This window comes from Hevea brasiliensis, chromosome 13 (genome assembly GCF_030052815.1).
Source record: "Hevea brasiliensis isolate MT/VB/25A 57/8 chromosome 13, ASM3005281v1, whole genome shotgun sequence".
Lineage (NCBI taxonomy): Eukaryota > Viridiplantae > Streptophyta > Magnoliopsida > Malpighiales > Euphorbiaceae > Hevea > Hevea brasiliensis.
Window position 1 is genome coordinate 90,002,640 of NC_079505.1, and position 68,968 is coordinate 90,071,607.

The 68,968-nt window shown below is 34.7% G+C and overlaps 5 protein-coding genes across 7 annotated transcripts; 1 reads left to right on the forward strand and 4 right to left on the reverse strand.

Moving 5' to 3' along the window:
- Positions 1–230: 230 nt before the first annotated feature.
- LOC110662033 (molybdenum cofactor sulfurase) lies at positions 231–11,425 on the reverse strand. 3 transcript variants are annotated; one of them, XM_058132857.1, is made up of 22 exons: positions 11,019–11,422; positions 10,790–10,888; positions 10,536–10,594; positions 9,542–9,702; positions 9,108–9,241; positions 8,582–8,708; positions 8,169–8,271; positions 8,034–8,079; positions 7,884–7,922; positions 7,647–7,803; positions 6,695–6,797; positions 6,107–6,223; positions 5,128–5,205; positions 4,914–5,015; positions 4,525–4,624; positions 3,575–3,685; positions 3,036–3,100; positions 2,733–2,884; positions 1,954–2,186; positions 1,053–1,192; positions 698–808; positions 231–623 (listed from the first exon to the last, which is right to left on the reverse strand). In XM_058132857.1, the coding sequence occupies exons 1-22, from the start codon at positions 11,134–11,136 to the stop codon at positions 489–491; spliced, it is 2,490 nt and encodes an 829-aa protein (XP_057988840.1). In that variant the 5' UTR covers positions 11,137–11,422; the 3' UTR covers positions 231–488. The 3 variants fall into 3 exon arrangements, with proteins under 3 accessions (XP_057988840.1, XP_057988841.1, XP_057988842.1); XM_058132858.1 differs by having other exon boundaries at positions 1,053–1,189; positions 11,019–11,421; XM_058132859.1 differs by lacking the exons at positions 231–623; positions 698–808 and having other exon boundaries at positions 1,160–1,299; positions 11,019–11,425.
- A 1,233-nt stretch (positions 11,426–12,658) lies between these two features.
- Positions 12,659–14,238, reverse strand: LOC110662019 (scopoletin 8-hydroxylase). Its single transcript, XM_021820895.2, has 3 exons — positions 13,661–14,238; positions 13,206–13,551; positions 12,659–13,115 (listed from the first exon to the last, which is right to left on the reverse strand). The coding sequence occupies exons 1-3, from the start codon at positions 14,158–14,160 to the stop codon at positions 12,870–12,872; spliced, it is 1,092 nt and encodes a 363-aa protein (XP_021676587.2). The 5' UTR covers positions 14,161–14,238; the 3' UTR covers positions 12,659–12,869.
- Positions 14,239–19,424: 5,186 nt separating this feature from the next.
- LOC110662018 (scopoletin 8-hydroxylase) lies at positions 19,425–21,170 on the reverse strand. The gene is made up of 3 exons (XM_021820894.2): positions 20,604–21,170; positions 19,868–20,216; positions 19,425–19,787 (listed from the first exon to the last, which is right to left on the reverse strand). Exons 1-3 carry the CDS (start codon positions 21,101–21,103, stop codon positions 19,542–19,544), a joined length of 1,095 nt encoding a protein of 364 aa, XP_021676586.1. The 5' UTR covers positions 21,104–21,170; the 3' UTR covers positions 19,425–19,541.
- Positions 21,171–21,859: 689 nt separating this feature from the next.
- Positions 21,860–23,494, reverse strand: LOC110662020 (scopoletin 8-hydroxylase). Its single transcript, XM_021820896.2, has 3 exons — positions 22,938–23,494; positions 22,343–22,688; positions 21,860–22,255 (listed from the first exon to the last, which is right to left on the reverse strand). The coding sequence occupies exons 1-3, from the start codon at positions 23,432–23,434 to the stop codon at positions 22,010–22,012; spliced, it is 1,089 nt and encodes a 362-aa protein (XP_021676588.1). The 5' UTR covers positions 23,435–23,494; the 3' UTR covers positions 21,860–22,009.
- Positions 23,495–30,441: 6,947 nt separating this feature from the next.
- On the forward strand, positions 30,442–33,622 carry LOC110662022 (LOB domain-containing protein 4). The gene is made up of 2 exons (XM_021820897.2): positions 30,442–30,948; positions 33,125–33,622. The coding sequence occupies exons 1-2, from the start codon at positions 30,772–30,774 to the stop codon at positions 33,386–33,388; spliced, it is 441 nt and encodes a 146-aa protein (XP_021676589.1). The 5' UTR covers positions 30,442–30,771; the 3' UTR covers positions 33,389–33,622.
- The last annotated feature ends 35,346 nt before the right edge of the window (positions 33,623–68,968 follow it).

Sequence of the window (68,968 nt, forward strand, 5' to 3'; positions counted from 1 at the left end):
TCCAATCGCTGAAAAAAATTAGTTTTGATCAAAACTGAATTGGCTAATTCTGGTCCTCAAGGCTGGTTTTGACCCCTTTTACTGGGCTGAACCAGTCCGATTCTAGTTCATAACCAAACTGTGGCCAAATCTACTAGTGGGGGCAAAATTTTCCAATCCAGACTGGAAAATTTCAGAAAAAACATCCACCATCTGTAGTCAAATGCAAAACAGAGAGCAGAAAGCCAGGATTTCATAGAAAATTTGTGCGTAATTATAGTTATTGATCAACATTCAGTATGAAACATAGTTACATCAATAGATTTTGACAGAAATACACTTCAACGGCTACCGTTGCCAGAATAACGTGACATGAATTAAGCAAGTGTGGCTCCGACATCTCAACTTGTACATTTGTGTATCCCTGCCCTAGGTAGATTGCACTTTTGAGAAATTCTAAAATCAAAATTCTTTCTTTTTATCCTCCTGGAGTCAGACTTTATAATATGTTATTCCTTGTATTTTGTGTATCCCTTTTCTGAATCTGGATTTACTTCTTGCCCGACTTGAAGACAAGAATCTGTCAGCAGCCCAGTCTTATCACTATTCTCATATCTTAACAATATTCCAAACAGTATCTTCCCCTGCTTCCAAGAAAATGCTTAGAATTGAAATTAACCAGCAAGCTAAAATTTGAATATGGCTATCATGGCTTTACCTTCACTCTCCTGTATGTAGCTAAAGTCGCCAAAGGTTCATTTGACCTCTGCACTTGTCCACTTCGATGCACAAAATTGATCATCTGGCAACGGTTGCATCCACCCAATGACTGGTAATGGGAGCATGAGGATTAAAATATGAGAGCTTAATGTGAATTAACAGATATATTACGTAAATGACATTTGTGGGCAACAAGTATGATCAGAAAAAAGGATATTGGGAAAATGTTAGCAGGTCCAAAAATTTCAGGCTATATTATTCGACTCAAGCTATTGCTAATCCAAGAAATCAACTGAATAATGGTATTATTATATACAGTACCAAATTCTTAACAATTCCCACCCAGAACTCACCGTAAAAGACTTGTTCCCAATTTTGAGACTTCTCCATCCATCTTCTGCATAAGGTTCACCTCCAGATATGACAAGGTTGGGTCGAAATCTCATTGGATTGACTTGAAGGGATGTTCCGTGAGTTCCTTTTTGCACATCTGCTATCATCAATGATGGTTTTTGGCATGTCTTATAATCCAAGGAAGAAAAAGAGCTAACAAATTCCCAAACGTTAAATTACCCCAAATTTCAAACCATAAAATGGTGACTGCAAAAGAAAGATCATTCATCTTATAAGACAATTGTGCAAGTGGGTAAAACATGCCTAGGCTTTCATACACATTTTTCACTTTGGGACAACAAGAAGCTGCAATCCCTTGGGTTTCCCATTCCTTTCTGGTATTTAAAAGCATAACTTTATAATCTAAAGTAGAAAGAGGAGCCCCTGTCATTAATGAAAGTGGAGAGGAAATTTAAGTCAAATGCTTCAACATGCAAGTATACAACTTGACCAAATCTTAATCCAAAACTAGCTGAGGTCAGCTATATTTATCCTTTACCTTCATTCCACCCTGTTTAAAATTACCTCTTCCGAAAGCATGCTTATTCAAATTACACAAGGTACAGATTTTCCGGTCATGTTAAGAAGCTTTAATGCTTTGGATTAGAAAAGCACAGCATTTGCTAATTTGCATCATTATGATCTCTTGCAACTTAAATTGTGAACCATTTATGTATCATAAATCTGATTAATGCACTGTTATTCTTACTGTATGTTTTCCTCCAGCAAGAAAAAACATGTTTTTTTTCCAAAAAAAAAAAGCCAAGATAGTCACAGTTTATTTAATCATGGAAAAAGACTATTATTCGTGCTAAATAGAAGTATTTGCTTCTTATTTTAATGAAGTAGAACAGAACATACTCTGGCTTAATCTGTTGTTGAGGTCAGATATGCTCTCCTCAGATATTAATAAAAACTGAGCTTCATTGGCAAAACTCAATCTGCTCTCCACATCTCTGCACATGCTCATAGCCCTGTTCTCGTTTCTGCAAACATAGCCCTTAGAACTGGAACATCGTAATAGAGTGCAGGGACGACCAACAGCATTGCTAAACCATAGGTTGACATCATTTTCACAGTGCTGTACTTCAAATCTGCTAATCAGCAAACAATTGTCAGATTCTAAAGTTCAAAATAAGTATATATAACATGCTTGTTATGATGATTAGGGCAGGGCATAAATAGAGTAAAATATAATATTTGAGGAAACAAATTATACAGAGACAGAAAAAGAACTACAGAATGTTTGTGAATGTAGCACCAATTAAAGAAAAATTGGGAGAAAGGAGATTGAAATGGTTTAAACACAGTGAAGATCAGCTAGTGCACCATACGAAAGGTTGAGCACATTGAAGTTGTAGGAAATGAGAAAGAAAGGGTTACAGCTAGGATGTGGAGTGAAATAGTGAAAAAGGATTTAGTGATCCTATATCTTTTTTAAGATTTAGCCCTACACCCAGCAGAGGAAAAAAAATCAATATAGTCAACTCCAAGTAGTTTATGATTAATGCTTAGTTGATTTGAGTATTGCATAGCTGCAATATTCTCCCTTCATTCATCTGTTTCTTATCCTAAGAATCTTATTCTAGGATAAACACATAGTAAGCTCATACAACACAAACATGAATTTACTTTCAAACCTCTTTGCGTGCAATTCAATTTCTTCTTTTGCACAAGGATATGAATCTGTCCTTAGGTTGATCTTCAACTTCGCCTTACATCGAGGTGACTCAACAAGCATTAGTCCTTGATTTAGGTCAATAGAAGTGCTAATAAAGCACATTTCAGGAACCTGCAAAAGAAAATCAGAACCTAAAAAGTGTCCAGTACATCAAAGGCCATGAAAAATGCCACTAATATACAAAACTTACACACAAGGGCCAATTTAGGGTTGCACACACCTGGACACACATACAATTGTTCCACATGCATAGTTTACTCACCTTTTTCTGAGTAAGGATTTCCCCTGTTAGACTTTTAAGAAGCCATTCCCGATCATGTTGCAAGCCTGATAAATTTGGCAATAGGACAAATATACAACTCAAATTATCATCACGGGCTTAGTGTACCTCCAAACCAAAATATGAATATATAATACACGACATTCTCATAAAATCAAACTCTTACAATCTTCTCTTCTCAAAAAGAGAATACCTTGATTTCATCTATTAACCAGTTAAAAATCAGTGAAATTTATACCTAAAAAACTATGATTGCCGGCTTATGATCTTAGTTTTAATTTGGTTTTATTTTGTTTTACTTCAGACCAAAAATCTGACATTTCAGGCAACCTAACTTTTCATGCGTATGGAAGAGAAAGAAGATACTCCACTAATTCATAATCTCATTATGACAAGAAGAGTTTCTGGTCTATCAGTAGGACAATCAAACAATATCTGGCTGACTTTAACTAAAGTATTAGTAACACAAATTTTAAAATAAATAAACATATATGTGCATATGTTTGATCCAAATTAGCTACCAGCACTGCTCAGAGGCCAACTTTCTACACTGAATCCTCCACATGATTTTATTGGGAAAATAGTAATGGACTTCAGATAATAACCCGCTGATGAGTGTCTTTTTTCCTGTCCTGCAATTTTAGTAAAGAATCAGATGTTAGATGTGGCATGCTAAAGTCGACAAAAATACTGATTCTTAGTTGTTCACTTTGAGAGGAAACTATACCAGCACAAATTAAAGTATAATAGCACCAACGATAACCATAAGAAAATGATGACAGATGGAGAACCTATTAAAATGCATAACAGAACCAAAAGGGAAGCATGTAAAGAATCATGCATTGTGAGGAAGGAAGATCAGGACCCATTATGCATTGAACATTCATTGTTGGCAATTTATAATTACCCAGGACAAAATCACCTAATTATGCATAAGAATGTATTGAATTGAAGATATAGCTCTCTGTGGTACAAAAAAAATCCCGCCAATTAAAACAAATTGTACTCTTAAGAACTAAAAATGATAAAGAGAAATCATATTTAAACTAAAATGGCTAAAATGGGCCTTTTAATGCTGAGAGTTCTTCAATGGATTTTGACTAATAAATACAAACAAATTAAAGAGAAATGTAGCATAAACCAGGTGAAAATGAAGGCAAAATAAGTGGCAGCCATTCATGATATCAGAAATTTCGCACAAAAATGAAGTATAAAAGGAACTCTTTTCCACTCTATATTACCACCATAACAAGTTCAAAAGTTTCTATAAGATGGCATGATGCAACAGCACCTGCTGACATTCATTTGAGGATATCAGATGACAACGAAACTCAGTGGGTCTCACTATTATTGACAATTGAAGACAAATGAGAAATTTTTACTAGAGGGAACATAATGCAGTTTAAATTACATTTCATTTTATTGTTAAGATAAAGAAAGTAAAAAACTAACCATCAAGTAAAAAACTAACCATCACTTGAGAAGGGGATGGACCTTGGCCTAAACAGATTCCCATTTGCAGATTTATTTGGTGTGGATACAAATGATCTTGTGATAAAATCAATAAATTTCTGCATATTAAATTAAAAAATGAGTGAGAAATCATACGAATCAGCATCAGACGGACTTCGTTAAAAATCCATTGTGTTGCAACCAGTAAATGTAGAACAGTCGCCACTTCACTAGAAACTTAGATAACTGGCATTGAAATAAACTCCAACCATGATTGTAGAACATTTTATAACAGCATGAGCATGAATACAGACAAGGACAAGCAGCACCCATAGAAGGCTACTTCTTCCTTTTCTTCTTGAATTATGAAAACTGGATGTAATACACAGAACCACATAAACATCTAACCTTGGCATCTTCATATGTTGACATGTAACCAAATGATACTCTAACAGCTCCAGTTGGTTTTCCCTGTATTATGTCATTATCATCCCAGCAAACATGCCCAGCCTGAATTCAAAAAGAAAAACAGGACATATTAAATGCTTCAAAAGCCAACTAAATCCATTCAATGCAATCTATATATCACTTAAGAAGTATCTGGCCAACAAAAAGAACACACCTCTAAGTTCGAAAGAAGATCCAAATGAGACAATCCAAGGTATTTTGCACATGCTCCAGGATTGCAAAAGCATCCTGTCTACATAAATATAGTAGGATAAATAGCAAAACAAACACCATCAGCATCCCATCCCATCACAAAGACAGAGCTACTGATCTCAACTTTCTCCAAGATCATCAAACATTAAAGTCTTAGTGTACTTCCAAGCATGCAAACCCATCACCCCCCACCCAAAAAGAAAGAAGTAAAACAAAAATAAAAAAGGTGGTAAACAGTTTCAGGAAGGCATATGCCTCTGAAGCCCAGGAGCAAAAGAGTGGCCCAACTCCACCATTAATGCAGTTCATTAGTAAACATACATGGATCTAGAATTTAGTCACGTGGATAACTGTCAGTGGAAACATTTATATGCTTCTTTACTTTTGGCTTGTTTCCATAATAATCAAGTTAGATTAAGTGATTTCAATCTTTGCTGTTTCCAGATCCAATATGCTGTCTTTGTTTGTGGTCAACACATTCAAGCCTATGCAGTCTCTTAGCTACATTGCTCAGGTTGAAGAACAAATGTACAGATTTTCTTCTTAAACAAATTATGGAATAAAATTCCTTGGCACCCTTTAACAGCTTCTTCTTGTGGCAATGACGGTTTTCTAACCTAGATCTCTTTAGGTCACTTAATGGTTATGTATAGTGACAATAATGGAAAACCCAAGAGACATTTTTTATGGGAATACAGTCCATTGTCAAGCAACAATGGAGTTGTGGCAATTTTATATGTATCAACCACTGAAGTCAGCAAGCTCAGACCAACTTAGATACAGGCTTGACCATCAAAGAGTTTTCTTTAGCAACATAAAAAACAACGATGAAACCATCAAAAGAACAATTGACAATGAAACTAAAGAGAAATTAGGGAAGCATTTGCCAAACATTTTAATAAAAGGTGATATATGGAAACTAAGAATCTCTCAAATTATACCCGTAACTGAATCCCAGATAAGGAAGCCAATTTTTCCACCTCACGATATCCAAACCAAGAGCCATCTGGCCTTTTCAAGTTGAATGACAGTATAGAACCTGATTCACAACAAAGTACCTGAAAGAAAATAGCGCAACATATATCTGAGAAAGAAAGAAAGAAATGAAAACATACACAGAAGTGCAGGGAACTCCAAAATGAAGAATCTGTAAGTCAGTCAGAGCTGTTCATGTATATGCAATCCATACCCTGGATTACCACTTATCATTAGATTGTTGGGCTTAAACCACCAATCCCTTAAACCGTTTACCTACAAAGGTAGCTTTAATAAATTTAGTTTTGGAACCATGCTTTTTATCTCATCATTGATACTCCAAACAATCATAAAGTGCATCTTCTTTTAAAGAGATTTTAGCAATGAAAATTAAAGAGAATAAAAAGTGAAAGAAAAGAAATACTCCACTTAACTATACAAGATTAGAAGGACAAAAGGATGCATTAATTATGCTCCGAATAATTTTCCTTAATTAGATATTGTTCCTAGTGTGAGACAAGAATTCTGGAAAGATTCAGACAACCTAAACTAACCTTTGAAGCATGACTTTTGTAAATCATGCAAACTTTAGCCCCATTTTCATGCCTTAAAGCCAAGAGCATCTTCTCCACATACATCGTAAGTGATGCTGTATGCCTGAAAGTTACAAAGTGAAAGAAATGGACTAGGTTTACAATACAAATTACAGAAATAAATCAAGATAGAAGTTACACACAAACACACATGTCAATGTTCTTAACCGCTAATGCCAAATAGTTGAATTAGCATGTGAATTCATAAGTCTAAGCAAATTCTACTCTTCTGTGTAGGAAGGGCACAAAAGAAAAACCACATCTAAACGCCAAGAGGAAGATAGACAATGTCTCAGTGTAGGTTTTAATTAAATTGGCTTCTCCATTTTCTAGGGCTTTCTTCCCAAACAACCAACCAGCATTCAAGAAAGGCATATTGCTTCGATATCCACAACTACTATGTTAAGCTCACTAAAGTAGCAAAAAAATCATTTCACATTGCTTTTGCATACAAAATTCCAGCTCACAACAATCTGATAATGCTGTCAACATTATTCAACTAGAGACGACAACTGTCATCTGTCAACCAAAAAAATTTCAAAATTTCCATTACACGGAAAGAGTGAAGGAAATCTAAACAGTTATGTTCTGATCTAATTTTCAGGCTATACAAGTAATCAGATCTGTTAATGGATCTAATTATTAGAAACAGAAATTAAAATTTTAGTAATCATGTTTGTTAGTTGGCAACCTTTTGGAAATGCTATAAAATTGAAAAGGCTTCAGTTGGTGAATTGCTATCAAATAGATACACTAACAAAATGATGCATCTCCACACTCTTTGCTCCCTCCCCATGCCTCTCCTCCTTCTCTCTCTGAATAGCACCACTGTTATTGCCAGTGTCTTGGTTCCATCTAAGGACATCATTTACAAGGGACAATTTGCAAAATCATTATCAGGCATTCTACTTACCGACAAATCCTAGGTGCAGTAAGAGAATTGAGTATTTTGAATCCATGGCACATGGATGCAATGCTCAGAAATGAAATGGTGCCATCCTCAAAAAGCTCTTCAACACTTTCTCTTCTTTTAACAAAGTCCACATCAGCAAAGGAAGCAGCAACAGTGCCTGGACTTTTTTTAAATTAACCAATGCAAAAAAAATAAATAACATATCGATTTCAATTAAAAAAAAAAGAAAGAACAAACCTCCACTAAAGTAATTCTTCTTCAGTATCTTAGCAGCATCTGTGGCATCGCAATAAATAAAATGAAAATGTTATGGGGAATGACTCTGAGAATATATATATGATAAGCCTAATAACCTACAAAAGTTTAGAACTCGTATAGAAAGCTTACCATTTCGAACAATGAGAGCACCAAGTCCAGTTGGATAGCCAAATAACTTCAAAAAATAACAAGACGAAAAAACATGAATTTCACAGGAAAGTATTCTTAAAATTTAAATGCATGCAATCCTACGCATATTTGTACCTTATAGAATGAGATTACAACAAAATCTGCAGGATACTTTGACAAATCTGGTGGTTGTGTTGCACATCCCTTTGCAGCATCAATCAAGACCATCCAGCTTCCCCTATTTTACAAGAAAAGCTCAATATTATAAACTCAATTACAACTGCAGAACCAACAGATAATCAAGCATTTTAACTACCCACATGCACTAACAGCACCAACAAAGTCATGGTAAAACATTAAAGAAAAAGAATGACATTGCAAAAGATACATTTAAATCATCTATAATATTGAAAACCTAGTGCTTGAATATTCAGATTTGAATCCAAACCTAATTAATTTATCTAGTAGATTAAAAACCTAGTTTTTGTAAATTGTAATGAGAGCAAATTACAACATGCACAACAAAGGAAAGAATACATTTTACACACTTGCAAAATTGAGAACCTCCCAAAATTCTCTCTGAATTATCCTTAATAAGCTTCACCAATTCAAGGCTGAATCTAAAACCTGAGAAATTGCACTCGGAAGGAAAGGCAAACAAGTTGTAAGCATCACCTGCACAATGAAAAATACATGACAAAATGAGTCATATTAATTGACTCCATCATAATCATATATTATTACGTAAACATAATAATTAATCATCACTTGGTCTTCTCCCTTCTCTTTCACAAATGCATCAGAAGATAATATCTCAAAGATAAGCCAACTATCAAAATATAAAATTCTTTCCTCTGGGAGAAATGCATATTCAGAGGATTTTAAAAAATGAATAACTTTAGTTTCAAGCAGAATAGAAAGCACACAAAGTCTCAAACATTCATATAAAGAAACTCTTGTCCATATAAAGAGCAGCACTGTTACTGGAAAATGTGAGAATATTTCAAATATACCATTTCAGCATCTAACTAGAAGCTTTCATGTGCTAATTTTAATTATTCATCAAAGAATTACCCATGGGCTCTCCTTCCATAAATTCAGCCTCATATCTCCGTTGAACTGGGTGTAGTGACACCTTTATTCCATCATGATGCACAGGACTTTCAATATCTACTGCAAAGGCTGCAGCTCCTTGACTGAGAGCATATCTAATAATGATTAAGAGTAGACAAAGCTACAAATTTATGTTTTATACATTTGCAAAGACAGAGAAATGCATGCCAAGACCATCCAACTCCAAGGTAACATCTTCATTATTATGATAATTAGGGTCAAAACCTACATGCCATTACTAATTCCACTCCTGCATTTATCTAAGTCTCCATGTTCATGAGGTGGCCATCAGTAGAATGGTAGAAATAAGTACATGCAGTTACAGTAGAAAAAAAAAATTTAATTGCAAGAAAAAATTAAAAAAAAAAAAACAGTGACTTCACAGTGGTGGATACTCTCTGATCCCAAGCACGCTATTATGATTTTCCATGGTGTACATAAAATTGCTCTCATGGTTCCAAGGAAAGGCCTCCCCAATCAGCTTCAGTGCTGCTGTTGCACCAGATGTGAATATGCATTTGTAGTCTTTTGGAGATGCATTGCAGTAGTCAAGTACCTGTGTTCACAAGCACAAATGTTAATGTGTGAATAGTATAGATAGGGGAAATACAAAATGACAACCCCAAAAAAAAAAAAAAAAAAAAAGATTACTTGAAAGAGTCAATAAAGCACAGTCATCCAGATTAAAATCCACATTGTACTTTGTTACAGAAGTGCAGAGTAGGATGATTTCCATCAGACTGAATGACAGAATGATTTCAGGGAATCATTTAAATCATCCTGGTGAGAGGCTGTAAGTATTTATCATCTTTTATTTGCTTACAACACATATATTTGTGGAACTGGTCTCAAATAGAGCTGAATGGTGAAAATGATTCATAGAGCCAACCCCAACTAATTTGAGATTAAGGCTTAGTTGATGTTGTTGTTTAGAACTAGAAACTCATGTAAGAGTTTACTTGTTCCAGTTGGTGACATACATGATTTAGAGGAGTTGGCTATTATGCAGGGGTGCAAGGTGGGTAACCATGTCAGTTAGCTGAACAACAGCTTGGGATTCCATAATTGACAAGACTGGGGGGATTAGACATTTAGCATTATCAGATACATGATTATGGCAAGATACAACGGAAAGGGGTAGCTTATGCATTGATGTGATTGTAGCTCAGTAGCAACTGGAGAAGTGTGAAATGCAGTTGGCATTCACTTAAAAGATATTTACAGTTTAAGTTCAGGAACGAGTTAGGGGCCTTTAACATGATTAGAAATCCAATTCATTAGAATATTTATGGTTCTCTTAAAAACAAGGGTCCGTTAAATTAGAATAAGCACGTTTCACTTAAAAACATGGAGCTGACATTAGACACAAGTAAGGAGAATACACAATACCTGTTGGCGTGCTTCCCTTACTATTTCAAGAGTTGCTGAGCTAGCTTCACTTTGGCTATCTGAATTTGAATTAAAGATTTCCCCACAAGGAAATTATGAATAATTGCAACATATATACAGAATTGCAACATTTGAATTCTCTTCTTTCATTGAACCTTTAATACGAACTTCCTTAATTCAGCATCTATTAACCAAGAAAACTTACAATACATTTCATTGTGACTTGTTTATTTAACAAATGCAAACAAGGATACGGGGATTTCCGTAAACCCTAGAATTGAGATCTTTAAAAATTGCCTCCATCTGCAATTCCGAGTATAAAGTTGCTCCAGCATGGTCCAAGTATACAAGACCTGCAATTTCCGGATCCGTTTCCTTTTTTCAGTGAATCGCTGAATCATAAATAACCAGAGAAAACAAGAAGAAGAAGAAGAAGAAGAGTAAGCAGAGGATTTAGTAGAAATAAAAGAAACATAGTCTGACCATTTTGGTCTAATCGCTTGAATTCAGTGGCTCGAATTTCATCGATACTCCTGGGACCATTTGGGTAGCCATAATCACGACCAAACTCCTTGAGGAACTCTTCCTTGTCTACTTCCATGCTTCTTCTTCTTCTTCTTCTTCTTCTATATGTATATGCTTAAACGCAAAGAGGACTGGGACGATTCTAACTCTGTAACCGGAGTTGTGCGTTGAATCCAAAACGATGACCAAATAAATCCCCTTGCTTATGATTCTTAGACTTGACGTGATCAAGATTCCAATTTCTTACAGGCGTTCAAACCGAAATCTAATTTATTTAGTCTTCCACCCAAGGTTTTCCCGGCAAAATGCCCTCAGATTGTTCTGTTTCAGTCTCAACGAGAAATTATTAACTATGCTCTGTTTTACCAAAGTCAGTGGACAAATTATGTAAATCGTCCAGTTATATTAAATATAATTTTTAATTTTAAAATTTTCCAATTTATGATAGTAGAATAATTATTAGGATAATAACTATATTATTTTAAATTTATAATTGTTTTTTAATATATCTAATGTAAAAATGATACATAATATTTTAGTAATAATTAATTAGTATTATGGAATATTTTTCACATATTTTATTTAATTAATGAAAATCTTTTCATTCTTAAAAAAAATTAATAGATCATTTATAATTTAAAAAATATATTATAATTCTAAATTAATTGTAGACGGCATACCCATGTGTATAGAATATAAAATTTAATATATTTTAATAAAATTATTAAATAATATGTGTCATTTTTATTTTGTGTTTTACATATTTTTCTTGTAATCCAAATTCAATAATAATGGAGGGTAGGGTGTTGTTTAGTCTTTTATATGTATATTTTTTTTTTTATCTAAATCGATTTTTATTGTTGCTTGCTAGAAGATTGAAACTCGTACAATATATATATATATATATATATATATATATATATATATATATATATATATATGTCATCATCAACTTCAATAATAATTTCAAAATGCCAACCAACATTCAAACTTCTTTTTTTACTATTAAAGGAAATGCATATTTGTCGATGCTATCAACAATTCTATTTTTATAATGATTTTTTTTTTTTGCCGAAACTATTTTTATAATGATAGAAAAGTCAAAAATTTTATTTGAAATTGCTATTTTTTAAAAAATATTTTTTGATATTATTTTAAAAATTAAAAATTATTTCATTACTTTGAAATATTTATAATTAAAATAAGTTAATTCAAAAATATTTGATAAATATTTCTCAATAACAAATGAAATAGATTTTGTATATAATAAATAAATAAAAATCTTAAGCAAGCAAGTGGAAAAATAATTTTAGAAAAAAAGCCTTTTTTTATATTATCCTCTCATTTCCAGCTGTGATCCAAGTCATAATTTTGCCTTAGCCTAATTATGTATATGACTTTTTTTTTTTTTTCACTTGTAATTTTATCTTAGATAGTAAAATTGAGAATAATTATAGCAAATACGTGTAATGTCTGAAAATTAAAAGTTTAAATTTTTAAAAATAAAAACATACAGTATTTATGATAAATTTTAACTCAAAAATATTGAAATTGATATGTAAGATTTCAAATTTAAATTTCAATCAAAACAAAATAAATAAACATAAATTATTTCACATTAAACCAAATTTAAAAAGGATTACATAAAAGTACTCTCAACTTCAAGATCACAATCAGACCAAAAAAAAAACTTCAAGATCACAAACAACGGGTAGAAACTTGACACATTTATTTTCAATCACGACCAGAAACCTAGTCGTGGAGAGCACAAGTAGAAGAAGAAAGCATGAACATTGACAAGATCGAAATCTAATTGATTTGTGCAAAATCAAGAGACTTCTTTCCTTCATGGGCATTGCTGAAGAAATTGTTCATATAGTCTCCAAAAACAACCTCTCTATAAAGAGCTACACCATCACGCTCCACAAGCTGGGCCAACGGTCCAATCTTCTCTGTTGGTTTTGGGATGGTGAAAATTGGGATAGACACTCTCGGTTGCTCACTTGTTGTACGCACCCTGTGTTCAGCACTTTTGTACCTTCCATTGCTTAGTATCTAACAAAGGAAAAAAATGTCAAACAAGCTTGGTTTAAGGACGTTGAGTTTTCCCTCTTAATATATGATTTTGGAATTTAAACCTCTAACCTGTAGCGTGTCACCGATATTGATGACCAAAGCATTAGGAACTGATGGGATCTCCATCCACTCTCGTTTTTCCTCTTCATCTCTGTTTTCTTCAAGTTTGACATACAGACCACCAATTTCATCTTGCAACAAAACGGTGAGGGTCCCCATGTCCGAGTGGCGTCCCACTCCAACGGTAAGCTCTGGATTAGGACATTTTGGATAGAAGTTCATGTTAACCATATTCAAACCAATTAGAGCATCTATTTTAGCATCATCTACTGTCACTCCAAGCTTTTCAATCAAAATTTCTAGCACTCTTCTCGCCATTTTGATTGATGTTCTTAGGTATTCCAGTGCAGATTCCCTGAAAATTTAGCAGGAGATCAATTGCAGCTAGACCACAAGAAAAAAACAAACAAACAAACAAACAAACAAAGAGAAATAAATATATATACTTGCAGGAGAGGGCTTACTTGATTTCTTCAGGCCAAACTTGAAGTGCTTCAGAATCATTAGTATAAAGCATGCTAACATAGTCTTTCCACTCTAATGACTTCTCTTTCTCTGGCACGAAACTTGTCCCATATTTCACTAACGGGCTAGGACTCACGCCTTTGCGATAGGCAGCCTTCTTTTCAGGTGGAAGGCCAAAGAACTTGTGAGCTGCAATCTTCAAAGACTCTAACAGCTCTACAGGTACGCCATGGTTCACAACTTGGAAGAACCCTAGGGTTTCAGAGGTTCTAGCAATTTCCTCTGCCACTTTGTCATGGTCGGGACCATCTAGCTTTGACAAATCAATTGGCGAGTTATCGCTGAGGATTGCTTTTAGCTTGTCTATTCTTTCTTCTGGGGGTTGCACATATTGTTGTGGCACCTTTGAGAGACCTAAGTCCACCATCCCCTTGACACCATTGCCGTCTCGGACCACGAAATTGAAAAGTGAATCTGTATCAGAAAAACTTGGAGCCATTGTTTAAAAAGGCAATGTTGGGGATGGAGTAGACTGGAAAATTTTCTTGATGCAGAATGATTGTGGTAGTGCAGTTCATATATACAAATCGCACGGAGTGGTAAGCCTGTGCGTGCAACTACCGTTTTGTCGAGTGTCCCAGTTTCTCCTACGGTCCCACCCTGGGAGTCAAGTTTGACTGAGTTTAGTTTTTACATTTTTCTCTTTTGGTAAAATATTTTAGTTGGCAAAATAAGGAAAATGGCATGGTCACCCCGCAAAAAGCCACGGGTCATGCGGTTGACTTTTTGCAATCTTGATAGCTCCACCTTGAAAGGGAAACGAATCATAGATATTATCAACTTGTTAAGAGTATAGGATGTATTATAAATATTTAATCAAAATTATAATCTCGAAAAGAATATTGGTTAAAATGACTGTACAACCTATGGTTATTTTGTCAGCTATTAGACTTGCATGATTATTTAATTAAACAATTAATAGGTAAGTACATATGTGATCGGTGTATCATCTCTCAATTATATGGGATTCAGCTTTATATTATAAAAATGATTCATTTTTTTTTAAGAGAGAGAATATTATTTTTTAATATTTTTGATGCATCTAATAATTAGTTTTGATGAGAATGTATCAATAAAATATATATTAATTACAGCTATTTTTTATTTTTTTGTGCTTAGTTAACATTTTTAAAGCAGGTAGGTAACCCCTTCATATAATGTTTTTTTATCATATATATATTCATTCAATTTGCAATTAATAAGAATTTTCATATTTTATAATGCTATTTTTATCTGTTACTTTTTAAAAATTAATTTATTTAAAATTATCTGACACTATAAAAAATTTAAAATATATTAATTAATTTTTTTTAATTTTATTAAGTATAATAATTATTTTTATAATTTTTAAAAACTCATTTTATCACTTTTTTAATTAATTTAATGACATAAAAAATAATTTAATTAAATTATGAAAAGTTTCATTGTAATTTATTTTTGAGGATATAGGGAGGAGTTTGTTCTTTATATATATCCTCAATTTAAGAGAAGGGAGGGTTAACTGTATTCTTATACGTGGAAATAGTACGAGCATGGACGGATGCGCACCGGGGCAATGGTGGAATTGCCCCACTGTCCCAATAGAATTTCGAAGAAAATAAACTATATTTTAGTTATTGTCCTTACTCAAAAATAAAGTTTTGACCACACTACTTATTAACCTTTGATTATTATAACTCATTACTCATATTTATATTTGAATGAACATAATAAATTAATAGTTACTTACATGATCCATTATTCATGTTTATTTATACATTATGATCTATTAATCATGTTTATTTTTTTTTTCTCTTTGTTTTTCTATTATAAAATGTGCAATTTGTCTCCCTAAAATTATATCCTTTAGGTGGAGCACTATTTTGTTTTACCCAAAAAAAAAAAAGGTCCCCTTGAATTGGGTAAACTTTTACTACCGTTTGGAAATTAAACGTAACACCCCTAGTTTTTAAATTTATTATTTTGTGGGTAAATATTAATATTTTATTTTATTTAAATTTTAGAAAATTATTTGAAATTTTTCGAATTTTAGAAATTGGGTTCAATTTTTCAAAAATATAAAACTTTGATATTTTTAAAAATTAATTTAAAGAGCACGTGGTAAAACTAAAAATATATTTGGACTCTACGAATTTTTCTGAGTTTTCTAGAATTTTTTTAGAATTTTTGGACCTCGTTTTTTGTCCCAAGGCAGAATAAAAATTTAAAATTTTATATCTTAAATCAGACCGGCCGAATCGAACCGGACCAGATCGAACCGGCTGAATCGAACCAATCAGCTCCTTTTCTTCTTCTTTCGCGCGCGTCCCCGACCCCTCTTCCTCTCTCTCCCGTTTTCTCTCTCCTCCCTCCTCCTCACGCCGCGCCACCGCCACCGCCACCCAGCCCTCCACACCTCGCCGGCACGCCACTCCAGCCTTCCCCCACTGCCGGCCGGCCTTCCAGGCGGCCGAAAATGACGCGCGAAGAGACGCGATGCGCAGCGCTCAGTTTCGGCTTCCCGACCAAAATCCGGCCGATCCGGCCACTGTTTAAGCCGGGTCTTGTGTCAAACACTATCTACACCTCGAGATCTTTCCATAGACACCAAGAACACCAAAATACATCGAGCGGTTTGTCCAATTTTTGTCCGGGAAGTTTTAGCCAATTTCGATTTTTGAGCTAGATTTCTCGCAAATCGTGAACCCCACGAGAAAACCGAGAGTACTAGAGCGCTCCACTCGTCGAGAGCTTCACGGCAATATAAATTTCAAAATTTTCCGACACTGTTTTTCGGTAGATCCCATGAAACTTTGTAGTATTTTTTCGAGTATTAAATGAGCTTAGAAAATTCCGTAAAAATTATATACTAACCCCTGTATTGTGGGCTTCGTGTAGGTACCTTCAATTCACGGAAATTCGACTGTTGTCCGGGTTTGTGAATTTCCGGCCAAAAAAGTCTTAGAATTAAATCGAGATTTTGGCTAACCCACCGCTATCAGACATCCCGAGCCCGTTTCCAATATCGGAATCGGCATAGGTAAACCCAAACCTTACTTTTTCGTAATTCTCTAGTGCTTGAATAGGATTAAAAATTCATAAAATATTTGTGGTAACTCAGAAAATTATGATTCTTTTTGCATTAGCTTAGTAATATTGCTAAGGACCGCAGAGCAAAGTTTTAGAATTTTTAGAACTCATTTGGGTAGTTTTGCAAAAAGGGTAGGTAAATTATAAGGACTAAACTGTAATTTTATAAATTATTATTGATGACTGTTTGGATGGGCCCAAGAGGGGCTGTGTGATGTGATTGAGTTGTGGATATATGGTTTATGGATATAGAAGTGTGTTTTAAGCTTTTTTGCAGGTTGGGTAAGTCCTAGGTATAGGGAAGACTCTGCCGGATTTTCGGTACAACTTAAGACATCTTTGATCTTTTTCTTAGCTTGTATTGAGTCAAATGTGCTAAATAATTGTAATAAAAATTGTCAGGTGAGCCGAGACAATCTTTCTCCTCATCCCAGCCGCCACAGTGACTTCGGTTGAGTCTGTGAGTAAAATATTAATTTTAATTGTAATTTTTATATTATTATATGTTCAAGCATGCCCATGTATCACTTATATGTATGTATCTATGTAGTTAAACAATAAGCATGTTTTACATTGCATTCAAAAATGTTGAAGTGCCCTGGATGTTGTTGTGGTAATTTGGAGCAGTGTGCGTACGTCAGCGTGCGTGTGGTATAGTGTTGGATATGGACAGGACGGGTAGACACGGCTTGAGATCTTCGTTGAGACCCAGTCCTTCGGGGTAGACACGGCTTGAGTTATTCGTTGGGACCCCGTATTGGTTTATTAAGCGAAAGTCCGACTTGAGTTCTTCGCTAGCAGAGGTTTGATTAAGAGAGCTATATAGGGGATCAGCTCCCATATATGTATGGTTTGACATTATCGGGTGTGTGAGTGCTCCAAATTTCCTTTTTGCTGTTATGATGTGAAAATATTGACGATGTTGCATTTCACTCTATAGGGTGCATTAGCTTTAGATAGTTATAAAGATTATGGTTAAAATTGATATTTTACTTTATGAGTTGAATGCTTACTCCTGTTCATTATTTTTCCAGGCTACAGGAGGATTATTGTTGTAATTAACCTGTTTTTCTTCTTCGCAGGTCGTCTATTAATATCTGTAATATTTGTATAATTCTGTTAACTCATAGAATTTTCGCATGTGTTAAAAATATTTATTTGATTTGGGTCTATAATATAATTTGCCATGTTGGACCTGTAAACTTATTATATGCATGTATGTTAGAATGGATGAGGGAGCTGAGCTCTCCATTTGATTTTATGTTATTACCAGTATGTGGAGGGTGAGCTGAGCTCCCCAATTGATTATATATTGTGTTTACAAGTCGGGTGAGTTAAAAACTACCCGTTGAAAGGTCCATTTTATGGTCGTACTCTGTCCGGTTGAATTCTTGAAATTGGGCCCAAATGGACCTTAGAGTTAGGTTGATGAATAGTTATGCTTACTACGGGCCTCGGGGGCTTTAGGCTGGCCCAGGTCCTAGTGCCGGTCCGGCACATAGGTTAGATCGTGACATTAAAAATTAATTCATTTATTTTTTTTATTAATTCTAATGTTTAAAAATATAATAAAAAAAGAATTTATTTTTTTACTTTAAAAATTGAAAATCAAGAAAAAAATGTATAAATTTATTCTAAAGAAACCTTAAGGATGAATTTCCTTTCATAATAATTTTAATAAAGAAATAAATTCAAAAATATTTCTATTCTTTTCCACGTTGGATAAGGGAAATATAATATGCTTTTTTAAGATTTTTTTTTTTAATAGAATTCCTTTTCAAGTTTTGACATAATATAATAACTCAACGTAAGGCTGAGATTTAGGGATTTTTCTTTATCAAGAAAAATTATTTTCTTGTTTTACTAATTACCTTTTATAATCATTTTAATTCAACTTTGTAATTCGATAATGAGTAAAATTATTTTTAAAAGCCATGATTAATTTGTTGAAGATATGTTATTATATATTTGCGATCAAAAGTTTATTATTACAATATATATTAGTCATTTTCCTCGCGCTGTTACTTAGCTTATTTATTTTTTTTTAATTTTAATAATATAATTTAATATTTATTTTTTATATATCAAAATCATAATAAAAAATTTTATTAATAATAAAATTCTTATTTAATTATATTAAATATAATTAAAATTTGTATTAAAATTTTGTATAATTATATGCAAAATATATAGAATATAATAATTAATTAAAAATATAATTTTACAAATTTTTTTGGAACTATATAATTGTGAAAATTAAAATAAAGAGAATAGTTAAAGTAATTAATAGGTGAAAAAAATTGATATTTTAATGAGTCTTATATCCGATATCCTAAAAAAATAGAAATGAATTTAGTTTTCAGTATTAATAAGTAAATTATTAAATAGCAACAAAAATAAATTTCATTTAATTTAAATTTTAAAATTTAATTATTAATAAATTATTGATATTATTTTTAAATAGCTGGGTTAAAAAAAGAAAAAATTAAAATGAATAAAAAAAGAAAATTAAAAGGATGTTTGAATTTTAAGAATTAAAATGATGAACTGAGAATTTTAAAATAATCAATATCTAATATTCAAGTAGATGTTGTTCAACAAATTACTTAAATCAGGTAGCTTACAGTTATCATATATGGTAACTTTTTAATGTTTATTATTAAGCGAAATTATTATTGACATATATGATTAGTTGACAAAACGAAACTGGAACAGAAAATATGACAAAAGAGTGCTGGGATGAAGCTATAGCTAATAGATCCGTGCAAAGTCAAGAGACTTTTTTCCTCCGTGTGCATTGCCGAAGAAGTTGTTCATATAATCCTCAAACACAACCTCTCTATAAAGAGCCACACCATCGCTCTCCACCACTTGGGGCAATGGTCCAATTTTCTCTGTTCCTTTTGGAATTGCAAAAACTGGGATTGATACTCTTGATTGGACGCTTGTAGTGCGCACTCTATGTTCAGCGCTTTTATACCTTCCATTGCTAACGATCTACAAAAACCATTATATGTCAGGATATCAGAATTTACAAAACTTAATGCATTCTTGACTTTGAATTGTAGAAGTCTAACCTGTAATGTGTCACCAATGTTGATGACCAAAGCACCGGGGATTGGTGGGATCTCCATCCACTCAGCCTCTTGTTTCTTGCCTTCCATGTTTTCTTCCACTTTCACATATAGACCGCCAATTCCATCCTGCAACAACACGGTAAGGGTACCCAAATCTGAGTGCCGACCCACGCCTACTGTGAGCTCAGGATTTGGACATATTGGATAGAAATTCATATTAACCATCTTCAAGCCAATAAGTGCATCTATTTTTGCATCATCTAATGTCACTCCCAGCTTCCCCATCAAAATTTCGACTAATTTTCTCACCATCTTGATTGATATTCTCAAAAACTCGAGAGCAACTTCCCTGGAAATACAAGTATTAAACAACTACTCTTTAATTACATTTATCATTTAAAATAATCCAATTATTTAAGGTTGAATTTCAGATGCAAAAATTAATTTATCAATGAGATTATAAAGTGATGCCAATATATATATATATATATACTACAAAATAAAATTTAGCATGAGATTTGGAGGAATTAGACCATTCTGCAAAATGAAAACTGGAAAAAAATAAATGAAGAAAAGAATTTGATCCACAATGAATGGCTAGTACTACACTATTTCTATATATCATTCATCGAATACAGCTATAAAGAATTTTTGTTAGCAAGAGACGATAAGCTGGATCATTTCAACAAAAATGTATAAAAATGGAGAGAATACTTGCAAGAGAGTGCTTAATTACCTGCATTCTTCAGGCCAAACTTCGCGGGCTTCACTATCATTAGTATAACGCATGCTGAGATAGTCCTTCCACTCCAATGCCTTCTCTTTCTCTGGCGCAAAACTTGTTCCATACTGCACCAACGGGCTAGGGCTCACACCCTTGCGATAGGCAGATTTCTCTTCAGCTGGTTGGCCAAAGAAACTATGAGCTGCAATCTTCAAGGCCTCCAACAGTTCTACGGGTACGCCATGGTTCACAACCTGGAAGAACCCTAAAGTCTCAGCGGCTGTGGCAATTTCCTCAACCACTTGGTCATGATCAGGACCATCTAATTTTGACAAATCAATTGGTGAGTTATTATTAAGGGTTGCATTAAGCTTGTCTATTCTTTCTTCTCGGGGTTGCACATATTTTTGCGGTACCTTTGATAGGCCCAAATCAGCCAACCCCTTGACACCATTGCCATCTCGGACCACAAAATTGAACATTGAATCTGCATCAGAAAAACTTGGAGCCATTGTGTGACAACTTAATTTGGCGAACTGACTAGTGGGAAATTTTTCTGATGAGTACTGATGATATGGGTAGTGCTAGGTTTGCCAATATAAATCATTAATCAAGGAATATATAATTACCATTTTATCGACTTTTCAAGAGGTCAACTATGCAACTTAGCCGTCTAATTTGACTAAAGTTGTTTCTTCTCATTTTATTGGTCCGTTTACTTGGTAAAGTAAAGAAGAGGATGAACAATGCCATGATCATGCATAATTGGCATGAATCATGTGAATTACTTCAGGAATCCTCAAACCTACGCCTTCAAACAGAAGTGATTATATATATAAATATATATCATCATCTTGCTAGCTATGGGCTTATGTATGCAAATTACATAAAAATGATCCATAATGTTCGGGTCAATCTTTTCTATATTACAAAGTTTAGAAGCCATGTGAGATCATATAAATATTTCTACGTTCCAATTTTATGTTGACGCTGCTACATATAAAAAAATTTATTCTTTTTTTAAAAAAATAAATAAAGAATTTATGTTAATGCATCTAATTTAATTATAATTCTAGATTTAGTGATTTTAACTTGAAGTGCAAAATAAAGATTTACATATACAAAGCACTCTGAATTTCAGGATTACAGACATCCCTTTCAATGTTAATTACACAACTCGATTTTTTATTCAATTTTCTTTCCAGGCACTTAGAAAATTAAAACTTTAATGGTCTCTCTCAAATGAAATTATATCTTAAGGCCGCTGATTCTGAAGATGTGTAATCTTCTGTCTTTATTATAGACATGTATCAGTATACAAAAAGAGACAAGGTCTCTGTCTTTATTATGGACGTGCGGAGACAGAATAAAACATAACAAGGATGTTTTTGTGAAGCTGGGAAATGAACAATAGCTAGCTAAAAGATCCGTGCAAAATCAAGAGACTTCTTTCCTTCATGAGCATTGCCAAAAAAGTTGTTGTAGTAATCTTCAAACACAACCTCCCTGAAACGTGCCACGCCATCCCTCTCCACCACTTGAGGCAATGGTCCAATTTTCTCTGTTCGTTTTGGAATTGTAAAAAATGGAACTGACACTCTTGATTGAGTGCTTGTAGTACGAACTCTGTGTTCAGCACTTTTATACCTTCCATTGCTCACTATCTACAAAACCATTAATTATATATTTAGAGATCAGAGTTTGCAAAAACTAATCTATTTTGACCTGACTTCGAATTGTAAAAGTCTAACCTGCAGTGTGTCGCCAATATTGATGACCAAAGCACCAGGGATTGGTGGGATCTCCATCCACTCACCCTTTTTCTGGCCATTAATGTTTTCTTCCACTTTTACATATAGTCCACCAATACCATCTTGCAACAACACAGTAATTGTACCCAAATCTGAATGACGACCCACGCCAACAGTGAGCTCAGGATTTGGACATGCTGGGTAGAAGTTCATGTTAACTGTCTTCAAGCCAGTTAAGGCATCCATTTTTGCATCATCTAGTGTCACTCCAAGGTTCCCCATCAAAACTTCAAGTAGTTTTCTCACCATCTTGATTGATGTTCTTAGATACTTAAGAGCGACTTCCCTGAAAAGTATAGAATAAAACATTATTTATCATTAAAATCCAATTATTTAAGTTGGAATGAATGAATTGAAGTAGGTATTGACTAGTTTAATGAGGTTGTAACCGATATCTCTTATTTTATACAAAACAAGGGCATACAAATTTTAGATTCAGATTTGGAGGAATTAGGTCATTTTCCACAAGAAAATTAAACAAAGAAAAAATAATTAAATAAATAAAAATGGGAAATACTAGCAAGAGAATGCTTACTTGCATTCCTTAGGCCAAAATTCAAGTGCTTCAGTATCGTTAGTGTAGATCATGTTAACATAATCTTTCCACTCTAATGTCTTCTCTTTCTCTGGAGAAAAACTCGTCCCATACTTCACCAATGGGCCTTTGCGATAGGTAGCCTTCTTTTCAGGTGGTTGGCCGAAGAAATTGTGGGCTGCGTCTTTCAGAGACTCCAGCAGCTCCACGGGCACGCCATGGTTCACTACCTGAAAGAAGCCTAAATTCTCAGCGGCTTTAACAATCTCCTGCACAACTTGGTCATGATGAGGACCATCAAGCTTGGACAAGTCGATTGGTGGGTTATCATTTAATGTGGCATTGGACTTGTCTATTCTTTCTCGTTGGGGTTGCACATATTGTTGTGGAACCTTGGTTAGGCCTGAGTCCACCAAGCCCTTTACACCATTGCCGTCTCGGACGACAAAATTGAACAATGAGTCTGAATCGGAAGAACTTGGAGCTGCTGGAGCCATTGTATGGGTAATTAAGATAAGTGGGGAAATCACTTTTCTCAAGTGTAATTGAATTGATGGTGGTGCAATAAGCTTGGTGAATTGCTAATGTATATATACTAGTACCAAGTGGACTAGCAACTTCTATACTTCTGTCAAGAATGTGACATGCCATGTTTGAAACGGGCAGTCTGGTTTGACTAATATTTTTATGTATAATTATTTACGTCTTAAGGACCATTTAATTGGTAAAATAAAGAAAATTATGGAAAAACCTTTGAAGGGCCATGCCGATGACTCATGTCATTGTTTGATTAATCTTCAAATTCCCACTTGAAAGGGGATGAAATTCTTATGTTATCCCCACCACCACTTGCATAAAAATGAATTTGATGCTACCATCAACAAAAATTAACTAGTTGTATATTTTATAAAAATAGATTATTGATATGGACGTTTCAACAAATGTTCTCTTGGGTACTTCGTGTGACAGGCCCAACACTTTCAGAAGGAAGATATGGATACTCTGCATAATAATGAAATAATTTGAAAATGAAAATAGAGATATGTATAAGTGAAACCCACTTTTGCGTAATTTTGGGGCGAATGATGTGCTGCGGTTGGTGCGAAACCAAATTGAAAGCAAAATCCATGCGTATTTTGTTCAGACTTAGATATTGGGCATTAATCATTCCTCAAATTCAAATGAGGACTTGAACCCGGAAGTTGTAACAAGCATAAATTGATCATAAATTGGAAAAATTTTTCAATTTAATTTTTTAATTTTTTTTTTTATAAAAATAATAGAATCAAAATGAAAATTAAATTTTATAAAGATATTAAACCAATTATAATCGGATTCAATTTTTTAATTATAATTAATTTTTGGTCACCTAACAGTAAAAGAGTTAAAAGTTGATAAAACATTTCAATATTTTAATGATTCGTTTCCATATAATTTCCGGTAAAACCGTAGTGTAAAATGGCTTTTGCTTAGTGGAATCTGGAAAAAACAAATTCACAAGGAAAAGACTCAAACTTTTGCTTTTCCTCCTTTCCTTCCAGGGTTCTAAATTTTTTCCTACCTACCTTCTTGAGTTGAAGAATTCAAATTCAATTTTTAAATAAAATATTATTAAAAAAATAATTAACAAATTAATTTTTATAAACTGTAAAATAAACATAAAAGGATATTAATAAATTTAAAGAAAAAATTAATCAAAACTAATTTGTTGCTCATCACTCTATTTGAAATATTATTTTAAAATTTAATTAATTTAAATAATTTAATAACTATTCGTTCAATTTATTTAAAATTTACTTTTTAAAAAATATTAGGAGGGGATATTTTATTCATCACCGGTTGTCACGAAAATCGTTTGAATAATTGACAACTGTGGAGCCATTTTATTCATCACCTGTTGTCACGAAAATCGTTTGAATAATTGACAACTGTGGAGCCTAGAGTCAAAGTAATAGACTATTCTTTCATCAACAAAAGGAGCATTCCTTTCTTACTTTCCTTTACTTTTCTCTCTATAAAGAAAGAATTTTTTTTAAATTTTATTTTTATTTTCAGGTTAATTTCCACCTACCCTTCTCGAAATTTAGAGATTGTTTCAATAAAATCTTTAATTTTAATTTATATTACAAAAACCATTTAATTTTAATTTTATATAAGCTAAAATTCTTTTGATCGGTTTCATTAAAAATTTTAATAAAAAATTAATTGTACATGCCATGTTGATTTTAACAAAAATAAAAATAATTTTCTCTCTTTATCATGTAATATTTTAATAATAAAAAATAATTTTCTATCAATAAAAAAAAATCAAACCGTATGTGCTTGAATCAAACTCAATACACTCAGAAATGAAATTAATATTTAAGATAAAAATAAAATTCAAATGCAATATAAATCTTCATCTATCACAATATCCAAATAAAATATCAATAATTTCTATATTTCAATCAAACTCAAATTCATCACAATACCCAGATGATTGCATGAGAAAGAAACTAGATTCAATTAAATCTAGATTCATCACAATACTTAAATGGTTGCATGAGATTCATCAAACCCAAACTCATCACAATACCAAGATTCATATATATATATATATATATATATATATATATATATATATATATATATATATAAGTAAGAACCAAGCAACTGGACAAAGATTTGTTTTTCAAATTTATCACAATACTCAGATTTCTTTGTCGTTTGAGATCGCAAGAACCCAAGCTCCTTCGTGTCGATGATTCAACAACATATTTTAAATCAACAATTCTAGTTTTTGAGACAGAGACGGAACTTGAGATAAAAGCACATTGAAATAGCAGATAAAACTGAAAGCAAGAAATCAACATAATACATGAGCATTCATTCACTAAAATAAAACAGTCACAAAGAAGAATCAAGTGGGTTTGTGAGCACCAACCAAGTTTAATTCAATTTGTTTTGAAATAAATATTAATTTAGGTTCGTCTTCAACTTCTTTTTCTAACTTAGAAAAAGAAAAAAAAATGCTGATGATATTGTCCTTTTTTTTCCTCATACCCACGCAAGCATGAGGCTGGCCGCTCCCACAGTCATGCAAGATAATTAGGAAAATCTAATTTTCTATATATTTTACGACTGAATAATATTTAAACCAAATTATTATTTTTTTAACGCGTAATCTCTCTCTCAATAAGTATATCATTTAGAACTTGAATGTACTCTCTGTACATCATAATTTGAATCTTAATACTAAAACAAATTAGATAATTTTTTATTTTTTCATTTAATGTTAGAAATATAAAGTTAATATAATAAAGAAAAATTTTCTCCGAGAAAATATTGTTGCAGTTGGGAAAAAAAAAAGAAAGAAAACCTAACCACCGTGTAGCTTAATTATCAAATGTTAAAAAGTTAATCACGATTGAAATTCAAAGCAAAAGTAGTTTAAATTGACCAAATTGATTTCAAGAATCACTCTTTTTTATTATGGTATATTAAATTTGCAAACAAGACTTTGATAATAATTATTTTTTTTTTATTTGTTTGTGGTTGGATTTGTGACTTATTTTATTAATGATGATAGTGGTGGTTGGTGCAGAGTCTGATTGATTCTTGGAAGGGGGAAAGAAACTCTGTAGACACAGTGACAATGAGTTGCTGGAAATCTGCACAGAACACGCGTTGACCCATGGCAGTTTGGCGGTTCTTTCGCTCTATTTTTCTTCGCGTGTGCGCCATCCCGTGTGACCAGTGGTCAGTGCCTCCCCTTTTCCTTCCATTCTTCTTCGCCTCTTCTTCTTTCTTTTCCCAAGCTGGAAACTGCATATAAACTCCGGCATCGCAAAAGCCATTGATGCATATCGACAAACTTCATGCGCGCAAAGACTAGACATCTAATAAAATCTGTGAACAAACACAAATAGTAGCTTGGACTGGATGTGGGAACTCCTTTTTCAAAATCTTTTATCATTATTCTATCAAACAATAGTTCGCATTCAAACTAAAATGATTTGTCTGAATTGTATAAGGAGTATGGATTTAGTCAACAAATGTTTGCAACTTGCAATCAATATTTTAAATTTGACAATTAAACCAAAATCAAAATTCAAACTTGAAACTTTATAATTTTATAGATGATTCCAGTATGATTGAGTTAAATTTCATTAATAGCATATATAGTCTAAATTAAATTATATCTCCTAGATATGCTCACCTACCAATTCCATCATTTTACTACCAAATCAATTATTTTATAAGAAACCAGGCAACTACTCTTCCTAAACTAAAATTTTTATTGCGTGAAGATGAACACTACCTATCATATTTTTCTTGAGATTAATCTATTTAAAGATATGGACTATGCAAAACAATATATCAATATTTTCGGCTTGGTTTGAATTTAAGATTTTAAAAAAGTTTTGTGATTATGTCATTGATAGGACAAAATCTGTGAATAATTAAAAATCTAAGATGAGTATGCATCAGCTTTTTATGATTGGATTGAAATGTTATAAAAAAAATATATATTCTTTTATAAAAATAGCTTATATTTATATCGTGTAAATATTTTATAATATTTTTATATTTTAATAAGATTATAAAGTTTATAAAATTAATTTCTCTTTTAAAACGAAAAAATTATTTTACTATAAAATATTATCTATTAACTTAATTTTTTAAATGCTTTAATCGTTAGAAAGTTTTAATGCTCTAGAAGGAAAAAAAGAAAAATGCTCGAATTGAAATTTATACAAGCACAATTGTTTCTCATCCATTGATTCAGATATTTCGTCAATTATAAACATATTTGCGCACCAAACGAAAGCCATGGCCCAATGGTTACCCAAACAAAAGAAGTCCAACTCTCCTTAATTGGACAAAACCACGTCTCAGGTATTAGGCCCAAAAACTCCTGACATGACAAGACGACGTTAAAGTTAAAAAGGATTGGGCTCCGCCTATGCACCAATTAATCATAATTTTAAGTACTCAACTTATTGTATTATTACGAGAAAAAAAAATCAAATAAATTTATGTATTTTTAATCAAAGGTTAAATAAATTCAAAATAAATTTTGGCTCATAACTTCTTATATATATATATTAAAATAGAAGATTGGAATAGTGAGCTATGAATATGTTTTAGGTTCTCTTCTTTACAAATACAAATAATCTAAAATTAATTCATTATCTATTGATTATCAATGGCTTAAATGGATTGCTTCTCATTATTGTTGGCTAAATTTGCATCCAATAATGTAAATTCAATTAAATTTAAATAAAAAAAACTAAGATAAAAAAAAAAAAAAGTTTCTTCATCAAAATGATGGAGTATGACAAAACAAAACAAAGCTCGCTATCCTCTTGTCAAATCCACCGACTTGGAATTCAATTCCATCCATCAGTGTCCAAAATTACTTGGACGCATCTCTCCATATTGAGTCTTCAACACCACTAATGACACTTTCAAAATTTCCCATCCATCTCTCTTTTTAATTAACAATTAATTTACTTATCTTTTAAAAGGACATGATAGCCCCCATTTGTCTTCTATTTTTTTTTTTTTCCCTTTTTCTTTGATGTGCCCATAACCCCTTATTTTTTCATTTATTTATTTTTTATAAATCAGTGAGGTTAAATCTCTATATATATATGTCCACATGCACGTGTAATAATGCCAAGTATCTTCTATCCCTGGCCAACAATGCCAAAAGGCTTAAACAATCTTGCCCCACTAGTGGGACTAAATATGTTCTTATGAATTAATTAATTATGTATTATTGGTGCCCATTTAATTGATAATTTGTATATTTTTGTGAAAATAAATAAGAGGATTGCGTATAAATCCATATATGATCAGTTGCTTATGTTAGTAAATCTTTTGTAATTATTATTTTAATTAAGTAGTGGAACTCTTTAAGTAACATTAGTGTCAAAAGCACTCACTCTCATTGATGTTACCTGCCTCTGAAAATCATTCATTTATATGTCACAGCAAAAGAACTAATTAATTTCCACTTATCACAGAGGGTTAGTGCATGTGTTGTATTTTTTAATAAATTTTGATTCCTATCTTTTCAACCATATCACCATCACTTGTATTTATATATTAATAAATTGAATCCATCATTTGATTTAATTTAGTAAAAAAAAAGGGTGAGATATAATTGAGAAATTTAAAAATTAACACAATATAAATATTTTTAAGAAAAAAAATAAATTTAAATGTCAAATAATTTTACTTTTAATTTAAATTCATTCAATTAATTGGTCCTATTTATATAATATTGAAAATTCATTTGACACACTTATTTAGATTCGACTATGGCTAGATTTAAAATCAAATCAATAGAATGATCAGATTAAAAATCAAATAAAAATTAATAAAAATTAAATTCATTAAAATTTATTTTGAAATGGATAATTTGATTCAGTCTACTTCAGATAACAATCAAACTTAAAAAAAAAAAAAAAATCTTAACGGTTAAATTTAATAAAAAATTGAATGAAACAACCGTGTAGGTTAATGAGGTCCCGTATGCATCCCCCTTTCATGAACTCCTATTGGGGAAGGAAAAAGTAGTGCTTGAGAAAGTAATAAATTAGAAAAAGAAAAGAAAAAAAAAAAAGCTGCATGGCAAATTAGCCAGCAATAGCATGTGCATAGGCTAGAGATCGAAGGAACGGACTTCTTTTAATGAAATTTTTTTTCTCATTATTTATCATTAAATTTTTTGTTATTATTTCATGATTCTCAGTTAACTTTTGACTTCTGTATTTTTTTTTTTGTTAATTATGATTTATAAATAGATTAAGATCCCAAACCAACATACTAATACCATGATGCTCCAGCAAGCCTGCAATTTTTTTTAACCTTGTATTATTTTTCTGGACCAGGCAATATCAAGGTGAATATATATATATATATTAAAAATTATAGAATAACATGGGATGAAGACTGCATCATTCTATTTAATTAGTTCGTCATGTATAGCTAAAAATATAAATTAATCTTTTTATGATATTTTTGCATATTTATATATTTATTAAATATAAAATTGAAATTTTGTAATTTCTAAAATTAATGTTAAATTATATTTTAATTATCTCAAAAATAAAATAAAATTTCATTTTCAAAGCAATTTTAAACATGCATGACAATAAGAAATAGTAATATTTCTATAAATTAACTTTTGTTTCATCAATCATTAAACTAGAATTACACGAGATGTCTCGCTAATCCCTCTCTCTCTCACACATATATATATATATTGATGGATGGATCGAAATATTTTGCTGACAGATTTCGGACGATCTCCTTCTTTTTAATCTCGCTAAAGAAATTTATTTTACATTACCAAACAAAAGGTTAATATATATATATATATATATAAAGAGGAAATATTACATTTAGGCAGACCCAAGGATCTTATCAATAAGGACGTTTTGTCCAACAAAATCTAATGGCTCTTCTTTGGCGGGACCCCTTACAGATTTGCTGTCATTTAATTTCTCTATATAACATCCATCAGGTCTCTTCCTTAAGTCCCTCTCTCTCTCTCTCTCTCTCTTCTCTTCTTCTTCTTCTTCTTTTTCTTCTTCTTCTTCTTGTTTCATTTTCTTGTGAAAGATCAGTTTCTCGAGTTGTAATTTTCCTTCTTAATCTCTCAACAGTTACCATCTCTTTCTTTCTTTCTTTCTTTCCCATTTTGTGCGCATACATAGGTATTCGCCTTTTTTTTTAGTCAAAATAAGATATTGTATACATATAATTAATAGTGAGAATTAAAGGTGCCATCTTAGTGGACAGATATTTTTTCAGAAAGGTTTATAGTCACCTTTAACAAAGAATGAAGGAGAGTGGTAGAAAACAAGGTGCACTCTCCCCATGCGCAGCTTGCAAGCTTCTCCGCCGGAGATGTGCTCACGACTGTGTCTTTGCTCCATATTTTCCAGCCGATGAGCCTCAGAAGTTTGCCAGTGTTCACAAGGTATTTGGGGCAAGTAACGTCAACAAAATGTTACAGGTATATTTTATTTTGATGGTAACATATAACTGCAATTTTTTTTTTTTTTTAAATACAAGGTTTAGATTTTGAACTTGACTGCTCTTTTTTTTTATAAATATATATATCAGTCAAACTGTATCTGTTTAGTTACGAGTGCAATTATTCTATTTCTTTATATAGTGTTATTCTATGAGCTGGTGGCTATTTCTTCCTCAATACATGTAATGTTAATTATTTTTCGCCATATGGATAACATATGTAGAGAGTTCTTTATTGGGTAGAAGAGTTATTTTTGAAAGAGGGACTAGATATCTAGATTGCTTTTGGGTTAATCTCAAAAATTCTGCTACGAGGGTAAAAATCCATTAAGTTTTTCTTAAATTTAATTATCAATAAAATTTTCTGATTTATTAAAAAAATAATATCGTTTCCAATAGATGATATTTGAATAATTTCTATGACCATAAAATATTGAGTTTAAATTACAAATCTGAATCAAATGAAAAAAAAAATCGTAATTGGAGTAAAATAAAAAGAAAAAAAAAGATAAATAAATATTTTTATAGCATAGAAAAATGAAAAGTACTCTTGTCTATGTGTGTATGCCTAGGATTTTTTTTTGGAAAATTAAATAGAAAATTTCTAAATGAAGTTTGGATTCCTAATTAATGAACTTCTTGTATTAGGATATAGATACTAAATTTTGAATAAATACCCAGATGAGTAATCTTGCTTAAATAACATGACTAATTAAGAAAACACATCCTTACTAATTAAGAAAACATACACATCAATTGTTGTGTCATGTAACTATTTAATTTTGTTTGTGAGTGGCTAATTTTGGGACCTTAAGAAGACTATGATTACTTGGGATAAAACGATTAGCGGCGGCCTATACAAAATCAAACTACTAAGAGAGAAACAAAAAGAAAGTAGAAAAGTAAGCACCCCCATGTTTTCACTTTTATTTTCGGTTGTAGTGGTTAGTTTCAGTTGATAGAAAGAGTAGTACGTACCCCACAACACTGAGAAAGTAGGATTTGAATTCCATTTTCTATTCAAAAGTAACTGTTTTAACATTTTGATTCCTCAATTTCGTACACCTAAAGAGAATAAAAGGATCACAAACTAGCTTTACTTGTTTGGTTGCATATGTGAAATCTAGAGGATATCAATGAGATAATATGATTAAAGTTGGTGAGTGAAGAGCCTTTAAGACCCACCCACTTAGAATTCTCTTATTTTCCTATATAAATTTGGAAAAGATCGAAAGGTTGGTTATGTATCACCTGTGCTTTATGCTTTTAAGGACATGAAATTACGTCCATAGAGATATATCACAAGTATGTCTAAAAGAGACCTCGATTCCATCTAAACCTTATTAATAAAGTTTGATACTTTACTATGCTAGCCACCTCTTTTTACTTTCTTTTCTTATTTTAGAGTGACTTTATTTTTATTAAAATTAGCAAAAATCGCGTAACAATCACGCCATTATGACATCTATATGTAATTAGGGCTGATAACTTTATCATTAATTGAATACTTATAAATAAATGGAGTTAACAATATTTTAATTTCTTTTTCTAGTGATTTAATCACAGGAGAATTTGTAAGAAATAAAAAAAAAAAAATGGAGCCAATAGTGTTAGAAGAGCAAGTGTATGCCAAACCAATGGTGAATAATTAATTGAGGAGATGATGTATGTCAAAAGTATCACACAACAGCAAGTCCAGCACGCCAGACCGAAAGATCTTAAAATGCATGCTTCGCTTATAGTAAAACTGAACTTCTTGATTAATTGGGTTTAAAAGAAAAAAATAATTCAAACCCTTTTCTTAAGGTTCACTTCATTTGATGTATCAATGCAAGGTTCATTGCATAAACCAAATAATCATTCTGTTTTTGTTTGTCAACGTCTATGGAATTTTCCCTTGTCTAGGTCTACTCTGTCAAGAAATATGTTTTATTAAAATCCAAGTGCTTTTTGACCAATCAGATTAGAATTTAGGATTAGGTTAGGCCAATCTTTTTACATACTACAGTTTAAAGTTAGACTTTAGCAAAGAATTTTCTTTTCTTTTCTTTTTCTCCACTTTACATAGAACATTAAAAGAAGGGAATATTCCTAGCTTCTCTCGCTTCCCTTCGTTCCCTGCTTCTAGGGTGTAATGGGTAGTGAAAATTTTGCAGGAATTACCTGAGCATCAACGAAGTGATGCGGTGAGTTCGATTGTGTATGAAGCAAATGCTAGGGTACGTGACCCAGTATATGGGTGTGTTGGGGCAATATCATCCTTGCAGCAACAGATTGATTCTCTGCAAACCCAGTTGGCAATTGCACAAGCTGAGGTTGTTCACATGAGAATGCAACAATATGGTTCGTCTTCCAATCCAGGCACCGTGGACATGGTGGTTGATCAGGCCAACGTTGGGGAGTCTTTGTGGTCATGCTAGCTTGCTTTGCATGCTTCATGCTTGCCTTCCCTTTTTGCCTATATACATATTAATTAATTATAATGGGCTTGCTTTATTGTCTCCCCTCTTCCATATACCCTTTTGCTTTTTTTCCCCCTTGGTCTTTATAGCACATCTCTACTTGACTAAGGCATGATGATTATGATCATTAACCATATTGTACATATTTCTAAACATATAATTATGAGTTATGATATCTTTAGTACTAGAGAAGTCGACTCTCTTTCTTAGCAGTATTCATTTTAATCACTTTCATTTACCTGTATTAATAATTAAACATAGAATTTGGCAGTGTTATAATTTTAAAAGTGACTCAAGTATTATGAAATTAAACTTATTGATATTTGCAATGTTTTTTATAAGCATAACAAATTTATTGCTATCATTAAAGTTAATTTAATGCTAGTTTTGTGGAACGGTGAAAAGTTAGCAAATCTAATAATTAAGTGAAATCAAACACCATAAAAAAAATGTTAAAGTTTTTTCACTACAAGAAATTAAAAAAAATAGCTACGAAAATTACTGACCAAATATGCCTATATTTTATTGATAATCAATAATTACTGACGAATTATCGATGAAATTTTTTCGTCTACAAATTCTAGTGTAGGTAATTTTTATTAATGAAAAAAATATTATCGCTAAATTTACCGACGAACTATTTCTTAGGTAAATTAGAATTTTTTTATAGGTAATTTTATGAAAGATTTTACTCTTATAAATTACTTACTATTTACCGATAACATTTTTCCTTGGTAATTACCGACAACAATAAATTTTCGTAGCTAATTTTTAATTCATATTTTTTAATTTAATTTTTTTACTTTTTAATTTAATTTTAAATTTAATTTTGTAACACCCCTCACTCATCTACAGTGTATCCGAGCAACGTGTGTTACATTCGGTGCCGGAGTACCTTATCTTATCCTGTCTTATACTGAATTCATTTATTTATATTATCTTACGTGTAGTAAATTTTTATTTTTTTTATCACATCTTTTTTTTTTAGTGGAGACCCAGACAGAATCTATTCTGCTTTTATTAATGCATGGTGGGTGTCACTATTTATCTGTTAAAAACAAATTATATCCATTTAATTTTCCTTAAACCATGTCATATCATCACAATACTTATAATCATTTCAAGTAAATAAAATACTTTATTGCATTCATATAAACTCAAGTACAATATTTACAATTTTATTTACAATCACAAAATGACTTACACTATTTACTTATACAATAACCAAAATGCAAAATTTAACTATACATGAGCCCTACCAAAATAACAGTCTGAGGTGACAATCACTCTGTAGCAGATCTGATCAAAATCCTATCTAGCACTACCGCTACTGATGCTGCTCTCCTGTACCTACGTAATGGAAAAACGAACACGCTAAGCATAATGCTTAGTGGTGCATAAAATAAAGAAAAAATAACTAAAAAATTCAAAATAATTATTATAAGTGTAATTTCATAAGTTTCTAAGTTATTTACATATTTTATGAAATTTTGGGAGCAAGTAAATTATTATGATCTTCTTTGGTCATTTATGTCATTTTTAATCTCATTGCTCATCTTTGTGATGTCTTCATGTAATTATTTAAATTTAAGACTTATTATTCATATATGTGCCCAAGTAACCTATAACAAACTATAAAGACTGGATATAAGGGAGTATACTAGTTAAACATCTGTATGTCTAATATGTATACATCTGTCATGTCAGGCACAAGGCCAACGGGCAGGTGTGGAAACCCAATATTTTATCTATTTATTATTTATTTATTTTAATTAGCTAACAATAATTTAATATATTTATCTAAAAAAAATATTTGATTGGATAGTCTGCTTATATATATATGTAGACATCATATTTTGGCTGGTCTCCGAAGTCAATGAACTTTTAAAATCGAGACTGTATTATCCATTCTCTATCGATGTCACGATCACAAGGTAGCTTTCCGGACTCACCGATTGCTTATCCTTGGAACAAATCCATCTCACGCTTAAGTTAGATTGTTTCCCGATCCCTTGGTCTTTGTCAGATGAGTTCGAGACAATATCAGGTGTCCGGACCATCCGATCTTGCCTACTAATGTTTTCCGATCTCTCTGTGTGCGAACATCACAGAGCTTCACTTGACTAATGTTGTAATTGGGCTTCTCGCTTGAATGCCCCAGATATTCCCCCAAAATAAAGTTAAGTTTTCTATCCAGTCTAATGATGATTCCGATCTTAAGAGTTCAAGTCAATGTCAAATCTTTACAATTCTAATGTTCTAAAGTTTTACTCGGTATTTGGTCATGACATAGTCCGATCTCATGTTTACGTATAATGTTTTTTTCAATCTCCTATACTCTGATTAATAGCCGCTTTCAAGTTTAATGTTCAAATACATTCAATCAATTAAGTACTCAGACAATTTGGACGCTTTCCGATCTCATCAAGAAATTGAACAAAAAGGGATTTCTATTCATTTCAAAATAAAAAATATATACAAGTCATTCAGCAGGTGGATCTCCCCCAGCCTACTCCCCAGGTACAATATTAGCTCTCTGATCCTCTCTCTCTCTCTCCAGCTCCCAAGTACAATAACCCAGTTATTATTTCAAAATAAAAATAAATTCATCCAAAGGAAAACGGAGCCCGGCCTTTAGCTGCTCTTCATATACCATGATGAGATTGCCTTTATCAAAGAAGTGATCGGCCCGAAGATCGCCATGGCATTTGATTAGCTCAAAAGAGTCGATCTGCAGATTGTACTCTTGGCTTATAGATTGGAGATCGGTTTCTTTCAGGACCGAAGGCAACTCATCAACTGCTAGGTTTTCTCTTCTCGAAGACGCTCCTCGCCTCGGTCTGGTAGCCAGACCAGTAACCAGAATGATGGCTGTACTGGGATGTCCGCTCAGCCTGACCATCTCAACTTCGTCCGACGTCCACAAGATATGGACGGAAGGTGGGCTAGCAGCTCTCTGACCCTTAGCACCATTCATTTTCGAAAAAACAAAAGAAATTAACCAAGAAAAGAATCAAAACCCTTACCGAAGTGTAATCGGTGCTTGAAAACTTGAGAAAACAAGAGAAAATGTTAAGATTGCTAGAGAAGTTCTAAAAATGACATAAGGAAACAACTGACTCACCTCTCCCCTATTTATACCCGTCTGAGCATTAAATGCTCGCGAAGTCCAAGCGGTACATCGGTTAGCGGAACCGGGCCGCTTCTTTGACAAGTCGCAAGAAGGTTCCAAAAAAATAATAAAAATCGAATAAATGAGAGAGGTTAGCCAAGGTCTTCGGATTAAACAAACTTCCAAAACCACGGATCAGCTAATGGCGATTTGTTTAGGGATCAGATCGGATACACATATCAGAGATCGAAAAATAACTAATGCAATAATAAAACAAAAACATTTAAATAAAAAATTTCATTTCATTTCCAAAAGATTGGATTACATCATTGGGGAGATCTCTAAAGATCGGATTACATCATTTGGGCGATCTCTAAAGATCAACAATACATTCTACCTAGTTTAGGACTACTCCGAATGCTGGCCTATGTCAAAGCCTAGTCTTGTGACTGAATCAAAAGATGTGTTTGATCAAAAAGCCAGCCACAAGTATTGGATAGATGTGCAGCTTAGATAGGGTGACTATGACTCTCATGATATTAAGCAGAGTCATCGTCGATGTCATCGACCAGAACCGAGCTGCAGTCGGGACACCCGATGTGGTTGGAAGCCAAATAAACTTCAAGAGGTGGTCACCGACATTAAGATTGTAACACCCTTATGTTCGGTAGTGCGTTCTACTGTTCCGGTGACCAGTGTTGTCCGGACAGCTAGGATGCCTAGAACTACACTTCAATATGAGTGAGGAGACATAAAATAATGAAACACAAGAAAAGAAAATACAAGAAAAACAAAGAAAAAATAATAGCAAAGAAATGTAACTAAGTTAAGCGAGCCGAGAACCCTAGCGATGGGTGACCGCACCGGGAAGTTACGGGGTGGACCGTTGACTAGCCCTGGATCATGGAACCTCGGAAAACATTTTTAGGACTTAAATAGACCCTTATTGAAGAATAAATCTCATTAGAAAGATCAAAGAAAAATTAAATAATTAGTACAAAGAAAAGTGAGAAATCGAAAAACAGACAAAACCTGGTGTTACTGAAAAATCGGGAATGCAACCCGAACAGGGGCATTATGGTCATTTGACATCCCGAATCGTCTTTTGACCTAAAAGTCCATTAAAAATAAATAATATTACACTTAGAAAATAAAATGAAAAATTAATTTGGTGGTACCTAAAGTAAATAACAAGAATTAAGAGTTTAATATGGGATAAAGGGGAATTAAACTTATAATATGATTAATTGGTGTGAGTGGGCCACTAATGAATAAAATAAAAACATAATGGGGCAGCTGTAATTCCATTATACAAGTTGAAATGTTCATCTTCTCCATTTCCCTTAACCTTGCCGAATTGAAGGAAATGAAACCTCCATTGCCGTTTTCTTTCAAGCTCACCTAACCTCCTCATTTCACTTCCAATCATTTAGGTTTCTTCATTAAAGATTGTCTACACATCATAAGGAAGAGCTTGATACCAAAATCAAGAAGTTTAATCAAGGTTTAGCAAGTTCCAACCATAGGTAAGTTTACATTTTTTAATATTGTTTTGTTAAACTTTGTGTACATGTTATGGGTGTTAGATTTGTGAAGAAAATTTTCAAGTTTGAGGAGTTATTGATATGTCCATTTTGGACAGCCATGGAGTTATGTATTTAATGATTTATTATTACATATATTTGATGTAAATTCATGTTGAGTAGAGGGATTTAATATCCTAGTAAGTTATTTCCATGAAAATGTGGTGATTGTGCACTTGAATTGGAGATTTACGAATTGTGGGACACTTTGGTATTGTAGAATATTTCGGCAGCCTTGGGACACTTTGATAAGTGTATGAGTTCATGAAGGTATTGGCAGAATATTGACATTGAGGATTGATGGATATGTATATAGATTGGTTGTGTAAAGTGTATATAAGAATGAGTAATGTTTAGGTGTATATGTGATTGTACTTAGGCTTTGTAAATTTGAGTTTTAATTGGTGTATTGAGGATAATTGTAATCTGCCTAAAGTGACTTTAAAGTGAAGTGGTATATGGTTTTGGTAATGTACCAAAACAAAATTGGTAAGGGAAGTGAACATATAGTAAGGTAAATGTGTCATTGATGTATGTTTAAGCAAGGTAATTAAGGGCAGTATGCATTTTAGCCTATAACTTTAAATGTGTAACCTCAATTGGTATGAGACCAATTGGAGGTGAAACTAGGCACAAAATGTGCCAACTTTCATTAAGAAGGCATACCAAAATTCTGCTTGCAAGGTGACATGAAAAATAACCAATTCGGATTAAGTGCAAGTGAGGCCTGAAAACTGACCATTTGGGCAGCAGTTAGTGTTTAGGCCATAACTCACTCAAAACAGGTCCAATTGACCTGAAATTTTAACTATGAATAGTTAAGACCCATACCTACAAGTCTTATGAATAGACCAAAGCCCAAAAATGACCATAAGCAAGTCAAACAGCTTGCACAAGTTCAGGTCCAAAAACTGGCCGAACCAAAGTTGACCAAATTGACCTAAAATTGACCTAATTTGATGCCATTTGACCAGCAATAGTATAATGACTATAACTTGGTCTACTTAACTCAGAATGACCTAAAATTTTGTCCCGCGTTCCATAAGACATAGATCTACAAGTTTGTAGTTTTGGCCGAAACCCGAAAATCGAGGGAACTAGGTCGTCCGGCTAGGTCAAACTAGTATCCCAGAATCCAACAAGTTGCATTAAAATGCACTAAACAAGGAAATGAGTTTGGTAAGATGTACCAACCCTAAAATACTATCGAAAATGATATATTAATAACGTCAAAACCTAATTTACCTAGAACACATCGAGGGTCAATATATTAGGTGATTAAGCAAATAAAGGTATTCAGTGAATAATTGAATTCAGTGAATTACTTATCAAGCATTATCGATAGAGACAATTTAATTTAGTACTAAAACACTTCAAATTGTGTTTCTCAGTTAGTAAAGACTCATAAAAAGGGAAGGAAACACTGAGTCCAGACCAGGAGACAGTCATCAGAGGTTTGTGCACAACTAGTTTTCAACTGATTTTGCTCTGAATAATATTTCATATGATTAATTGTATGTTATTGTTTTAAATTGTGTTTGTGCACAACAACTATTTCATTTGAATTTTTCAATTGAAATGAATTATGACTATTTGTACATTATTGTTTTAAATTGTGGAAATGTGTTTGAATGAATATTTATCGCTTGAAAAGCACTGTAAATGGTTTGAAATTGTGAGAAATTGTTTGAATGATATTGATGGATACTTATTGCTTGAAAAGCATTGTAAATGGTTTGAAACTGTGGAAAAATTGATTTAGTGTGATTTGTGAAAGTTGAAGTAATTATGAATTATGTTACCATCTTGTGAATGAAATTATGACTTTGGAAATTTTGAGATAAAAGGTGTTTAGTGTTATCAGAGCAAAGTAGGGACGGCGATACGTAACGCCTACGATTCTTGGGAACTCTCACGAGTGAACTCAGGAGCTTGCAGGGATGGCGATACATAACGCCTGCAAATGCTCTGATAGGTACCACCCAAGGGCTTGCAGGGACGGCGATACATGCGCTGCAGTGCTTTGGTAAGTACCCTTAAATGCTGGCATTGATCGGAAAATTGTGTCATGGCCTAAGTTGTGTATGAATTAGCAACACTGTGTTCTTAAATTATTTTACTAAATTGTGTTGTTATGCGATTTGATAATTTGTGAAATGGAGTTTAAATTCTTATTGACTTTACTGTCTTCTGAATTTAACTATGTTTTGATTATTGAGATTTATTGTGATATTGTGTTAAATTCCTTATGACATTCATTGTCTTGAATTTAACTATGGTTTTAAGTATCCACTATTTGAATGATTTATGAATTATGATTTAAAGTTGTATTTGATTAATGTTATGCACCACTGAGACATTGTCTCAGCGATAGCTTTTTATTGCTGTCGCAGGTAGACAGACAGACTAGTATCTCCAGCGAGAGACTACCGGGTATAATGAGTATACCAATATTTTGTATTTTGTAATGTAATGTATGTTCACTGTATGTACATATTATTATTGGTTTTGAGCAGTTGTAAATAAAAATTGTACATTGAAGTTGTAAAATAATTATGAGTTATTTTGGCTTGTAAAAATTGTATTATATTTCTTTTATCTCAGTCTTTGAAAAATCACTGTGGATTTGAGTTAAGAAATGTGTTGTGTTGAGAAATATGTTGGAGTTGAGGTTTGGAAATCTATTGAAGTGTTTTTTACAGATTTTCTGAAGAACTGTTTTATCCAAAATACAGATGGCACTCTGCCAAAATTTTTACAGAAACTCCAAATAATTCAAATGTGTTAGTTCTATCACTTCAGTTCAAAAAGGTTTTTAACACCTGTAAATAGTGCTCACCACTATAAAAAAAGTAAGAAAAGTTTTGAAAATCCCTTGTAGTGTATTTAATGGATTATCAGTAGACGGAGTTGGTAATTCATTAGGTATACTACGGGATCATGTCATGCCTTACAGAGGGGTAGGGTGTGACAAAGATTGAAATTAGCAGTCCTCTTACCCGAGATCAGTCCATCGATTATACCGGTAGATCGATTCAAGACCGGCACGATCTTCACTTTTGATCTTGATCGGTAAATTAGTCCGGTTCCCTCACTGTTATTAGATGATGTCCCCATAGTTCTCCGATCACCAAGGTCATAAATTTTCAGGTGAAGGGCGAAGAAAATAGTTGAAAAAAGATCATAAATGGCCACCATAATCAGAGTTATCACCGGAAAAGCTAGAATTGGAGAAATGGAGCATTGACAACAAACTGAAAGAGGAAAAGGTGAAGTGTGAAGGGGATTTCCCATTAGTGTATATATATAGGGCCTGGGCATTTATTGCATATAGAAACCGAAGCGGATGCATCGGTCGGATCATATCCTCGTGTGATACGAGACAACCCAGTCACAAAATTCATAGTAATCATCTCCCACTTCTATTCTGGGATAGGGAGCTCTTGCAGCTTCCCTGACGGCCTCTGATGTTCAAATTTCACCTTCTGACAAGTCAAGCACTTAGACACAAAGTCTGCTATGTCTCTCTTCATGCCATTCTACCAATAACTATCTTTCACATCATGGTACATCTTGGTGGAGCCTGGGTGGATATTGTACAGTGTATAGTGTGCCTCTCGCATGATTTCATTTTTGAGATTGTCCACATCGGGCACACATATCTTAGAACCATGCATAAGGGCACCATCATTGGTAAATCCAAACTCACTACCTTCACTCTGCTGTACTTTTTCTATGATCTTCATCAATTGCTGGTCTCTGTGCTAGGAAACTCTAACTCTGTCTCGCAGGTCTGGTCTCATTGAAAAATGAGCCAACAATAGCCCCTCATATGAAAGATCTAAGATCAGACTTTGATCCATCAACTCATGTACTTCCTGAATCAACAGTCTCTTCTCCGCTGATATGTGTAGCAAGCTGCCAAAAGATTTTCTGCTCAAAGCATCTGCTACTACATTAGCCTTCCTAGGGTGGTACTGGATGGTACAGTCATAGTCCTTCAGAAGCTCCATCCTTCTCCTCTGTCTCAAATTTAAATCCCTCTATTGGAAGATGTACTTCAAACTCTTGTGGTCGGTGTATATCTCGCACACTTCACCATACAGGTAATGTCTCCAAATCTTTAGTGCAAAGACTATAGCCGCCATTTTCAAATCATAGGTGGGGTAGTTCTGCTCATGCCTCTTTAGCTGTTTTAAAGCATAAGCCACTACTTTTCCATTCTGCATCAGAACACACCCTAAGCCAACTCTGGAGGCTTCACAGTACATGGTATATCCTTAACCACTCATCGATAATGTCATCACAGGGGCGGTGGTTAGATACTCCTTAAGCTTCTGGAAACTCTCCTCACAGTCATTTGTCCGAATGAATGGAATATTCTTCCGAGTTAACTTAGTTAGGGGAGCTGCTATCCTGGAAAAATCCTGCACAAAACGCATATAGTAGCCAACTAGGCCCAGAAAACTTCGCACCTCAGTGACTGTTGTAGGCCTAAGCCAATCAATTACAGCCTCAATTTTCTTAGGATCCACTTGAATGCCTTCACTAGAAACCACGTGTCCCAAGAATGAGATGCTTTCTAGCCAAAATTTACATTTTGAAAATTTGGCATATAGCTGGTGCTCCCTCAAAGTCTGCAACACCATCCTCAAGTGCCACACGTGTTCTTCCTCAGTCCGAGAGTATACCAAAATGTCATCTATGAATACGATGACAAAATGGTCTAGGAATGGCCTGAACACCCTGTTCATCAGGTCCATGAAGGCTGCTAGTGTATTAGTGAGTCCAAAAAACATCATCAAGAACTCATAATGATCATATCTTATTCTGAATGCTGTTTTGGACACATTCTCATTCCTGATTCTCAACTGATGGTATCCTGATTGCAGGTCTATCTTGGAAAAGAATCTAGCTCCTTAAAGCTGATCAAACAGATCATCGATCCAAGGAAGTGGATACTTGTTTTTCACAGTCACCTTGTTCAGCTGTCTATAGTCAATACACAACCTCAAGGACCCATCCTTCTTTCTCACAAATAGAACAGGAGCACCCCACAGTGAAGTGCTCGGACTTATGAAACCCTTGTCCAAAAGCTCCTGTAGTTGCTCCTTTAATTCTTTCAATTCTGCTGGTGCCATCCTGTAAGGCGGCATTAATATGGGGTTTGTACTTGGTACAACATCAATGCAGAACTCTATTTCCCTTCCTGGTGGCAATCCTGGAAGCTCCTCAGAGAAGACATCCATGAATTCTCTGACAACAGGAACATTTTCCATGTTGACACCTTCTATAGATGTATCTCTCACCAATGCCAAATACCCTTGGCATCCACGCCTCAACATTTTTCTAGCACTAATTGCTGACACCAAATTATATGGAGCTACGCTCCTGTCACCATCAAAGCTAAACTCTTCCACACCAGGTATGTGGAAATACACTTTTTTGTTCCTGCAGTCTAAAGTGGCATAATGAGTTGCCAACCAATCCATTCCCAAGATTATATCAAAATCCATTACTGGTAGAGGAACCAAGTCTACTGGGAGGATCTTTCCATCCACTACTACTAGGCTACCTAGAAAAATCGTATCTATATCTATGTTGTCACTAAGCGGGGTAGCTACAGACAAAGGACATTCTAAAGTTATAGGGTTCCTACCCAATCTCATGGCAAACACTGGGGAGACAAAGGAGTGTGTAGCACTCGGATCTATCAAAACATGAGCCTCATAGGAATAGACTAGAAGAATACCTGCCACAACTGCATTGGAAGCCTGAGCATCTTGGTGGGTCAGGGTGAAAACCTGAGCTTGACCCCTACCCTGGGTTACAGAACCCTGATACTGACTTCTACCTCCTGATCTGCCTTCAAATCCATGTCCTCCTTGTCCTCAGCCCTGTTGGCCACTGAACTAACTACCTGCCATACTGAAAGCACCAGGATACAACTTACGAGGAACATTTGCAACAGAACCCTGTGACCCCATCTGTGGCTCGCTGAACACGGGGCATTCCCTAGCAAAGTGACTTGGTTGGCCACACCTGAAACATACTCCTGAACCCATCAGACAAGGTCCTAAATTTCCTCTTCCACACTGTGCAAAAGGTGCCAAGGAGGATCCTGAACCAGACCCAGAACTGCTATATCCCGAACTATGACCACTGCTGGATCCGTACCCTGGTCTGAATCCTCGAGATTTGTGTCTAAAGCCATTCCTCTTATTCTTGCTTCTTCCTCTGTAATTACTTTGGCCTCCGCTGTCGGGAACACCCATGTGGGGAACACCTGAAGAACTCTCTGCTATATTTTTCTTTGCCCTTCCATTGTCATCTTCAGTGTAGCTAATCTTAATCTGTCAAGCTCAATCAACTACCACATCAAAAGACTGATCAGACATCATGGCCAGGTTTGCATACCTCCTGTCCAGCCCCTTTAGAAACCTCTTCACTTTCATAGTTTCTGTAGCTACTGTTGTAGGGGCATACTTGCTCTGTTCCAGAAATTCTGTAGCATATTCATCTACAGACCTGCCATTCTGTCTTAAGGCCTAAAAGGCCCACTGCTTTTGATATCTGAAACTCTCTGGTACAAACCGGCTGATAAACAGTTTCACAAAGACAAACTTTCCATTCGAGATAATATGTAATCATTCATCCATTGTCTAGGCATAGGCCCCATGACATGCTGCACACATTCTATAAGTCTCCTATCAGTCAACTGTAACTCTGTTCTTGCCTGTCTGCAGGAATCCAAAAATCGATAGGCATCGTCTGACACATCATAAGTACCAGGCACCAACTTCTTGAAATTGATTATCTGTTTGTAAGGTTTCACTCTTGGTGCGGTGGACTGCTGCTGTTGGGGAGGGTGGACCATATACTGTTCCATCATATCGATGGTTTGCTGCAAACCAGCTAGAGTAGCTGCCATTGGGTCCATGGGACCCGGAGCCACAAAGGACTGTTCCTGTACTAGTGGTGGCTGCTCCTCTACTTGAGCAGCTCTAGGCCTCCTACCCCGCCTCCTCGGGGCAAGCGTCTCATCCTGTGCTGACACCTCGTCGGGCACATCTGGTTCTGGTACAGTGACAGCTCTCCTGCTTCTACGCATTTTCCTGAAATTCAGCAGCATTAGCACACAAAATTCAAAACTGCATATTACACAGCTCTATAGACTCATATTTACACATAATATATGAAGCAGAAACTAGAAGCAAAGATGACAATGCAAGACGAATGTGGACCCTATTTTCTACATGTGACTCCTATTAGACTCTTCCCAACACTTTAGATAATTTTTCCCTATGAATCTGGAGCCTAAGCTCTGATACCACATTTGTCACTACCCAACCTATGGGCCGGACTGGCACTAAGACCTCGGCCAGCCTAAAGCCTCTGAGGCCCGTAGTAAGCCTAACTATTCCTCGACCCAACTCTAAGGCCAATTTCAAGAATGCAACCGGACAGAGTCCGACCATAAAATGGACCTTTCAACAGGGAGTTTTTGACTTACCCGACCTGTAAACACAATATATAATCAATTGGGGAGCTCAACTCACCCTCCACATACTCATAATAACATAAAGTCAAATGGGAGCTCAGCTCCCTCATCCAGTCCAACATACATGCATATAATAAGTTTACAGGTCTAACATGGCAAATTATATTACAGACCCAAATCAAATAAATGTTTCTAACACATGTGGAAATTATAGGAGTTAATAGAATTATACAAATATTAATAAACGACCTGCGAAGAAGAAAAGTAGGTTAACCACAACAAATATCCTCCTGTAGCTTGGAAAAATAATGAACAGGAGTAAGCGTTCAACTCAGAGAGTAAAATATCAATTTTAACCATAATCTCTATAACCATCTAAAGTTAATGCACCCTATAGAGTGAAATGCAGTATCGACAATATTTTCACATCATAACAGCAAAAAGGTAATTTGGAGCACTCACACACCCGATAATGCCAAACAATACATATATGAGAGCTGATCTCCTATCAGCTCTCTTAATCCAAACTGTGCCAGCGAAGAACTCAAGCTCGGACTTCCACTTAATAAACCAAATCGAGGTCCCAGCGAAGAACTCAAGCCGTGTCTACCCCGAAGGACCGGGTCCCAACAAAGATCTCAAGCTGTGTCTACCTGTCCTGTCCATAGCCAACACCACACCACATGCACGCCAACACACGCACACTGCTCCAAATTACCACAACAACATCCATGGCACTTTAACAGTTATGAATGCAACATAAAACGTGCCTAGAGTTTAACTACATAGATATTTACATATAAGTGATGCAAGGGCATGCTTGAACATATAATAATATCGAAATTACAATTAAAATTAATATTTTACTCACAGACTCAACCAAAGTCACTGTGGCGGCTAGGTAGAGGAGGAATGCTGTCCCGGCTCACCTGACAATTTTATTACAATTATTTAATACAATTGACTCAATGCAAACCAAGAAAAGACCAAATACGTCCTAAGTCGTGTCGAAAATCTGGCAGAGTCTTCCCTATACCTAGGACCTACCCAACCTGAAAAAAGGCTTAAAACACACTTCTATATCCACAACCCATATATCCACATCTCAATCACATCACACAGCCCCTCCTGGGCCCATTCAAACAGTCATCAATCACAATATATAAAATTACAGTTTAATCCTTATAGTTGACTCTTTTTGCAAAAACTACCCAAATAAGCTCTAAAAATTCTAAAACTTTTCCCCGCTGTCCTTAGCAATATTACTAAGCTATTGCAAAAAGAATTATAATTTTTTAAGCTATCATGAATATTTTATGAAATTTTAATCCAATTCAAGCATTAGAAAATTACGAAAAAGCAAGGTTCGGGTTTACCTATGCCGATTCCGACTCCGGGGGCGAGCTCGGGACATCTGACAAAGGTGGGGTAGTCAAAATCTCGATCCAATTCCAAGACTTTTTCGGTAGCCGGTCTGTCTGGTCAGAAATTCACAGATCCAGGCAACTGTCAAATTTCCATGAATTGAAGGTATCTACAAGAAGCCCACAACACGGGAGTTAGTATATAATTTTTACGAAATTTTCTAAGATCATTTAATGCTTGGAAAAACACTACGAAGTTTCATGGGACCTACCGAAAAACGATGTCGTAAAATTTCAAAATTTATATTGCCGCGAAGCTCTCGACTAGTGGAGTGCTCTGGTACTCTCGGTTTTCTCGTGGGGTTCACGGTTTGCGAGAAATTTAGACCAAAAGCCGAAATGGGCTAAAACTTCTCGAACAAAAATTGGGCAAACCGCTCGATGGATTTTGGTGTTCTTGGTGTCTATGAAAAGCTCTCGAGGTGTAGATGGTGTTTAACATAAGACCCCGCCCAATCGGTGGCCAGATTGGCCGAATTTCAGCCGAAGCGGTAATGCCGTCGCGCTGGCTTGCGCAGTTTTCCAGCATTCTGTGCGGTGGCCGGCGAGGTGGGGAGGGCTAGGTGGCACAGGGAGGGAGGAGAGAGAAAACGAGAGAGAGAGGAAAGAGGGTCGGGACGCGCGGAGAAGAGTAGAAGAAGAAAAGAAAGGCCGGTCCGATCCGGTCCTGTTCGATTCGGCTGGTTCGATTCACGATACAAAACTTTGAATTTTTACTATGCCTTGGGACCGAAAACGAGGCCCAAAAATTTCGAAAAAATTCTAGAAAACTCAGAAAAATTCGTAGACTCCAAATATATTTTTAGTTTTGCCACGTGGTCTTTAAATTAATTTTTAAAAATCATCAAAGTTTTATATTTTCGGGAAATCAAACCCGATTTTGAAAATCCCAAAAATTTCAAATAATTTCCAAAAATTTAAATAAAATAAAATATTAATATTACTCACAAAATAATAAATTTAAAAATTTGGGGTGTTATAAATACTTTAAGAGATCGGGGGAGAGTTCTTACCCGATTCTCAACCAAAATCTTAAAAAATATATGGAGTTCAGAGGAGAGTTCTGATTCGAAATCTCCCACTTAAATTCTTAACAAAATACATCAAGAGATCGGGAGAGATTTCTTATCCGAATTCTCTTAACTAAAATCCAAATTAAAATATCACAACTTCAATATACAAATTGACCCCTAAACAAAATTTTGCTACACTGACACCTATTCACTAAAGGGTCATCTCATGCACTTGTGTTCTTGGATGATCCTAAATAGTAAAATATCAAATATTCCTTTTTATCCTTGCAAAGGATTAACATCGTCACTCCAACCCCCTAATTACCAATCTTTAATTTATGAAGAGCACAATGTTAGATCTACTTACCCTCGTTAAGGGACGAGGTGGGGTGCCTAATACCTTTTCCACCCGTAAACAAATCCCGAACCTAGAATCTTTATTTTTGAAGTGGTTTTTTTTAATTTACCTTTACAAATGGTTTTCTTTAATTTCCCTCAAAATTAAAGTGGCGACTCCTTACTTTTCCCACTTCGGTGAGAACATGTCCAGGCGACTGCAAAAACCCTTGCTACAGCTTGGCGACTCCACTAGGGATTTCATTTTTTTTACCTTAACCCTAGTTTAGAGGTCCAAAAGCAGATTTAATTTTATGCTCTTGTAAATTAAAATCGTAATTAGGGGGCTGAACTTACAAAAATTATATTTTTGAAATTAAATATATATTTGTAATTTGAATAACCCACTTCAATAATAACTCTTATCCCATTTTATACCTAATAAAACTTTTGAAATATATATACCCTAATCATCTCTTTCTGTTAAACTTTGCTCTTAAAATCTGTTTATCACCTCCTTTTTTCTACCAAATAATCCCAACAGGTATTTTCATCATCTTTCATTATATATATATATATATATATATATATATATATATATATATATATATATATATATATATATATATACGATTTATAATATGATGTGCGCAGAGAATCCCTAAATTTTTACTTCTCTATTCATCACCTTCGATTCTGTTTTCAAGGTAAAAATTCTCATTCTTTATTCAATAATAGGTGAATTTGATTTTATTTTATTTCCTTGAAATGTTATAATTACTCTAAAAATTTAAATATTTTTTTTTATTTCTTTGACCATTAGTATTTAATTAGGTTGATCATTATTACTGTAGGATATATATATATATATATATATATATATATATATATAAGTTATTATTATTATATTAATTTTTTTTCTTTTCAATATATATTAAATGGGTCTGTCATATTAATTTAGTTGATCAAATTTTTACGGTATTTTGGATATGTAGGAGATTCGTCTTTTCAATCTGTCAGCTGAATTGTCTCTCTTTCATTGAGTATAACTATTATTTTGGAGGTTTCAGGTGAGTGGTAATTATAGTACATGGCACCGTTTTAGTCCCTTTTAAAATTTCTTAGCATTAAATTTGTTATTAAATGAAATTTTAAATTAATATTTTAATAATTATTTTACTTGTGATTTTCTAGAGTTTTACTTTATTATTGAACTTTATTTCGATTTTGATTAAATAATTGATTTTGTCAATTATCTCTTCATTAGAGCTATTAGGATTCCGGGAATAGGCTTTTAATGTCTTTATATTGATTGATATCTGATTATAAAATTTATCGATGTGTTACACTGAATTTATTTGAGATTGATTTGATCTTATTGATTCTCTGAAATTATTAAAATAAACTGTTGGAATGGCATTATCAGTTATTATTTGCTATTTGAAATTTTTCGTGGATTTTGATTGATTTGTACAATTTAATTTTCTGTTTTGAATTAGTACTTGTGCCCAGTATCTGTATCTACTATCTGGCTCCGCCGTGTGAACTATCACAGTATTAGGTTACATTGTTGAGTCATGCATCATTGCACTTTATGGTTTGCATTAGTATCATATGCATTGATATCTATGAAGGAGGAGGAAGGTATCTAATATCTGATAGCGCGCTTACCATCTGGCCTTTGGTGATGAGGGGTATCATCACCCTGGTGTACTGTACCATAAAATTTTATTGAATGAACTTCTTTTATATATATATATATATATAAGCTTTATGAAATTATTTTATTAATGATTTTGATAGCATGAGCATGATTTTATTGAATGAAAAATTTATTATGAAATTAATCAAGCATTTGCCTGTTCCTATTCCGTTGTATGCTATAATTATCATTCACTGAGCATTAGCTCAAACCATGTTTTCTCTATCTGTTATCTGTTTCAGATCAGTAGAATTCTGCAGCTGATTCAAATATTCAGTCCATTTTCTGGAGAAGGACAATCTTTGATTTGTTCTCATGGTATGCCCGAATTCATGATTCCTCAGGCTAATAATTAGTTTAGTTTATTGAACAGTTTAAGTTTTTATTTGAAATCTGTAGAGACTCTGCAATTTACTTATGGGATATTTATGATGTTTATTCAGTATTTTGTTTATTTGGATTTTTTTTTTGGATTAGTAAGTGACAATATATTTATTTAAGATACTCTGATAAGGCTTGCATGATTTAAGAATACTTAAATTATATGCCGATCAAGATACAAAATTTTAGGTCGTGACGGCAGACATAAAGCCAGAAATAAAATTAGGCACAATGGCCAACGGGTAGGCATAAAGCCAGTAGAACAACCATCTTAGATATATATTGTCTATCAATGATTACTCCTGTGGGTAGTACTGCAATCTGTAGTCCATAATTAGTATACCAATCGATCCATGCTATATAAATAAGTCTAGGTGTACTTTGGGCAAAATAGAGTTATTAAGTACTTATAATTTCATATTATGTGCTAGTTGTATTTAATAACATTTTCATGTTACTTATAATGGGAAACATAAGTCCCACATGCATATTCATGTCACTTTTATGTTTAACAATTCATTTTGATTAACTTCATATCATATAATAAGTCATTTTATGAACCTTTCTCAAAGTCCAGATTTGATGTCTTAAGTTCACCTAACAAATTGGTCAAGGTGTGGCCATTATTTGGCTACACTTCCTTCATGAAAGTTATTTCTCTATGTCTTGTATTTGTTTTCCTTTTTGATTCATGTCGTTTGAAGTTTTAGAACTCAAGTTATGATCAAATAACCATAATTGGTTCATAGTCTCTTTCTGGGTCTAGATTCAGGTAGATTCTAGAGTTCATCTTTGTCTAATTAATTGGATATGTTACAGCCACTTTTAGGCCTAATGTTCTTCATAAGAATTGTTACCTTATGTCTTATATTCACTCAAAATTTTGAATCACAATTTTTCAAGTTTTGTAGAATTAGTTATAGCCAATCATCTGGCCTAGACTTAGGTATCCTATGTCTACTGGATTCCAGGTTCAGGTCAGTGGATTTGACTCCCATTTTAGGGTTCTTACATTGAAATTTTGAGAAAAGTTTCTAAATCAAAGTTGAAGCCCTATCTCTTAGGTTTCTAGAACAATTTGGCTCATCCCATTTGGAATTTTCTAGTGAAAGTTATGGTATAAATTCTGTTATGGGGTCAGGTGGTGATTGAGGCAAATTCCAAGATTTGGTGTACTAAATTGTTCTAGCAATTTGGCCTAGTTCCCTTGGCTTCTGAGTTCTGGTCAAAACATTAATATTGTAGATATATTTCTTATAAAAATTTTGACACTGGTTTCATTGCTTTTGCAATTTTGTAGACCAAGTTTTGGCCTTTTTGCCAAAACTAGTTGAGTAAGCCTATGTCCAACAAATTCTAGGCAGATTGGTTCTGGACAGTTTTATTGATCTAACTTGTACTAATAATTTGACTTGGTTAGAGGCAGATCTGGATTCTATGTTCTTCATGAAAAATGTGCTCCTATGTTTACCCTTTCCAATGGTTTAAGAATCAGATCATTCTGACCTTCCTAGTGTGAGTTATGGCCATTTGAATATTTACTGTTTATTTAGTCATTTTTCCAGGTCCAGATTAGGGTTACCCGTATTCAAGCCAATTTTAGGCCAGGTTAAGGATAGTTTTTTAGCATAGTTTCTTCATGAAAAATGTGGCAAATTGTCTTAGGTTTCATTTCCAATTTTCCTCACACCAATTGGAGCAACACAATTCAACTTATGGCTTAAAAACCACACTAGACTTAAGGTTTAATTTCCTACATAGAAAAATTAGTACTCCCAATTTCAAATCCTCCCAACTCCCAACTCCCAAACTTCATTTCACATTCATATTCAACAATTCATCTCAGCATCATCAATTTCAAGCCATATACAAAGTTTCCTAATTTTCACCAAAACCCTAACTTTAAATTTCCAATTCATGGCATTCACATACCAAACTCATACTAATCACTTTATCCATCATCTATACTCATCAATAACATAAATAAACCACTTAATTTCATCAAAAATCAATAATTCTCAAACTTTCTCATGGCCGCCAAAATTTAAAGGTTCTATTTACTCATGGTTTTCTTTTGATTTTATGCAATTTCTACTTAATTTAGCATGCTTACAAAGATTAAAGAAGGAAAATAACTTGTTTAATGCACTAACCTTGTGAGCCAAATTTTTCAAGCTTTAAACTTCACTTTCTCTTCAATTCTTAGCAACCAAACACTTCTATAAGGTGTGGGTGTAATTTTTAGTGAAGGGACCTAGGGCTTTTGGTGTGAGATGAGCAAGAATTTCAAGTTAGAAAGCTTGAAAATATGGGGGATGTATATCCATGGAGTTCGGCCAAGCTTGAGCAAAATGAAGAAGATGGTGTTTTTTACTTATTTTTCTCTTTTTAATGAATTTAAGTGGACTTGTTGAATTATAATTGGTTAGAAAATTTTTAATGACATCATCACTCCATCATACCTATGTAATAAATCAAATTTAATTCCATTTTGTTTTCTTTCTTTTTTTACTCATTTTTAATTAAATTTTTAGCAACATTTATTCATATTTTATGTCATAATGCTCACTTACTTAAATAGACAAGTTGGTCAAAAATCATCTCTGAAGGTGAAATGACCAAAATGCCCTTCGTTTTGCTTACCGAGCTAAAATTATCTGTACCGATTCATTTAATTTTTCTTGTATTTTTTTAGCAATTTATTATCATCGAAACCTCAATAATCCTTCCATGGAGTCCTAGAAATTATTCCACAGGGTTTCCCCACGGGTCTAGGATCGACAACTATCTTTACAGTCACTTCCCTTTAGGTCACCCATCACCGAAACCTCGGCTCATTTAACTAAGTTGTACTTCGCTTCTTTTATTTTTCTTTAATTTTTACTCAGTCTGTATTTAGTCAATTTATGTTTCCTCACTCTAATTTGAGTGTAGTTCCAGACATCCTGACTGTCTGAACGGACGTTAGTCATCGGAACAGTGGAATGTACGGATTACCTAAAATAAGGATGTTACAAATTTAATTTAAAATTTTCAATTTAATTTATTTTCAATTTTTAAAATTTTTTATTATTTTTAAATTAAATATAAAATATTAATTATTTTAATTTAAATGCAAAATTAATTTTTAATTTTTAGATTTAATTGACTTCAAAACAAAATTACTAGTGGGCCCAAAGTAGGCTCCACATAGTAGCTATGTCACAATTGCCTATATTGGGGAGTAGTTTTCCTTTTATATACAAACTCACTCCCCTTCTATCTATTCACAAACGATATGGAAATTTCACACTTTTTGTGATTTACCAACGAATTACAGACAAAATATGAAATTTTGGTAATTACTGATGAAAAATTTTCGTATGTATTTATTTTAAAATTTTATTTTTTATTTTCTCCTTAATATTACTTACGAAAATCGATTTCGTTGGTAATTACTGATGAAAACCTTTCGTAGATAAAATTTTTTGAGCTTTTTAAAATTTTTCTTTTCTATTTTATTCTTGGTATTACCGACTAAATATGGTTCATTGATAATTACCGATGAAAAATTTTCATTGGTATTTATTTTAAAATTTTATTTTATATTTTTTCCTTAATATTACCTACAAAAAGTAATTTCATTGGTAATTATCGACGAAAACTTTTCATAGGTAAATTTTTTTTAGCTTTTTAAAATTTTTTTTTCTATTTTCTTTTTAGTATTACCGACTAAATATGGTTCGTTGATAATTATCGATGAAAAATTTTCGTAGGTATTTATTTTAAAATTTTATTTTTTATTTTTTTTCTTAATATTATTTATGAAAAATGATTTCATTGGTAATTACCGATGACGACTTTTTGCAGGTAAAAGTTTTTGAACTTTTTAAAATTTTTCTTTTCTATTTTCTTCTTAGTATTACCTACTAAATATAATTCGTTGGTAACGAAAACTTTTCGTAGGTAAAACTTTTTGAGCTTTTTAATTTTTTTTTTCTATTTTCTTTTTAGTGTTACTGACTAAATATTCGTAGGTAATTATTTTAAAATTTTATTTTTTATTTTTTCCTTAATATTACCTACGAAAATCAATTTCATTGGTAATTACCGATGAAAAATTTTCGTAGGTAAAATTTTTTGTGCTTTTTAATTTTTTTTTAATATTATGGACTAAATATGAGTTAGTCAGTAATTACCAATGAAAAATTTCTTCGATATTTTTTTTATTTGGTCTCTAATTTCGCCATCAATATTAAGCATCACTTTTACCTATGAAATTACGTGGTTGGTAAATGATTCGTCGGTTATCAGTCAGTAATTTTATTGGTATAAATTGATTTAAATTTTATTATTTTTTTTATCAGTAAATCAGAGGTAAATTACCAATGAAATTTTATAATCGATAATTTTTATAATTATTTTTAAAATTTCTTGTAATATTTTAGAATAAATTAATTATACGAAAAGAATTTGATTAAATTCTCATATAATTATATTTGATTTTTATTTTTTAAAATAAATTTTAAATTAAAAAATTTTCATTATTTCATTTTAAATATAAAATTAACTAAAAATAAATTAATTGAATTAAAATTTTCTAAAATTTTAGTTTTCAAAGAGATTATGGAGGGATGATGAAAAGCTTCTCTAACTTACAGGGGACAAGATTAGACATCAAATGTAATATATGTTATATTATGTCATGGCATGCACTCAAATTATCTTTTGTTTGAAAACTGGCAACTTGTTGCCGGTTTGCTGTATCTTTATCCTACTCTCCAATTAATTAAATTAGTTAAAGAGTAATCAATGATTCTGCTTTTGTGGTTTAGGATCAATCTTTATGGTCAGGTGGAAACCATGATCCCTGCTTTGATTACACTGCATAACTACAAGTAAATTAATGATTAAAATTATGGAAATTTGTCCCAAAAATGAACAGATCACAATTTGGATTTTGACAAATGGAAATATTAATTGTTCGGAAGTGTGGTGCTTTGCTCAACTAATAATTAATTCCCTGCTAAAGCAGTTCAACTAGCCATTTTCTTATGCCCCACATCATAATTTAATAAGTTTGATTGAAAATAAGTGTGATAAATGAATATATTTTAATCAAGAAAAGAAGAAAACAGAAGAAATTTAGAGAAGAAAAAATCTCAAAAGAAAATTATTCTACTGCAAATCCTTGCTCTCCTCGAGCCCAGCCCATCAAACAATCGCGTCTTAATTAATTGCCTAAGGCTGGAGCCAAGGCTAGCCCATTTTATCTCAGTCCTCCTAATAAATAATAATATATCTCAAGAAAACCCAATGGAAAGCCCATTCTCTGACTTAAGAGCTGAGTCTCCACCCATACCCCTTTTACTTTTTTCTCGTTAATGGGATCCCAACAAATTTAGTTTAACATATACTTCTAGTTTTATTTGTGATTGTTATTTGAACTTTTTTTTTTAAAGATATTTTTATATGTATAATTTAAACTTAAATTTAATATATTTTAATTATAAAAAATTTTAAGATAAAAATTAAATAATTTTTTTAATGTTATGGTAATCTCAACTCCGAATAATTGAATCTTTATCTTTCAACTCTGTAATTTAATCTTTAATATATACTAAATCCCCTTATATTTTAAATTTGATCATATTATAGCCTTAAAAATTTCAAAATTTGGTTGCACTTTAATCCTTAAAATTTTTATATTAAAAAAATATTTTAATTCTTGAAATTTTACATTTTTTACTAACATTAAATTTAATTTTTGAAGCACTAAAAAGAATATACAACTTACCAAATTTCAAATTCCAAGAAGAGATCATGCACATATAAATAAAAGAAGAACTGATTAAAGATGGTGGAAACTTGAAATGAAGAGAGAATGATGACAACCATGGAAAATATGCACTAAATAGGGCATCTATTGTCATTTTTGGCATATGGTTGATCAAGGTTACAGTACCTCGTCTTTTTCCACTTATATAGTGCTGAACCTGGACTTGTATACATAGCCTTATGGTCTTACAGAGAGAGACTTTAGTTATTTTCATCAATGCCATAATTGCGACATGGATATGAAGGTATCAATCATGTCTCAGAATCTATAAAAGTATAAATATACAGTATAGTTAGGTTTCTTCTAGCCTCAACCCAAAAAAAGCTACAAGTTAAGGATTCACATGCTAGCTAGGTAGCTAGCTAAAATTGCAGCAAGAATGGTGTCCTCAAATTCTGAACTTGGAAGTTGGTTAGTGCATGTAGTGATCAGGGTCAGGTCAACTGATTTGTGATCTTCATATGGCGGACCTGAACAAGCAATTGGGCAATCATTATATTGTTTCCATCTAAGTTTGTGGGAAGCAAATGTGGCAAGATAAGTCCTGTTGTTACCGACAAATCTCATCGAATGATCCTATGATTATTGATAATAGTTTGGACTGAATGTATAGCTCTAATTATCAAGTGTTTCTTGCATAGCTTTCGACGCCCACTAACAGCTCTCCCATCTCTTGAAAGGACACTGACTTTCGAATTCTGTAATCTGTATCATATGCAATTGTAGGCAGGACTGAGCAGAATTCGGTTAAAACTAAAAAACTGAACCAAACAGAATCAATTTGGTTCAATCAGTTCGGTTTTAAAATTCAATCGATTCGGTTTGGTTTTACATTATAAAAATTTTGTTTATTTCAGTTCGGTTCGGTTTTGAAGAGAAAAAAATCGGTTAAACAGAACCGAACTGAATAGTAATTTATATATTCAAATCGAATCAAATTGAACCGAATCGATTTTTGAATCGATTTATTTTTATAGGAAATTTATAAATTATATTTAATTATATATATATTAATTGTTTAATTTCATTGATTAATGGTTATTAGGTTCAAACCAAAGTCAAAATTAGATCAAATAACTTGAAAATCAAGTCTAAATTAAAAAATCAATTAAAAATAAAAACTGATCGATTTAAACTGAACCGAATTGAAATAGATTGATTTGATTCGATTCGATTTTTCATCAATTTTGATTCAATTCGGTTTCTAAAATTTAAAATTTAATTTTTATAATTTAATTCGATTCGATTCAGTTCGAACCAAATGCTCACCCCCTAATTGTAGGGTGCATTCTTTATGGATACTTTTGTGACCTGTGTGTCGCTTTCCATCTACAGGAACTTGGAATTTTGCTGTGAAAGAGGAAGGCAAATTCCAGAGTTTTCAATGGGCAAGAAGAAGAAAAGGCCGCAGCATTTGAATTGTTTATATCAAGAAAAATGGGGATCAGGCTTGTACTGGACCAAATGACATAGACCCATTTGGGATTGAAGTTTTACAACCAAAAATAACGCATTTTGGAAGAGTATCATTGTTAAAAAAGAAAGTTTGACGAAGAAGATAATTAGTTGTCCTATAATTTTTATGATTAAAATATATCAAATAATTTAACTTTAAATTAATTTTAAAAATCATAAATTAAATTTTTTTTTTAACATTAGCTCTAATAACATTGTTATACTAATTCATAAAGACATTGTTAATCAAAACGAGATTTCATATACCAATGCTATGCTTTACATAGTGGATAGGAGGGAATGAGAAGTAGAGTTTTTTTTTTTTTTTTTCAAATTTATTTGCAAAATTTATCCACTTTAATAGAATTTGACTTAAGTTCCATAGAATTACACTACTAGCACATACGGAGTTCTAGATTATAAATTAAGGAAACGAAATATAATTAAATTGTTGCTGATAAACCTGCGGAAAAGGAAACAGGTTATTCGCAAAAGAACCCACCTGTCACCTGAGAAAAAATAGTTGAATAGGGGTGAGCGTTCGACTCATAGAGTAAGACATTAATTTTAAATACAATTTCTATAACTATCTAGAACTAATGTATTGCCTGGATGTATGGGTATGCCTTAAATATATAATAATATTAAAATTATAAATAAAATCAATATCTACTCATAATACACCAGATATCACTGCAGCGATTGGGTGGAAAAAGAACGCTAATTCTGATTACCTAAATAGTTATATTATGAATTTATCAGTATTAACACAAAACAAGAATTTAAAAAATTAAAGACATCCTAATTTATACCAAAAATCTAACAGAGTTACTTCTGTCTCTAGTGCCTATCCAACCTGCAAAGTCATTCAAATAACACTTCTAAAACCAAAGGCTTCAGACCCACATTCCAATAACATCACATAGCTCCTCCTGGGCTCATTAATCCAGACAATTTTTAAGTAACTACACAATTCAATTATAAGGCTTAAAACTAATATTTTTCAAGAATCATCCAAATCAACTTCAAAAATTCTACAAACATGCCCCGCAGTTGTTAACAATGCTATTAAACTATTACAAAACGAATTATAATTTTCTGACTACCTACGAATATTTTATGAATTTTTATCCTAAGCACGATATTAGGTAAATAGGGTAATTTAGAGTTCGGTATTACCTACGCTAATTCTGACCCTTGTAATATGTCCAGGGAGTCTGAAAATGGTAGAAAGCACTGTAATATTGACCCACTTTGAAGTAAGTTTGACAGCTTGCTTGTCCAGCCTAAAAATGCAGTATTGGTCGTTGATAGAATTTTTACAAACGAGAACACCTATGCGAAGCCCACAATACTAGGAGTTAAAATATAATTTTTATTTGATTAAACAAACTCATAAAGACTCGAAAAAATATTGCAAAGCTCGTGGGACCCACTAAAATTTCAATATCGAAAAAATTTGAAATTTATATCGTTGCGAAGCTCTAGTTGAGTGGAGCATGCTTGTAGTCTCTGAATCTCTGTAAGGTTCACGGTTTAGGAGAAATCTAGCCTAAAATTTAAAATGGGCTAAAACTTTCTCGGCTTGATCTACACAAACTGTCCAATGAAAATGGATGAAATGGGTGTCTATAGAAAGCAATTGAAGAGTAGAATAAGATTGTCACGACCCAACCTATGGGCCGGACCGGCACTAGGACCTGGGCTGGCATAAAGCCCCCAAGGCCCGTAGCAAGCCTTACTTGTCACGACCCAACCTATGGGCCGGACCGGCATTAGGACCTGGGCCAGCCTAAAGCCCCCGAGGCCCGTAGTAAGCCTAACTGTTCATTTACCCAATTCTAAGGCCCATTTGGGCCCAATTTCAAGAAAACAAACGGACAGAGTCCGGCCATAAAAATGGACTTTCCAACGGGGAGTTTTTGACTCACCCGACCTGTAAACACAATATATAGTCATTTGGGGAGCTCAGCTCACCCTCCACATACTCATCAACATAAAAATAAATGGGAGCTCAGCTTTCTCATCCAATCCATCAAACAGACATAGAATATTAAGTTTACAGGTCCAACATGATAATAATATTGCAGACCAAATTCAAATAATTACTGCTAACACATGCGAAAATTCTAGGAGTAAATAAAATTACACAAATATTGATAAACAACCTGCGAAGTAGAAAAGCAGGTTAACCTCAAAAAAATATCCTCCTGTGGCCTGTAAAAATTTTTGAACAGGAGTGAGCGTTCGACTCAGAGAGTAAAATATCAATTTTAACCATAATCTCTATAACTATCTAAAACTAATGCAACCTGTGGAATGAAGTGCAACATCAGCAATAAATTCACATCATAGCATCAAAAAGGTAATTTGGAGCACTCACACACCCTGTAGTATCAATCATAACATATGGGAGCTGATCCCCTATACAGCTCTCTTAAATCCAACCTGGTGCCAGCGAATTACTCAAGCTCGGACTTCCACTTAATAACCAAATCGAGGGTCCCAGCGAATTACTCAAGCCGTGACTACCCCTCGAAGGATCGGGTCCCAGCGAATTACTCAAGCCGTGACTACCCCGTCCTATCCATAGTCCACACCACATCACACGCACGCCAACGCACGCACACTGCTCCAAATTACCACAACAACATCCATGGCACATCAACAGTTATGAATGCAACATAAATCGTGCCTAGAGTTTAACTACATAAATATATGCATATAAGTGATGCATGGGCATGCTTGAACATATAATAATATCGAAATTACAATTAAAATTAATATTCTACTCACAGACTTGACGATGGTCACTGAGGCGGCTGGGCGGAGGAAGAAGGTTGTCCCGGCTCACCTGACAATTTTATTACAATCATTTAATAAATTTGACTCAATACAAATAAAGAAAAAGACCAATACGTCCTAAGTCGTGCCGAAAATCCGGCAGAGTCTCCCCTATACCTAGGACCTACCCAACCTGCAAAATGGCTCAAAACACACTTCTATATTCACAATCCATATATCCACAGTTCAATCATATCACACAGCCCCTCCTGGGCCCATCAAATCAGTCATCCATCACAATACGCAAAATTTCAATTTAGTCCTTATTATTGATCATTTTTGCAAAAATTGCCCAAACAAGCTCTAAAAATTATAAAACTTTGCCCCGCGGTCCTTAGCAATATTACTAAGCTATTGCAAAAAGAATCGTAATTTTCTAAGCTACCACGAATATTTTATGGATTTTTAATCCTATTTAAGCACTAGAAAATTACGAAAAAGCAAGGTTCGGGTTTACCTTTGCCGATTCCGACTTCGGGGACGCACTCGGGACGTCTGACAATGGGGGGGTAGCCAAAACCTCGGTCCAATTCGGAGACTTTTCCAGAACAGTCCATCGGCCGGAAATTCACAAACCCGGTCAACTGTCGAATTTCCGCGAATTGAGGATACCTACACGAAGCCCATAACACGGGGGTTAGTACATAAATTTTTCAGAATTTTCTAATCTCATTTAATGCTCGGAAAAACACTGCGAAGTTCCGTGGGACCCACCGAACAATTGTGTCGGAAAAATTCGAAATTTATGTCGTTGCGAAGCTCTCGACGAGTGGAGCGTGCTGGTAGCCTCGGTTTTCTCGTGGGATTCACGGTTTTCGAGAAATCTAGCCCAAAAATCGAAATTGGCTAAAAACTTCCCGAGTAAAAATTGGACAAACCGCTCGATGGATTTCGGCGTTCTTGGTGTCTATGGAAAGCTCTCGTCGAGTAGATGATTTTAGACACAAGACCTGGTCCAATTGGTGACCGGATCGGCCGGATTTTGGCCGGAGAAGGCGAAACGCCGCGCGCGCAGGGGAGGGGCATTCGCGCGCGTTTCCGGCCGTTTGGGGCGGCGGCCGGCCTACCGGGATACCGGGAGGCGGCGCGAGGTGGGGACACAGGGGAGGAGGCTGGCCGGCGGCAGGGGAGGGGAGGAGAGAGAAAAGAGAGAGAAAAGGGAGAGGGAACGTCGCGCGCGGGAGGAAGAAAAAGGGAAGAAGACCGGTACGATTCGACCGGTCCGATCCGGTCCGGTTCGATTCGGCCGGTTCGATTCGAAATACAAAATTTTGAATTTTTACTCTGCCTCGGGACTGAAAACGAGGTCCAAAAATTCCGAAAAAATTTCAGAAAACTCAGAAAAATACGTAAACTCCAAATATATTTTTAGTTTTGCCACGTGGTCTTTAAATTAATTTTTTAAAAATCATCAAAGTTTGTATTTTCTGAAAATCGAACCCGATTTTTAAAATCCGAAAAATCTCAAAAAAATTTCAAAAATTTAATAAAATTAAAATACCAAAAATGCTCAAAAAATTTAAAATTTAGGGGTGTTACATTCTTCCCCCCTTACAGAAAATTCGTCCTCGAATTTTACACAAGGCAGAATAAAGCACATGATTATACATTGAACAAATAAGGATACTTGCTACGCATGTCCCGTTCTGACTCCCAGGTGCACTCTTCCACTGACTGACTCCTCCACAAAACCTTAACCATAGGGATCTGTTTGGATCTTAGCTGTCTTACTTGGTAGTCCACTATGGCTACAGGTTGCTCTTCAAATGTCAAGTTCTCTTTTAGCTCTATCACATCCGGCTACAGTACATGAGAAGGATCGGGAATGTATTTCCAGAGCATGGAGATGTGAAACACGGGATGAACGTGAGAAAGGTTGGGTGGTAGCTCCAACCGGTAGGCAACTGCTCCAACTCTATCCGTAACCTCAAAAGGGCCGATATACCGATGTGAAAACTTGCCCTTCTTTCCAATTCTCATTACTCATTCATTTGAGTAACCTTCAGAATACATAGTCGCCATCGCAAACTCCACATCCTCCGTCCAGGGTGCATAACTCTTACGCCTGAAAAGTCGCTGCTCCTCGATTAAAGGAGCTACCTCTGAAGTGTACTGCACTAGGTCTACATCATGCACCTTCGCTTCCCCCATTTCTGTCCAACACAGAGGAGACCTACACTTTCTCCCATATAATGCCTCATAGGGTGCCATCCCTATGCTGGAGTGATAACTGTTGTTGTAGGCAAACTCCACCAAAGCTAGCTGCTCATCCCATTGACCTCTAAAATCCAAGACACTCATGCGAAGCATGTCTTCCAGTGTTTGGATTGTCCTTTCGGGCTATCCGTCTGTCTGAGGGTGGAAAGCCGTACTGAAGTTCAACTGTGTGCCAAGTGCCTCCTGCAACTTTCTCCAAAACCGAGAAGTGAATCAGCCCTCTCGCCGATATTATGGAAGCTGGAACTCCATGCAATCTGACTATTTCTCGAATGTAGAGTCGGGCGTACTGTGCCACAGAATATGTAGTCTTCACAGGCAAAAAGTGAGCTGATTTGGTCAAGCGGTCTACAATTACCCATATCGAATCATATCCTCGCGTGGTACGAGGCAACCCAGTCACAAAATCCATAGTGATCATTTCCCACTTCCATTCTGGGATAGGGAGCTCTTGCAGCTTCCCTGACGGTCTCTGGTGTTCAAACTTCACCTTCTGACAAGTCAAGCACTTGGACACAAAGTCTGCTATGTCTCTCTTCATGCCATTCCACCAATAGCTATCTTTCACATCATGGTACATCTTGGTGGAACCTGGGTGGACACTGTACAGTGTGTAGTGTGCCTCTCGCATGATTTCATTCCTGAGGTTGTCTACATCGGGCACACATATCCTAGAACCTTGTACTAGGGCGCCATCATTGGCAAATCCAAACTCACCACCTTCACCTTGCTGTACTCTCTCTATAATCTTCATCAATTGTTGGTCTCTGTCCGGGAAACTCTAACTCTGTCCCTCAAGTCCGCCACACTGAAAAGTGAGCCAACAATACCCCCTCATCTGAAAGATCTAGGATTAAACCTTGATCCATCAACTCATGTACCTCCTGAATCAATGGTCTCTTCTCTACTGAAATGTGCGCCAAACTGCCAGAAGATTTTCTGCTCAAGGCATCTGCCACAACATTGGCCTTTCCAGGGTGGTACTGGATGGTGCAATCATAGTCTTTCAGAAGCTCCATCCATCTCCTCTGTCTCAAGTTCAAGTCCCTTTGTTGGAAGATGTACTTCAAACTCTTATGGTCGGTGTATATCTCGCACACTTCACCATACAGGTAGTGTCTCCAGATTTTTAGTGCAAAGACTACAGCCGCCATTTCCAAATCATGGGTGGGGTAGTTCTGTTCATGCCTCTTCAGCTGCCTTGAAGCATAAGCCACTATCTTTCCATTCTGCATTAAGACACACCCTAGGCCAACTCTGGAGGCGTCACAATACACGGTGTATCCTTCACCACTCACAGGTAGTGTCAACACAGGGGCAGTGGTTAGACACTCCTTAAGCTTCTGGAAACTCACCTCACAGTCATCTGTCCAAATGAATGGAACATTCTTACTGGTCAACTTAGTTAGGGGAGCCGCTATCCTGGAGAAATCTTGTACAAAACGCCTATAGTAGCCAGCTAAACCTAAAACTTCGCACCTCGGTGGATTGTAGGCCTAAGCCAATCGATTCTGACTTCAATTTTCTTGGGATCCACTTGAATGCCGTCACTAGAAACCACGTGTCCCAAGAATGAGATGCTTTCTAGCCAAAATTCACATTTTGAAAATTTGGCATATAGCTGGTGCTCCCTCAACATCTGCAACACCATCCTCAAGTGCCACACGTGTTCTTTCTCGGTCCGAGAGTATACCAGAATGTCATCTATGAATACGATGACAAAACGGTCCAAAAATGGCTTGAACACCCTGTTCATCAAGTCCATGAAGGTCTTTGGTGCATTAGTGAGTCCAAAAGACATCACCAAGAACTCATAATGACCATATCTTGTCCTGAAAGCCGTTTTGGACACGTCCTCATTCCTGATTCTCAACTGATGGTAGCCTGATCGCAGGTCTATCTTGGAAAAGAATCTAGCTCCTTGGAGCTGATCAAACAAATCATCGATCCGAGGAAGTGGATACTTGTTCTTCACAGTCACCTTGTTCAGCTGTCTGTAGTCAATACACAACCTCAATGACCCATCTTTCTTACTTACAAATAGCACAGGAGCGCCCCAGGGTGAAGTGCTCGGGCGTATGAAACCCTTGTCCAAAAGCTCCTGTAGTTGCTCCTTCAGCTCTTTCAATTCTGCTGGTGCCATCCTGTAAGGTGGCATTGATATGGGGTTTGTACCCGGAACAACATCAATGCAGAACTCTATTCCCCTTTCTAGTGGCAACCCTGGAAGCTCCTCTGGGAAGACATCCATAAATTCTCTGACAACAGGAACATTTCCCATGCTGACACCTTCTACAGATGTATCTCTCACCAATGCCAAATACCCTTGGCATCCACGCCTCAACATTTTTCTGGCACTAATTGCTGACACCAAGTTATATGGAGCTACGCTCCTGTCACCATCAAAGCTAAACTCTTCCACACCAGGTATGTGGAAATACACCTTTTTGTTCCTGCAGTCTAAAGTGGTATAGTGAGTTGACAACCAATCCATCCCCAGGATTACATCAAAATCCATTACTGATAGAGGAACCAAGTCTGCTGGGAAGATCTTTCCATCCACTACTACTGGGCTACCCAGAAAAATCATATCTACATCTATGTTGTCACTAAGTGGGGTAGCTACCGACAAAGGGCATTCTAAGGTTGTAGGGTTTCTACCCAACCTCATGGCAAACACAGGGGAGACAAATGAGTGCGTAGCAACCGGATCTATCAAAACACGAGCCTCATAAGAACAGACCAGAAGAATACCTGCCACAACTGCATTTGAAGCTTGAGCATCCTGATGGGTCAGGGTGAAAACTCGAGCTTGACCCCTACCCTGAGTGGCAGAACCCTGATACTGGCTTCTACCTCCTGATCTGCCTCCAAATCCACGTCCCCCTTATCCTCGGCCATTGGCTGAAATGATCGCCGCCATGTTGGAAGTACCCGGATACAACTGGCGAGGAACATTTGCAACAAAACCCTGTGACCCCATCTGTGGCTCGCTGAACATGGGGCATTCCCTACCAAAGTGACCTGGTTGGCCACACCTGAAGCATACTCCTGACCCCATCAAACAAGGTCCTGAATGTCCTCTTCCACACTGTGCACACGGTGCCAAAGAGGATCTGAACTGCACCAATCACTGTACCGAATCGTGACCACCGCTAGATCCATACTGGTGCAGATCCTCGTGGTTTGTGTCTAAAACCACCTCTCTTGTTCCTACTCTTTCCTCTGTAATTACTCTGGCCACCACTATCCGGAGTACCCATTTGGGGAACACCGGTAGAACCCTCTGCTCTGTTTTTCTTTGCTCTTCCGCTGTCATCCACAGCATAGCTAATCTCTATCTGTCTGGCTCGATCAACTACCACGTCAAAAGACTGATCAGACATCATGGCCAGGTTTGCATACCTCCTGTCAAGCCCCTTTAGGAACCTCTTCACCTTCATAGTTTCGTAGCTCTTCTTATGTAGGGGCATATCTGCTCAATTCCAGAAATTCTGTAGCATATTCATCTACAGACCTGCCATTCTGTCTTAGGGCCTCAAAGGCCCACTGTTTCTAATCTCTGAAGCTTTCTGGCACAAACCGATTGATGAAAAGTTCTACAAACTGAGCCCATGTCAAACCCTCCATCCGGGGTAACACGTAGTCATTCATCCATTGTCTAGGCATAGGCCCCATGACATGCTGCATACACTCTATCGCCTTCTATCGATCCAATCAGACTGCTTCTGCGCTGCGAGAATCAAAAACCGGTATGCATCGTCTGACACATCATAAGTACCAGGCACCAACTTCTTAAAATTTATGATCTGTTTGTAAAGTTCCCCTCTTGGTGCGGTGGACTGCTGCTGCTGTGGAGGGTGGACCATATATTGCGCCATCATGTCGATGGTTCTCTGCAGACCAGCTAGAGTAGCTGCCATGGGGTCCATGGGACCCTGTGCCATAAAAGACTGATCCTGTACTGGTGGTAGCTGCTCTTCTACTTGAGCAGCTCTAAGCCTCCTACCCCGCCTCCTCGGGGCAGGCGCCTCATCCTATGCTGACACCTCGTCAGGCACATCTGGCTCTGGTGCAGTGGCAGCTCTCCTGCTTCTACGCATTTTCCTGAAATTCAGCAGCATTAGCCCACAAAATTTAAAACTGCACATTACACAGCTCTATAGACTCATATTTATACACAATATATGAAGCAGAAACTAGAAGCAAAGACGACAATGCAAGACGAATGTGGACCCTATTTTTCCGCATGTGACTCCTATTAGACTCTTCCCGATATTTTAGACAAACATTCCCTAAGAATCTGGAGCCTAAGCTCTGATACCACATCTGTCACGACCCAACCTATGGGCCGGACCGGCACTAGGACCTGGGCCAGCCTAAAGCCCCCGAGGCCCGTAGTAAGCCTAACTGTTCATTTACCCAATTCTAAGGCCCATTTGGACCCAATTTCAAGAAAACAAACGGACAGAGTCCGGCCATAAAAATGGACTTTCCAACGGGGAGTTTTTGACTCACCCGACCTGTAAACACAATATATAGTCATTTGGGGAGCTCAGCTCACCCTCCACATACTCATCAACATAAAAATAAATGGGAGCTCAGCTTTCTCATCCAATCCATCAAACAGACATAGAATATTAAGTTTACAGGTCCAACATGATAATAATATTACAGACCAAATTCAAATAATTACTGCTAACACATGTGAAAATTCTAGGAGTAAATAAAATTACACAAATATTGATAAACAACCTGCGAAGTAGAAAAGCAGGTTAACCTAGAATAAAATATCCTCCTGTGGCCTGTAAAAATTTTTGAACAGGAGTGAGCGTTCGACTCAGAGAGTAAAATATCAATTTTAACCATAATCTCTATAACTATCTAAAACTAATGCAACCTGTGGAATGAAGTGCAACATCAATAATAAATTCACATCATAGCATCAAAAAGGTAATTTGGAGCACTCACACACCCTGTAGTATCAATCATAACATATGGGAGCTGATCCCCTATATAGCTCTCTTAAATCCAACCTGGTGCCAGCGAATTACTCAAGCTCGGACTTCCACTTAATAACCAAATCGAGGGTCCCAGCGAATTACTCAAGCCGTGATTACCCCTCGAAGAATCGGGTCCCAGCGAATTACTCAAGCCGTGACTACCCCGTCCTATCCATAGTCCACACCACATCACACGCACGCCAACGCACGCACACTGCTTCAAATTACCACAACAACATCCATGGCACATCAACAGTTATGAATGCAACATAAATCGTGCCTAGAGTTTAACTACATAAATATATGCATATAAGTGATGCATGGGCATGCTTGAACATATAATAATATCGAAATTACAATTAAAATTAATATTCTACTCACAGACTTGACGATGGTCACTGAGGCGGCTGGGCGGAGGAAGAAGGTTGTCCCGGCTCACCTGACAATTTTATTACAATCATTTAATAAATTTGACTCAATACAAACAAAGAAAAAGACCAATACGTCCTAAGTCGTGCCGAAAATCCGGCAGAGTCTCCCCTATACCTAGGACCTACCCAACCTGCAAAATGGCTCAAAACACACTTCTATATTCACAATCCATATATCCACAGTTCAATCATATCACACACCCTCCCAGGCCCATCAAATCATCATCCATCACAATACGCAAAATTTCAATTTAGTCCTTATTATTTATCATTTTTACAAAAAACTGCCCAAACAAGCTCTAAAAATTATAAAACTTTGCCACGTGGTCCTTAGCAATATTACTAAGCTATTGCAAAAAGAATCGTAATTTTCTAAGCTACCACGAATATTTTATGGATTTTTAATCCTATTTAAGCACTAGAAAATTACGAAAAAGCAAGGTTCGGGTTTACCTTTGCCGATTCCGACTTGAGGCCTTTTCGGGGCGTCGACAATGGGGTATCCAAAACCTCGGTCTATTCGGAGACTTTTTAGCAGTGCATGTCGGCGAAAATTCACAGACCCGGTCAATTGTCGAATTTCCGCGAATTGAGGATACCTACACGAAGCCCATAACACGGGGGTTAGTACATAAATTTTTCAAAATTTTCTAAGCTCATTTAATGCTCGGAAAAACACTGCGAAGTTCCGTGGGACCCACCGAAAAACGGTGTCGGA

Coding starts and splice junctions, on each gene's coding strand:
- LOC110662033 (XM_058132857.1), bottom strand. CDS start 11,136: ATGGAAGTAGACAAGGAAGAGTTCCTCAAGGAGTTTGGTCGTGATTAT. Junction 10,889..11,018: donor CAAGCGATTAGACCAAAATG/GTCAGACTATGT, acceptor CGGAAATTGCAG/GTCTTGTATACTTGGACCAT. Junction 2,187..2,732: donor ATTGAATTGCACGCAAAGAG/GTTTGAAAGTAA, acceptor GCTGATTAGCAG/ATTTGAAGTACAGCACTGTG.
- LOC110662019 (XM_021820895.2), bottom strand. CDS start 14,160: ATGGCTCCAAGTTTTTCTGATACAGATTCACTTTTCAATTTCGTGGTC. Junction 13,552..13,660: donor GTTTGGCCTGAAGAAATCAA/GTAAGCCCTCTC, acceptor CTAAATTTTCAG/GGAATCTGCACTGGAATACC. Junction 13,116..13,205: donor ATATCGGTGACACGCTACAG/GTTAGAGGTTTA, acceptor TTCCTTTGTTAG/ATACTAAGCAATGGAAGGTA.
- LOC110662018 (XM_021820894.2), bottom strand. CDS start 21,103: ATGGCTCCAAGTTTTTCTGATGCAGATTCAATGTTCAATTTTGTGGTC. Junction 20,217..20,603: donor GTTTGGCCTGAAGAATGCAG/GTAATTAAGCAC, acceptor TTGTATTTCCAG/GGAAGTTGCTCTCGAGTTTT. Junction 19,788..19,867: donor ACATTGGTGACACATTACAG/GTTAGACTTCTA, acceptor TGGTTTTTGTAG/ATCGTTAGCAATGGAAGGTA.
- LOC110662020 (XM_021820896.2), bottom strand. CDS start 23,434: ATGGCTCCAGCAGCTCCAAGTTCTTCCGATTCAGACTCATTGTTCAAT. Junction 22,689..22,937: donor TTTTGGCCTAAGGAATGCAA/GTAAGCATTCTC, acceptor TATACTTTTCAG/GGAAGTCGCTCTTAAGTATC. Junction 22,256..22,342: donor ATATTGGCGACACACTGCAG/GTTAGACTTTTA, acceptor ATGGTTTTGTAG/ATAGTGAGCAATGGAAGGTA.
- LOC110662022 (XM_021820897.2), top strand. CDS start 30,772: ATGAAGGAGAGTGGTAGAAAACAAGGTGCACTCTCCCCATGCGCAGCT. Junction 30,949..33,124: donor ACGTCAACAAAATGTTACAG/GTATATTTTATT, acceptor AAAATTTTGCAG/GAATTACCTGAGCATCAACG.